The 72089-nt window shown below is 38.9% G+C and overlaps 1 protein-coding gene and 1 long non-coding RNA gene across 2 annotated transcripts; one reads left to right on the top strand and one right to left on the bottom strand.

Annotated features, from left to right (window-relative positions):
* Window positions 1–23896: 23896 nt before the first annotated feature.
* Window positions 23897–26383, top strand: LOC114305163 (receptor-like protein 6). Its single transcript, XM_028250274.2, has one exon. The coding sequence runs from the start codon at window positions 23897–23899 to the stop codon at window positions 26381–26383; it is 2487 nt and encodes an 828-aa protein (XP_028106075.2).
* A 14612-nt stretch (window positions 26384–40995) lies between these two features.
* LOC114265467 (uncharacterized) lies at window positions 40996–58813 on the bottom strand. The gene is made up of 2 exons (XR_014346567.1): window positions 54978–58813; window positions 40996–41487 (listed from the first exon to the last, which is right to left on the bottom strand). It is a non-coding gene; the product is annotated as an uncharacterized LOC114265467 (long non-coding RNA).
* Between the last annotated feature and the right edge of the window lie 13276 nt (window positions 58814–72089).

The raw sequence follows: 72089 nt of genomic DNA, 5'->3' as shown, positions 1-72089 counted from the left end.
TCCTAGAACACAGATAGGCAATGATGCCATTTGGGTGATTATTGATAGGTTGACTAAGTCAACGCATTTTATTCCGATGCGCACCGGCAACTCAATTGAGCACTTGGTAGAATTGTACATTAGAGAGATAATTTGACTTCATGGGGTTCCTGTAACCATTGTATCGGATAGAGATCCTCATTTTACTACCCGGTTATGGCAAAGCCTTCAAGAGGCATTGGGAACTAAGTTGACCTTTAGCCCCGTTTACCACCCTCAAACCAATGGACAGTCAGAGCGTCACATTCAGATTTTGGAGGACATGCTTAGAGCTTACGTCCTTGATTTCAAGGGATCTTGGGAGAGGCATCTACCATTGATTGAGTTCACCTATAACAATAGTTATCAAGCTAGCATTGAGATGGCACCATTTGAGGCCTTGTATGGCCAACCTTGTAGATCACCGGTTTGCTGGGCCGAAGTGGATGATGCACCGTTTTTGGGTCTAGAAATTGTTAGATAGATAATCGATAAAGTTACTCTCATTCGAAAGAGGTTAGCTACGGCTCAAAGACGACAGAAGAGTTATGCCGATAAGAGGAGACGACCTGTATCTTTCGAAGTTGGTGACCATGTGTTCCTTAAAATCACACGAAGGCGGGGTTTGATGAAATTCAGTAAGAGTGGTAAATTATCTACGAGGTTTATTGGGCCTTTCGAGATATTGGAGCGAATTAGGGAAGTGGCACAACGGTTAGCTTTACCGCCACAACTTTCGGGGGTTCACAGCGTGTTTCATGTATCTATGCTTAGTAAGTATGAGCCGGACCCTTCTTATGTGCTTGATTGGGTTGATTTGGAGGTAAATGAGGATGCCTCTTATGAAGAGCGGCCAATGCGAATATTAGATACTCGGGAGCAAGTGCTACGGGGCAAAACTATACCGTTAGTAAAGGTGTTGTGGAGACACCATGGGGTTGAGGAAGCAACTTGGGAACGAGAAGCGGAGGTCCGCTCCAAGTATCCAGATTTATTTGAAAATGCTTAATTGTTTAATTTGCAATATTCCCTAGTGTTTGAGAGAAATGTATCAAAGTTGTTGATCATGTGTTGTTATAAGTATTGTTATTTCTAAGCACGAAGTTGTTCTGAATTGATATTTTGCTAGAAAGCTTCATACTTATGCTTACCGTAAGCGGCTTTCGTTATCGAGGTAACCATGATGATAATAGTTAATGTTGGTTGAGAATCTATTTTGTGATTTGAAATTGTAATAGAGTGGTTGTGATTGCTAGAAACTCTTTTTTTGAGTAGTTGTGATTGCTAGAAACTCTTTTTTTGAGTAGTTGATTTAATTTCAGGGATGAAATTTCCTATGGTGAGGAGGTTGTGATGACCGGGTACGTAACCCGTCTTACTTTCCCTTTTCACGTGTTGGGGTTCATCGTGTTAGAGTGTCGAGGTCTAACTTAAAGTCTTGTCAACTGTTGGGTTCATCACTTTTGAAATCACTTTCTCAAAATTTTCGTCTCTATTAATTTCAATTATGAGTTTCGTTTGTTTCGGGAGGCTTGAGGTTGAATCCGGGGGGTTTTCATTTGAGCTGGAAATTTTCTGGGCTGAGGGCAGAGCCGCACATGCGGAGGCCTTGGCCGCACGTGTGGAAGAGGGGCCCTCGAGGCCTTGCATGTTATGAATATTGAATTGGGATTTGAAACTTTGCATTGAGAAAGAAATATTGTGAAATGAGATTTAATGAAATTTCTTGGGGTAAATACGTTAGTAAGTTCGGATAAGAGGTGTAGATGAAATTGATTAAGTTGGCCTGAGTGTCCGGGTTGAAAAACTGAAAAAACGCAAGGAGGAGGTACCACGTGCCTTCCGGTTAGCTACCGGTGAAGTGGGGATTTGGTAGTACTAGTTATGCCTACTTGCAGACACCAACCTAGGGATTACATAAGTCGTATTTATCGCCCCGTTGAACTAAATTGATAATTTTTGAATTGTTGAGATTTCAAGTTATCATTGAGCATTATGGTTTTCAAAGGATGAAAAATGTGACTTTCTTTCAAAAGGCATAGCATGGCATGTGCATTTCATTTAAGAAATTTGTATAAAATGTATATACTTTGTTAAAAATTTCCTACTGGGCTTTATGCTCACCCCTATGAGATTTTGGTGCAAGAAAGGATGTGGCAATTCCGTCGAATTAGGGCGTGGACATGATTGTTGGGAGCATATGGCTCCTCTTTTGTTGTGATATTTTTTTTCTAGCCGAGGGCTATAGTTGTATGGGTCCGAGAGACCATTTTTGTGTAATCGGGCTTGAGTCTTGGAAATTATAAACCCTTGAGGGCATTTATTTATTAGTTTTGATGCTGTACATGCTATAGATTCATGTATTTGATATCAATGAATGTATAGTTCGCATGTGGATCTATTTTTTGTTCAAACCTTAAAGATCAAGTAATGTAAAGGTTGGAGAATTACTTCTTTTCTTATAATGAGCATTGGTTGATGTAATGAATGATGTTATAAATTTGGGGGCGTTACACATAAATGTACATCCTGAATCTATATCATGTAACACCAGTTAATGATAACAAAATAAATGCCCTACGGGTTTACATATTTCCAAGATATATTGCTTGGTTACAACAAAAGAGTGTCATATGCTCTGTACATGTAAAACCCCTGGCTTGAATAAACATTTAAACAACAAAATTGAGCCTCCAACTCCTAGGTCCTCCCAAGCTACGTCCTTGGAGAAGGCATTTTACCAGTACCTAAAAATGGTTTCCCAAGTAGGGTGAGCCAAAGCCCAGCAGAGACAGTCTAACACAATATATGAGGTTTAACTAAGATATAAGTGTCAGATAAACATTAACATACATTCTTCTCATGTCCATTCAGTACCGATACACATATCTGAATTCATTTCCATTTATCCATTTCGAGTTAATTCATTTCATTTCAAGTCATAAGTCAAGTTTATAATTCTCTAAGTAACCCAACCGAGCCTACAACTCAGTGGTTCTCAATCAAAAACTATCACACAAGCACTTCAACCTTGCCATTTTACGGAAATTTCATCTGCGGGATCGCCATTTCGGGACTTTAACCCTGGACACTCCGGTCAACTTAATTTTCAATGGCATCCATCCCCTATCTCCTCCCAAACAATAGAGTACATCCCCTTTCTCCTCCCAAAACGATATACATATACAATGTATTTAAAGCATCGTCATATTCAATGACTATCCACAAATTCAATGACACAATTTAAATGATTAGTTTCAATTCACCTAATCCTCATGCAATTTCTACAACAATCATAGCTATCCTCAACCAATAGCCCAATACATATATTTCTAAGCAAATATACAATCTTTAAAATAGATAATTTATCAAATTTCCATAGGTGTGTGATTAAACAAATCCAACAACACCATTCATTTATACCTTTCCCCAATTTCACATTTCTCACACTAATTTCATTATTTATTCAAGACATATTAGGGCAAATTTTTCCCTTTTTCAAATATTAATCCAAAGGTTAAAATCCACTATTCTAACATAAGATAGCCTCATATCCAAAACCCCATAGTCATTCATGTAGCCCAACATGGAAACCCCTCTTTTCAATTTGAATCCAAACCCTAAGTTTACTAAAAAAAACTCCCAAATCTTGCCATTTATACATAACAACAAATAACTAGGTTAAAGATCATAACAAAGTGTAGATTATCCCTACCTCAAGTGTAGAAGCTCAAAGGAGAAGTGGAGAAACTTCAAAAATGTTAGAACCAAACTCTATTCAGATGAAATGGTAGTAGCCCTTGAAATGCTCCAACTCTTTAACGAAGGTACTAGGGTAGAGAACCCACTATATCAAGGTCAAAAAATAGAGAGAGAGAGTGTGTGTTTTAGAGAGAAAGTGCGTAGATTTAGGTTTTTGGAAAGTTTTAGAGAGAGAGAGATGAAAAAGTGATATAAAATGTCACTTTCGCGATCTGATATACGTACAGTCCGCTCGAGCGGAAGAGTTGACACATGAGTGTCAGACACAGTTTCGTTCCGCTCAAGCGCAAAAAGTCCCGCTCGAGCGCAGAATACACACTTCCAGTACTTTGGCAGACAACAGACAAACTGCTCGAGTGCAAGAAAAGCCGCTCGAGCGCCCACCAGCTCCAGCGTAGAAAAGGCTGCTTGAGCGTGGAAAACACCCCACCAGTATTTTGCAGACGTGCAAAGTGCTGAGTGTTTGCGAACCCCGTTCGAGCGCAAGAAGGCCCACTCAAGCGAAAGACCAAAATTCTGGGCAACAATATTTAAGACCAACTAACAACCAACCTGTTCTAAATAGAGGAAAAGGCGAAAAAGACATTGTCACGACCCAAACCCGCCCCAATGGGTTTAGCATCGTAACCGGCCAGTAATCCGTGATTACCAAAGGCCTGCTTAACAGTAATGACAGTAATACAGAGTAAGGGGTTGGCGGGAGCCAAACAGTAAATGAAGATGTCCAATGAGCTGTGAAAATCTGAATGCGAAAAGACTTTCATAAACAAGCCACATACATGACCAAAACATATATACATGACAGATATACATAACATCTAGGTTAGGGACCAAATCCCTTCATAAAAACTGTACAGTCGAGTCTAAAACATTTATTACAAAACAGAGACGGAAGGGTGAAACTGAGACACCCAAAAAATGGCCTTAGCTTGAACAGATTTGGAACCTCGAAGTGAGGCACAAAGATTGGCTTGACGAAACATGAGCTAACTCGACGCTCCTAGCTCCGGTCCGGTGCCTGGACACCTATATACATATATAAATAGTGTAACGCCCTCAAAATAATAACATTAAACCCATCAAATAAGACATGCATTTACATATAAACTAACCACATTCTCTTATTCATTAGAATTCCATTACATAAGTATTACATGTTAACATCATAACAAAATGCCCTACGGGCTTACAGCTTTCCAAGTTAACACTTGGTTACAACAAAAGAGTACTAACTCAATTACACATTAAGCCCTGGGCTTGAAGTTACATGTAATACATCAAAAGTTAAGCGACAAAAGTATGTCCGCCACTAGCCTCCCAGCTATGTCCTTGGAGGTGGCATGCTTCCTGCACCTGAAAATGATATTCCCATATAGGGTGAGCCACAGCCCAGAAGAAATACACTAAACCAACCATGGACAATGACTAAAATATTAGCAATTGATAGATGGTCAACACTGATACAATCACATAAATTACAAATTTATGTCATACAACTTATGAGTCTAAGTTACCTTTCATTTTCCCTTTTTCAACAGATAAGCATGCTAGCTCTATCATCATTTCCACAGATATGTATAAAAACTATATCTCACATTCAGATAAGCATAAAAGCTATATCCACATTCTCAACAGATATGTATAACAACAATATCCACAGATAAGCATATGAGCTATATCCACACATCACAAAGATAAGCATATAAGCTCTATCTTCACTTCTAGACAAGCATATGAGCTGTATCTACGGAGTTCATCCCCTATCTTCTCCCAACACTATCCGATTTAGAGGTACATCCCCTATCTTCCCCTAAACCGCGGAGTACATCCCTTATCTCCTCCTCTACACATTACGTATATAAACACATTGGTTCTATATACAATCACCCAATACATACAATTAATGTATTCTATCAATCGTCAAGTTCCATGACACATTTCATTGATTAGTTTCAGTTTACCTAATCGTCATGCATTGTCTACAACAATCACGACTATCCTCCACCGATAGCCCAAAGCAGTTATTTCTAAACAGAAAATAAATGCACAAATGGATATTCAATCAACATTCATTTCTTCATTCTTCTCAATTAATTATCCCAATTAATTAAACAATGTAATTAGGTCAATTCCCATAATTAACATTTCAACCCTTAGGTCCCATTTTCATCAATGATTCAACAATCATTACACTTCTCTATGCCAAACATGCATCTAGGTTTATTATGAATAAAACCCCAACTTTTGTAAAATTACACAAAAGCCCCAAACTTTCACAAAATTACCAAACCAAGCCCAACATCTCAAAATACCAAAATTTCAAGACAAAACCCATAGAGAGGAGTAGGATATCCCTACCTCGAAGTTTAAGCCACAAAGGAGATGAAGACTCGAAGATCAACTTGCTCCAAATCCAAACTTTTTCAGATTAAATCGAAGCTCTCAACGCCCTCTATCTTTTTAACAAAGGCCCTAGGCTAGATTCACACTCTAGGGAGATCAAATCTTAGAGAGAGTGCAAGTTTAGGGAGAGAGAGTGTCGGATTAAGGGTTTTAGATCAAAAAGAAAGTGAAAAAGTGATGTTTTAGACGCTGCTGTCCGCTGATATAAAACACGCTCGCTCGAGCGAAGGATTGGTCGCTCGAGCGACCAGACACAGAAGACTCTCGCTCGAGCCAAGAAGTTCTCGATCGAGCGAAGAAAAATCCAGACCGCTCGAGCGAAGGAAGCTCGCTCGAGCCAAGAAATGGAACTCTCAGGTCCAGAACCAGACGCAACACAACTCTCGCTCGAGCGACAAACTCCTCGCTCGAGCGAAGGACCAAAAATCTGAGCAGCAACACTAGGCTCCCAAACACAACCAACCTGTAACAAACCTGCCCAACACATCCCATAACTCAATATACAAGGTACAAAGGATGCAAACACGATAATAAACAACAACCAACATCCACGGACACATGTCCGGATCACTGTACAACAAGGGTAAACCCGGGATCACTATAACCTCCCCCCTTAAAGAATTTCGCCCCCGAAAATAAGCACAAGTTTTCAAAAACAGGTTTTCCTTCATTTTAGACAATGTTACAATTTAACCTTTAACAATTCGACCCATTATCGGTTATCCCATCCCTTTAACAAGAGACATATCACAATATGTAAACAACATATGTATTTCCAACATGCATCAACATTATGCACTATCTTTCCAATTTCAACAATATAATCAACATATATAATGTCACATTCAACTTCCATATGAGGCAAGTTCCAAAACATACTTCCACCAAACCAAACATTTTCAATGTTTCACAACTTAAGACATATATAAAAGCTCTTAAGTTCAACAAAATGTAAAATTTAAATACAAGATTACATATCAACAAACAAGTCCGGGTATTTTTCACGGACTTCCAACTCACGTTCCCAAGTGGCTTCCTCCACTCCGTGATGTTTCCACAAGACTTTCACCAAAGGAATGGTCTTGCCACGCAGGACCTGATCCCGCCTATCCAAGACCCGAACCGGTCTCTCCTCATACGAGGCATCCTCATCTACCTCTAAATCGGTCCAATCCAACACATGTAATGGATCTGGCTCATACTTCCGAAGCATACTCACATGAAACACGTCATGCACTCCGGACAACTGCGGCGGTAAGGCTAACCGATAAGCAACCTCACCTATCCTCTCAAGAATCTCAAAAGGACCAATAAACCGAGGGGATAACTTCCCACTCTTCCCAAACCTCATCAGGCCTCGTCTAGGTGATATCTTCAGAAAGACATGATCACCTACCTCAAACGCCAAAGGTCTCCTCCTACGGTCAGCATAAGATTTCTGCCGACTCTGGGCTGTAACAAGCCTCCTACGGATAAGCTCAACTTTCTCCGTCGTCTCCCTAACCAACTCCGGACCCAACAAAGGTGCATCACCCACCTCGGCCCAACACACTGGAGACCTACACGGTCGACCATACAAGGCCTCAAACGGTGCCATACCGATGCTAGACTGAAAACTGTTGTTGTAGGCAAACTCTACCAATGGCAAGTGCCTCTCCCACGTCCCACTGAAATCCAGGACACAACCCCGAAGCATATCCTCGAGGATCTGAATAGTACGCTCGGACTGCCCGTCAGTCTGAGGATGATAAGCCGTACTAAAAGTCAACTTAGTGCCTAAGGCACTCTGCAAACTCTGCCACAACCTAGCAGTAAAACAAGGATCTCTATCTGAGATGATCGTCACTGGGACCCCGTGCAATCTCACTACGTCCCAAATATACAAGTCGGCAAGATGATCTACCGAATCTTTCACGCGCATAGGAATAAAGTGCGCCGACTTAGTCAACCGGTCTACAACCACCCAAATAGCATCACTACCCCGTTGAGTCCTCGGAAGACCTACAACGAAGTCCATAGTGACATGCTCCCACTTCCACTCGGCAATAGGCAAGGGTTGCAACAAACCCGCTGGCCTCTGATGCTCGGCCTTCACTTGCTGGCAAGTAAGGCACTTCGATACGAAAACAGCCACATCTCTCTTCATACCTCGCCACCAAAACTGGCGACCCAAATCCTGATACATCTTAGTACCTCCCGGATGCACCGCAAGGCGCGAATGATGAAACTCTCGGAGTACTTCCTCACGGCAAGACTCCAGTACAAACAAACGGTCTCGGTATCTCACACTCAGGTCGGGATACACCGTCAAGCCCTTCTCAACTTTCCCACTAGAGATCTTCTCTCGAAGGGATTCTACCTCAAGGTCACCTCTCTGTGCCTCTAACACTCTAATCACAAGTGTAGGCTGCGCAACAACAGAAAACAAGGTCGCAGCCTCAACAGATTCGCCCAGTAGCAAATCAAACTCGCCAAGTGCTCCCAACATCTTCCATTCCCGGATGGCTATACAAGCTACATCACTAATGGTCTTCCTACTAAGGGCATCGGCCACAACATTGGCCTTTCTCGGATGATAGTGCAACTCAAAATCATAATCCTCGATGAACTCCATCCACCTCCTCTGCCTCAAATTCAAGTCTCTCTGTGTAAACAGATACTTCAAACTCTTATGATCCGAGAATACCTCGAACCTCTCACCATAAAGGTAGTGCCTCCAGATTTTCAAGGCAAAGATCACAGCTGCTAACTCCAGGTCGTGTGTGGGGTAATTCTTCTCGTGTATTTACAACTGACGTGAGCCATAAGCTACCACTTTCCCCTCTTGCATTAACACACAACCCAACCCTCTCGTGAGGCATCATAATAAACCGCATAACCCAACCCTCTCTCCGGAATAATCAACCCCGGAGCGGTGGTCAATCTAACTTTCAACTCTTGGAACGACTTTTCACAAGTCTCACTCCACACAAACTTGACTCCCTTCCGGGTCAGTCTAGTCAACGGTGACGCTAACCTGGAGAAATCTTTCACGAACCGACGGTAATACCCAGCTAATCCCAGAAAACTGCGGATCTCAAACACACTCTTAGGCTGTGCCCAATCTTGCACTGCCTCAACCTTGGATGTATCAACAGACACCCCTTCCCCGGATACCACGTGGCCTAAGAATTTGACTTCCCTCAGCCAGAACTCACACTTCCCAAACTTGGCATACAGCCTATGGGCTCTAAGCAACTCAAGTACCACTCTCAAGTGTGCCTCGTGCTCCTCCTCAGAAGACGAATAGATAAGGATATCGTCCACGAAAACAACCACAAATTGGTCTAAGAACTCCCTGAAAATCCGGTTCATCAAGTCCATAAAGACTGCCGGTGCATTGGTAAGCCCGAATGGCATCACCAGAAACTCATAATGGCCATACCGCGTACGGAATGCCGTCTTAGGAATATCCTCATCCCTGACCCTCAACTGATGGTAACCCGATCTCAAGTCTATCTTAGAGAAACAACGGGAACCCTTCAACTGGTCAAACAAATCATCTATACGGGGCATAGGGTACTTATTCTTAACCGTAGCCCGGTTCAACTTCCGGTAGTCAATACACAATCTCAAGGCACCATCTTTCTTTTTAACAAAAAGGGCCGGTGCTCCCCACGGCGAAACACTAGGGCGAACAAAGCCCTTATCGAGCAATTCCTGGAGCTGAACTTTCAACTCAACCAACTCTGCTGGAGCAAAACGGTAAGGTGCCATAGAAATCGGCGTCGTACCAGGCACTAAATCAATAGAGAACTCTATCTCTCGGTGAGGTGGCAAACAAACAAGATCTTCGGGAAAAACATCCGAATACTCACAAACCACCCTCGGCAATACATGCTGGGTCTCACCACTCTCACCACTCTCAAAGCTAGCAAGTAGACTACTAAGCTCACTTCGCCCTCGCGAATCATACCCCGGTGGCAAAACACTACCAACCCGGTCTCCCAAGAAATGGAACCACTCCCCGCTCAAGGTACATAACGTAACCCTCTGGCGGTAGCAATCAATAACAGCCCGGTATGACGATAGCCAGTCCATACCCAAAATAACATCAAAACCCTTCATGGGCATGACAACAAACGGAAAAGGAAGCCTATAGTCGGCGACCTTTATATCACATCCTCTAACACCCTATTTCAGGATCAACTCACGACCCAAAGGCGATACCACACAAATAGGAGATGCTAACTGTGCTAACTCCAATTCCAAATTAGATGCAAATGCAGCAGATACAAAAGAATGAGATGCACCCGTGTCTATCAACACACTAGCAACCGAGTTGCAAAACAGAAAAGTACCTCCCACTACTGATGGAGCCGGTACTAGATCCTGCGCGGTAACAGCATACACGCGCCCCGTAGGCCCCTGGTCTACCTGCTCACCTCTTGGAGCAAAAGACTGCTGCACAGACTGGGATGACGAAACTCCCGGATTGGCCCTCGAGGCCTGCACAGACTGAGCTGGCTGAAAACCCTGCGTCTGCCTAGAACCAGACGCTCCCGAAGTGGCACTCAACTGTGGGCAAAACCTCTTCAGGTGCCCAGGCTGTCTACACTGATAACAAGTCAAGGGCTGCCCCCTGCCCAAACTCTGACTCTGCGGTCTAGCTGAAGAAGAAGCAGCTTTCTGACCCCCACCCTTCTGCGGGCAAACTGAAACCTTGTGACCCAGCTGGCCACACTTGTAACAAGTGAATTCCCCTTGACTGCCTCTCCCCGAGCCTACACATGGCACTGGAAAGGTCGATCTAGAGACTGCACCCTGAGACTGCTGAGGGTTATAACCCTTCTGTCTCCTGCCATCACTCTGACTATCCTGGCTCCTCTTGGAGCCTCTCTGACTCTCATCCTCCTCCTGCATCATAAGCTCCATATGAGCTGCAGTATCAACTAGGTGTCTATACTCTCGGATGTAAGACCCACCAACTCTCAACTTGAGGCCCCGCCTCAACTTCCGCTCAAACTCATAGCAACGGCGTTCCTCAGATGCCACCAGTTCCGGTGCAAACCTGGACAGACTGGTAAAAGTAGCCTCAAACTCGGCCACTGACAAGCCCTGCTGATTAAGCCGGCTAAACTGATCTCTCAACTTCTCCCTAGCTACTGCAGACAGAAACCTCTCCTGAAAAGCATTTATAAACGCCTCCCAAGTACCACCAACACGAGCCTTCTCGTACTTCCACCATTGACCCGCATCTCCCTTCAGCTGGAAGGATGCCAAGGTCACTTTCAGTGCTCCGTCCTCAATGCCAAGCATCTCGAACGTCTTACTCATCTGTTCTAACCACTCATCTGCCTTCAGTGGCTCCTTCGGATCCCCGACAAACTCATCCGGATTAGACCGGAAAAACTCCCTCTTCAAGAAAGAAGGCCCTGTCTCAGCTGCCTGATTCCCAGCTCTAAGAATACCCAAAGCTCCTGCTATGTCTCTGGCCAAGGCACCCATAGCCTGCTGACCTACTGGCTCGGCCACAGTGGCCTGCCCAACTCCCTCCTGCACTGCCGGAATCTCACCCGGTAACGGTGCTTCCTGCCTCGCAGGTCTACCACGCCTAGCTCCTCTTCCTTGTCCTGACATCCTAATAAAGGCAGCACAGAACGTTAGCACATTCATAAGTGTGCCGAAACTAAACACTCACGTCCTAATGCATGGACAACTGTAATTCACTCCACATAAGCACATAAACACATAAGCACTTACGAATTTCATTTCCGGATAATGATAGTCCCGAGACGTTACTAGAGTTCCGGTTAGAAACAGCATTGATCAAGTGCTTTTCCAACAAGACTCCCAGAAACTCAAGGATCCAATCAACATCCCAGAAATTAAATCCCATACCCACATAGTCACATAAGCATGTTATCAATTAAGCACATAGCATATGATACTACATCTAAGTCTCTATCAAGCGAGACAAACCCATTGTGATCCTAATCACTTCCCACGTACCCAAAGTATTCGAACCCGGTACGCTCTGATACCAAGTTGTAACTCCCTCAAAATAATAACATTAAACCCATCAAATAAGACATGCATTTACATATAAACTAACCACATTCTCTTATTCATTAGAATTCCATTACATAAGTATTACATGTTAACATCATAACAAAATGCCCTACGGGCTTACAGCTTTCCAAGTTAACACTTGGTTACAACAAAAGAGTACTAACTCAATTACACATTAAGCCCTGGGCTTGAAGTTACATGTAATACATCAAAAGTTAAGCGACAAAAGTATGTCCGCCACTAGCCTCCCAGCTATGTCCTTGGAGGTGGCATGCTTCCTGCACCTGAAAATGATATTCCCATATAGGGTGAGCCACAGCCCAGTAGAAATACACTAAACCAACCATGGACAATGACTAAAATATTAGCAATTGATAGATGGTCAACACTGATACAATCACATAAATTACAAATTTATGTCATACAACTTATGAGTCTAAGTTACCTTTCATTTTCCCTTTTTCAACAGATAAGCATGCTAGCTCTATCATCATTTCCACAGATATGTATAAAAACTATATCTCACATTCAGATAAGCATAAAAGCTATATCCACATTCTCAACAGATATGTATAACAACAATATCCACAGATAAGCATATGAGCTATATCCACACATCACAAAGATAAGCATATAAGCTCTATCTTCACTTCTAGACAAGCATATGAGCTGTATCTACGGAGTTCATCCCCTATCTTCTCCCAACACTATCCGGTTTAGAGGTACATCCCCTATCTTCCCCTAAACCGCGGAGTACATCCCCTATCTCCTCCTCTACACATTACGTATATAAACACATTGGTTCTATATACAATCACCCAATACATACAATTAATGTATTCTATCAATCGTCAAGTTCCATGACACATTTCATTGATTAGTTTCAGTTTGCCTAATCATCATGCATTGTCTACAACAATCACGACTATCCTCCACCGATAGCCCAAAGCAGTTATTTCTAAACAGAAAATAAATGCACAAATGGATATTCAATCAACATTTCATTTCTTCATTCTTCTCAATTAATTATCCCAATTAATTAAACAATGTAATTAGGTCAATTCCCATAATTAACATTTCAACCCTTAGGTCCCATTTTCATCAATGATTCAACAATCATTACACTTCTCTATGCCAAACATGCATCTAGGTTTATTATGAATAAAACCCCAACTTTTGTAAAATTACACAAAAGCCCCAAACTTTCACAAAATTACCAAACCAAGCCCAACATCTCAAAATACCAAAATTTCAAGACAAAACCCATAGAGAGGAGTAGGATATCCCTACCTCGAAGTTTAAGCCACAAAGGAGATGAAGACTCGAAGATCAACTTGCTCCAAATCCAAACTTTTTCAGATTAAATCGAAGCTCTCAACGCCCTCTATCTTTTTAACAAAGGCCCTAGGCTAGATTCACACTCTAGGGAGATCGAATCTTAGAGAGAGTGCAAGTTTAGGGAGAGAGAGTGTCGGATTAAGGGTTTTGGATCAAAAAGAAAGTGAAAAAGTGATGTTTTAGACGCTGCTGTCCGCTGATATAAAACACGCTCGCTCGAGCGAAGGATTGGTCGCTCGAGCAACCAGACACAGAAGACTCTCGCTCGAGCCAAGAAGTTCTCGATCGAGCGAAGAAAAATCCAGACCGCTCGAGCGAAGGAAGCTCGCTCGAGCCAAGAAATGGAACTCTCAGGTCCAGAACCAGACGCAACACAACTCTCGCTCGAGCGACAAACTCCTCGCTCGAGCGAAGGACCAAAAATCTGGGCAGCAACACTAGGCTCCCAAACACAACCAACCTGTAACAAACCTGCCCAACACATCCCATAACTCAATATACAAGGTACAAAGGATGCAAACACGATAATAAACAACAACCAACATCCACGGACACATGTCCGGATCACTGTACAACAAGGGTAAACCCGGGATCACTATAAATAGTGAGCTAAAGCCCAGTGAATAACAGCTGTGTAAAGAGGTTAAGAATGAATGTCCTTTCAGTAATTAAACAGTCATATCAGTCATTTCGAAACTATAGCAGTCATGTGTGGTACATCCAATAGCAAAATAGTACAGTAGGTCTTAAAAGACCAAACAATCTGTCGATGGCCATCAGAACAGTATACAGTATTGGTTCCAAGTATTGGAACCGACAGAGATCTCTGTGACAGTAGTAGTAACAGTAACAGTAACAGTAAGTTGCTATGGATGCCACGAGTACAGTTCATAAAACAGGACAAACATTCATTCAGTAAACAGTGTCACTTCAGAAACAGTACAGTTGATCATTTAGAAAATAATCATAATTGAACATATCTTTACAACATTGTTACTCACAAAGCACTGGGCTATAGACAGGCTAGTCAGCGTCCTCGGTTACCAACCCTACACAATATTAGGACGAACAGACACTAAGTTACACATTCGGGATTAACAACTTAGGTCCTATCTTGACTTGGTGTGGTTCTACATCAATATCCTCATTAAGATGCCTTAAACATGGCCTAAGAATGCCTAGGATGGAATGAGGATGCAAAAATGCACTTGAAAACATTTTTTTTAATTTGTTAAAAATAGGGGTCTCGCTCGAGCGTGGTTTTCTACGCTCGAGCGAGCTCACCAAAACAGAGGGGTCGCTCGAGCATAGACTTCCTCGCTCGAGCGGTCTGCAAAAACATGAAAAGTACTGGTTGCTGAAAATCTCCGCTCGACGCTCGCTCGAGCGTGAGACACAATCCTCGCTCGAGCGTGCGTCTGCATACACAGAAAACCTGAGAGCTTGCAATCCATGCTCGAGCCAACATTCCGTCGCTTGAGCGGAGCTCTGAACACAAAGGTGCTCGCTTGAGCGTGGAAGCCAAATTCTGAGTTTTCCAGATTTGCCTCCAAAGCTCAAACCAAGCATTCAATACATCAAAACTCAACCTTTTGGGCCAATTTTCTGGAAAACGCTAACATGTTTTTAAGATCAATTTACAAAATCAAAGCCGAAAAGTAAACCAATTGAACGCCAATTAAATGTAAACATGAGGAACAATGCAAAATCATACATGCATGAGTTCCCATGAACTCTAATGCTCCAAAACATGATCAAATGTAAGATTGAGCTCAAAATCATGGTGAATTCATGGACCATAACTGCAATATGAACATGCATGTGGGAATTCTCATGAAAACAACCTCAAAACTCAAGAATATGTACATGCATACATGAATTAATTCTCAATTCAACTCTTTAAGTTAATTCTTGAATCTAAACACTAATTAACCATGAACCATGCAAGAAACAACTTAAATTCATGCTCAAGAGGGTAAATCTCCTACCTTAGGTCTTGAATTCCAAGTTTGCTAGCTCAATTTTGCAATTCTCCTACAATTCCTCTAAGTCTCCAAGCCAAATCTAGATAAAATCAATTTTTCTCCTACTCTCCCTCTCTCTCTCAGTTTTGGTCTTCAAAATGGATGAAGATGATGTACAAAACATATGTAAAGTGTAATAAGAGTTGGTCTTGAGTTAGACCACTTAGTGGCAAAAGTGTAATTACTTAGGTTCAATTAGTTTAACATTATCAATTCTAATTCAATCATTCCAAATCAAATTTTAATTAAACTTACCATAAAATCACATAAATTCTAATTAGCATATAACACTAATCAATTTCAGATTCGGTCACCGATAAGGCTTTCAATTCGCAGTTCGAAACTTGGAACATGAACAGATCAATCAATGGCAAACAGATAAAAATGCAATTAAGCAACATGCTAATGAAATCAAGCTAGGATTTCGTCTCAATCAATTACTTATCGTGCATAATCATAGATTAGCACTAATCAAAGGTGACGGTTGTCACAGACATCAACAACAATATTAAACCACAAGACCCGAGTCCGGAATATAACGACTGACAGGTCTAAACTGGGATCGCTATAGAGAAAATTAGCCTTGTAAGGGTAAGTTTCTTGAAAAAAATAGGAAAAATAATAAAATGTGTTCTTCATTTTTTCGAGATTGAACTCCTGAACATATAACCAAAATTTGGGAACACAGGCCCGAACATTGTTTATTTGTTCGGGAAGGCATTCCTAAACAAATAAGTAATGTTAGGGAATGCAGGTCCGAACATGAAAATTTCTTAACACATTGAACGGTCAAAATTGTTAACGCTTGCAGAAGTTGTCATTTTTTCAAGTTCGGGAATACAAGCCCGAACAAATAAGTAATGTTCAGAAATGCAGGTCCGAATATGGAAAATTCTTAACACATTGAATGGTCAAAATTGTTAATGATTGTAGAAGTTTTCATTTTTTAAAGTTCGAGAATACAGGCCCGAATATGAAAATTTCTTAACACATTGAATGGTAAAAATTTTAACACTTGCAGAAGTTATCGGAAGTAGCTGAAATCCATTATCAGGTTGAAAATTAATTCCTTCATCGCATGGCTTTGATAATATTGTTCGTAGTTTTTTACTGAACTCTCAATTTTATATTATCTACCAAAAAAACCAACCAAACCAATTATTATAATTTTTTTCCTACAAGAGGAAAAATTATTATGAGAAAACTAAGAAATTATGTATATGTATATGTATATGTATATATGTATATATATATATATATATATAGAGAGAGAGAGAGAGAGAAAGAGAGAGCATACCAACTATGACAATGGTGGATGAGGCAGCAGAGACAGTAATCACATTGCCTCTTCTTCTTCTTGGTGTGTTTTGTTAGGGTTTTTTGGAAGAGGGGTTTTTTTGGAGTGTGGAGGTGTGGGGGGTGTGCATTCAATGGGTGAAATGTTTTTACAAGGATAATTTTGGTATTATTTGGGGACGGGAAAAATAAATTTTGAGGGTTTCAAAATTTACAAGTGGGGGCCCAAAGAAATGATGAGTCCAAAATAATTCATGAGGTAGTAATAGCACCACTGATAATTTTAGGATAAATTATCAGTAAGTTCTAATAGTTGAACTTAATTTCCATCAAGTCCTAAGAAAATCATTGATAAAAATAATTTTTTATGACAATTTTTTGCATGTCGCTAAAATTGACAATTAGAAACTTTTTTTTGTCACAGTTTTTATAAATTGTTGCTAAAACTTGCAATTAATGACATTTTTCTGTGACAAATTTTTCAAATTGTCATTGAAAGTTGAAAATTAGTGACATTTTTTTGTGATGATTTTTTAAACTGTTGCTAAAACTCATAATTAGTGACATTTTTTATGACAAAATTTTTAAACTGTCACTGAAAATTTACAATTAATGACTTTTTTTAATAATATTTTATGAAAAACGCCATTAATTATCATAGGACCTATTAGACAATAAATCCACCTATTACAACCTACATGTAGGTCCCCCAAATTAATTTTATTGAAAAAGCAAAATCATAAAAAAACATTACGAAAAATTATATTGATAACCCTTGTATTTTGATCCTTAAGTTATTTTGGTCCCTATAATTTCAATTAATTAGATTTTCATCATGAATTTATGATTGTGTCTCAATTTAGTCCAACTGAATACAATTGTTAGCATTTTTTAATAAAAAATAAGCACTAAGTGGCATGTGTCATGAATTTAAAGGAAAAATTATAAGTCCACTCATCTCAGTGAGTTAACCTTAATCAATTCGGTGATAATATTTTTATCAACAGCACTAACTATACTATCAATTAGACCAAATTGACATAAAATCTAAAATTAAGGATCAAAATTGAGCCAATTAAAAATATAGGGACCAAAATAGCACTAGTGACAAAATGTAAGAACTACCGATGTAATTTGCCTAAAACATAATCTTATGGTATCTAATCAAGATTATTAAAGATTTTCTTAAAGCTCATAGACAATATTATGAAATTTATTAATAAAATCAAGTTAGTGACATTGAGGAAAGACTTGCACGCTATGTTTTCTAAACGGGTAAAGCGGTTTTGTCTCAAATCATAAGGGGTAAAATATATTTCTCTTATATTTGCCATTTGTTTTTTCAAATTCTTTTACCTATTCATGATTCAAAAAAAATTATTCATAATACAATGACGATTACATTTGTTTACCAAAAATTATATATTATGAGTAATAGTTACTGTTACCCAGAAAGCAACCCAAGAGGAGGGGTGAATTGGGTTTCTTAAATAAATTACTAAATTAAAAAGTTAACCCAAATAATAAACAACTAACAATATGAAACAATAAAGATGAGTAATAAATTAAAATATAATCCAAATAAGAAATAGATGCATTATGAATGAGACTAAGAGCATCCCTATCAGCCTACCTAAATTTTACCCTAAAATATTATTAAAAAATTCATTCCCTATTTTAGGAATTACTTTTTCATCTACTTCTCCCAACAAACTCTCTATTCTTTCTCTATTCTATTAAAATAATATTTTTAATTACTTTTAAATTTAAATATTTTTTTAATAATAAAACACAAATGCGACACACAACAACATAGCAGCACAGCAAGATAGCTGGAACAATGCAAAGGGGCAGTTGACCGAGTGGTCAACCAGTCGAACGACCAGGCGATCAACTGGTCAAGCTAATTTTGAACATTTTTCTTCTTTGGCTCTAGACTCTCACGGGACATCTGGGGGGATGTCCGGGAGGACACCCTTCGCGAAATAAACTAAGAGTTTATCAAGTATAAGGGAGCTACTATAGCGATCCCGATTTTGACCCGACCTTTGTTATACTCCGGACTGGTTTAATATTGTATCCATGTCTTGTTTTCCTCCTTTCACTCTTTGAATTTGAGTTTTGGAATATGTTGGGCGTGTTCTGAACAGGTTAGTTGCTAGTTGTTCAAGTTGTTATTTTCGCTCGAGCGAGCCTTGTGAAATTTGCTACTTCGCTTGAGTGAGACTTTTTGCGTTTAAGCGAGCTTTGAGTGCTCTCAGTATTTCGCCCAGATGCAGAATTTCTGGGAAGGTTGAGGTTTTCGCTCGAGCGAGGCTTCTTGCGCTCGAGCATGGGTGTGCGTCTGTAAAACTTCTGAAGGTATGTATTCTGCGCTCAAGCGAGGTCACTTGTTGTGTCTGGTCACTCGAGTGACAACTCCTTCGCTCGAGTAAGGATCGCGTATATCAGTTCGCAGTTGAGCAATTTTATATTACTTTTTGATTTCCTTTTTGCTAAAAACCCTAATCCGACACCCTCTCTCTCTCTCTCTCTCTCTCTCTCTCTCATTACAAATACTCCTTGATCTAAGCATCTCTCTACCATACTCCCTTGGATAAAGAGTTAGAGCACCTTGTGGGCTTCCTCTTGATCCGAGCAAAGTCGAGTTTGGACACTTTTGAGGTTCTTCTTCATCTCCTTGAGCTTCTACACTTGAGGTAGGGATATTCTACACTTTAATATGGTTTTTAACCTAGGTATTTGTCATTTTGTATAAATGGTGAAATTTAGAAGGATTTGGGTGAAGCTAGGGTTTGGGTTTAAAATTTGAAAGAGGGGTTTTCTACATGGGGCTCCATAAATGTATATGGGGTATTGAATATGAGGTTACTTGAGTTAAAATGGTGAAATTTGACCTTGGGGTTGATATTTGGAAAAGAGGAAAGTTTTCCCTAAATTGTGTTGAATAATTATTTTGTACAAACAATGAAATTGGTATGAGAAATATGAAATTGAGTAGATGTATAAATGAATGGTGTAGTTGGAATTGTTAAACCACTCACCTATGGAAATTTGATAAATTATCTGTTGTAAAGATTGTATATCTATTTTGGGCTATCGGTGGAAGATAGGTATGATTGTTATAGAAACTGTATGAGAATTAGGTGAATTGAAACTAATCATCTAATTATGTCATTGAATATGACGGTATGTTAGATACATTGAATATGTGAAATTGATTGTCATTAAATATGACGGTGTCTTAAATACATTGTATATGTATCTTGTTTGGGAGAAGAAATGGGATGTACTCCAAGTTTGGGAGGAGATAGGGGACGGACTCCATTGAAATTAAGTTGGCCGGAGTGTCTAGGGTAAAAGTCCCAAAATCATTTGTATACATGGGTGCTGATCCCGCGGACGAAATTTCTGTAAAATGGCGAGATTGAAGTGCCTATGTGATTGTTGTGATGATTGGAAGCCCCTGAGTTGTAATCGTAGTTGAGTCATCCGAAGAGCTATAATCTTGGTCTACGAATTTAAAGGAAATAACCTAAATAGAAGGAAAAGAATTGAGATACGGATATCAATATCGCTTATCTATGTGGAGAATGTGTGTTGTCATAAGTATTGAATATGAATATATATACTTGACATTTATGTCTTAGTTAAATCTCATATATTGTGTTAGTTTATCTTTGCTGGGCTTTGGCTCACCCTAATTGGGAAACCATTTTCAGGTACTGGTGATATGCTTCCTCGAAGGACATAGCTTGGGAGGACTGAGGGTTGAAGGCTCTATTTTTGTTATATTTATGTTTAAATGTTTATTCAAGCTGAGGGCTTTACATGTATAGAGCTTAAGACTCTTTCTTTTGTTGTAACCAAGTGATATCTTGGAAAGATGTACGCTCGTAGGGCATTTATTTTGTTATTATTAACTTGTATTACATGTTGTAGATTCAGAATGAACGTATATGAATGTATAATGCATGTAATCCCTTTTGAAATACGAACTCTGTTATATGAAAGTGTACCGATTATGTTATATTCATTTCTCTTATGGGTTGGGTTATTTGTATTATATTGGGGGTATTATAGCTACAGTGACTCCCTATTTGTAGGGAGTCACTGTAGCAAAACTTATATTTGGGGGTTGAATAGGGGAACTGCTAGGGATGTGTTTTGACAGTAAAGCTCCTTATTTTGAGTAAGGAGGGAATATAAGGGAAGAGATGGGGATGCTCAAATAAAAATAAATTAAGTGAAGGAAGGGAAGAGAATGCAAATATAGAATTTATAGTGGTTCGGCTTAAACCAAGCCTACATCCACTCCTCAAGATCCTCCTTGAGAGTTCTTCACTATGCGTCAAATAGAAATTGCACTCCTAGCTTTACAGGTGCTAGTGAACCTTAATAATTGATCAACCCCGATCACTCCAACCAACTAATTGTAAATCCGATGCTAGTCACACCTAACCCAAGTGATTTTAAATAAAAAAATCACTCACAAAAATATAACTCTCTTTTACTAGAAAAATGATAAGGGATTGGAAACCCTTTTACAATAAAAGCTCAAACACTCAATAAATTTCTCAAAGAAAATTATATAGCTCAACAAAAAATTCCAGACAATATTTTGAACTCTTGAATATCACAAATTTTCTTCACTTCACTTCTATGTCATTTTTTTTCTCCACAAATCTTATTTTATAGCCATAGAAAAAAAAAAAAAAAAAAAAAACTAGCCATTGCAAAGAGATTCTAGGTAGGCTCCTCTTTCCTTCTATTTTTCTTTCATTTGAATTCATTAGCCTTTTGGACTTGCATCATTCTTGCCAAGAAACACTTCAAATCAATCAAAGGAAGAGAATGAATAAGAAAAGAAATGGAAATGATTTGAATTGATTTTTATATATTTTTATATTAAATTAAAGTATTCAAAAGATGCACAATAAATTCAGTTATTTTTAAAACGGTGCAGTCTATATCAAAATGACAATTTTTATTTTCATATTTTGTGTCAAATGATTGTAAAAAAATGTGTATTAAAAAATCGTAATTTATTTTATAATATTTTAGACATCATCAAAATCAAACCATAGGATTAACAGTTACATTTGTTCATTCATAATACAAGGACGATTACATTTGTTTACCAAAAATTATATATTTGTTCACCAAAAATTATATACAATGATGAAATTTGTATTAAGGTTTTGTCTCAAATCATTTGGCCTAATAGTTATGTAGTGGTCTAAGGTTATGGATTCAAATCCAATGAAAAAAAAAAAAGTTTAGCATATTTTATTTTTATCTCATTATGAGGGTTATATTATATGATTGTTGAGTTAGGTGTGATCACTATTGTTGGGTTGAGCTATTGTTAGTTAATTTTTTTTGTCCACACAACCTTAATACAAATTTTACCAACCACGCAATGATCAAGATTTGTGTTTGACAATTCAATTGCCCCATTAAAATTCTAAAAAATAATTTCCCATTTACCATCTGAAATTGTGTTTTTGTTACTAAAGAATTTTCACCATGATTAATACAGTTACAAGAGCTTTCAATTTTCTTTTAGTAAGCTTTTCGTTTGGCCTAATGGTTATGTAGCACTATTTGTAACGTGACACTTTTCTTTATTTATGAAAAACCTAGATTACAGAATAATGTTTATAACTTAAAAAATAAAAATAAATAAAAATAAAAATAAATGAAACTAATTCCAAATAATTTAAGTAATTATTTTCTAAATAGTAGTTTACTTGAAAATTTATGCTTTTATAAACATTAGATTATGCATCATTTTTTAAAAGTAAATCTTGTAATCAAGATCACAAAGGGCTTATTAAATAATTTTAGTGGAGGGTTAATTATTGATGTAGAACAAGTAGTTATACAATTTTTGGAACAATTCGATGAGTAAAAAGTAAATAAGAAGTTAAATTGAGAGTAAAAATGGAATTTTTGTGACGAGCTTGGAATCCTCCCAAATTTTGTATCTTCCTTGTGGATTTAAATTGTTTTTCATCTATTAGAATGATATTTAGCCTTATGTAACATTTTTCGATGCGTGCACAATACATTTGCATTTAATTCCCTCATTTTAAATTGTAACAAGCAAATTCTTACTCTTTCATCCACTGGCATTAATAAAATTGATTAAAAAAAATTGACATATGAGCCAAACATGATATTTTTCTTGTCAAACGTCTACACTTTCACCAAAAACTTATTTTGAACATTTTACTTTTAATTGTGTCCTAATGTTACATGTAAATTAATTATAATATGTCTCATTAATATTAGATGGATGGGAAAATATATATAGAAACTTAATGAGGTTGAATGTCATAAAAGAAAATGCATAAAAAATATGTAATATGTAATTTCCATTCATCCCATGCAATATAAAACTTGAATTTAAATTACACATTTAAAAAAAAAATCCTATATAAAAATTCTAGACGCATAATTTTATTGTCATTGAAAATTTCAGGACAAGAAATCCATAAATATACAAGAATACGAAAAATGTGCTGAATTTATATATATATATATATATTTGTATTTTCGGTATTTAGTGAATTTTTTAAAGATTTTTTTCACCAACATTATACTTTTTAAGTGTATTTATGTTAGGTATATCTAAAAATTTAAAAAAAAAATTATTTAAAATATAAAAAGAATTCAGTGAAAACAAAAAAATATGAAAAATAAAAAATTTTAATTTTCTAAAAAGTGAATTCAGAATTCACAAACCAAACAAGCTGAATTACATTTATTTACTAAAAGTAATTTATCATCTTATATTTTATCTTTATATTATTAATAAAATTGACCAAGTGATGGAATCCATTAAACTGATACAATGGTAATATGTGAGACTATACAATGACAATTTTCAGTTTATATTTTTTGATTATTGAATTATTTATTCAGTTATAAATAGGAGAGTGCATATAGAAGAAGCATCATATCCAATTCCCTCTCTACCACCCAATACTGGTGTAAGAATGGGTTTCTTACTATCCAATTATCAACTCACAATATGTATCCTCCTGTATTCCCTAATTTTCTGCTCGTCTTCGTCTTCACATCTTTGCCATAATGACGAGAGCACTGCTTTGCTCCAATTTAAGCAACTCTTTTCCTTCAATTGCTCTGTTTCTGTTGATTGCTACAGAGCTTCTGGTTCACATAATACTGATAATTGGAAAGAGGGTACAGATTGTTGTGCATGGGATGGGGTCACATGTGATAACACCACTTCTCATGTCGTTGGGCTCGACCTCTTTTGTAACTGCCTATATGGTACCATCCATCCAAACAGCAGCCTCTTCAATCTTGTTCACCTTCAACACCTCGACCTTTCTTACAACAACTTCAATCACTCTCAAATTTTACCTTCATTTGGCCGTTTCACAAATTTGACCCATCTTGACCTCTCTGTCTCCTATCTTTCTGGCCCAATACAAGGTAACAGAGAACTCACAGGTAAACTTGCAAGTTTTATTAATGGAACTCTCCGGCACCTTAGGCACCTTGGGTCGTTGGATCTCTCTGAAATAGATTTGACCGGAGAGCTACCTAATTCCATCGGGCAACTTGTGTACTTGGAGGAGCTACACCTCAGTGACTGTAATCTCTTCGGTACCATTCCGACATCGCTTGGAAACCTCACGCGATTAATTTGGCTTGCACTTCGAGGGAATAAATTGATCAATGGTCAATTCCCATCTTCAATTGGCCATCTTAAAAACTTGGAGCGGCTACACCTCGGTGACTGCAATTTCTCTGGTACGATTCCGAGATGGCTTACAAACCTCACGCGATTAACTCTGCTTGATCTTTCATACAACAATTTTGAAGGCCCAATTCCTCAACTTTTTCCCAACTTCTCGCAACTTTTTTTTATAGATTTCTCAAACAATCAACTAACAGGTCCCATTCCATCATCAATAACTGGCCTTCCAAATCTAATGTATCTATATTTAGGCAGTAACTCAATCAATGGGACAATACCTCCTTCCTTGTTTCATCTCGTGAACCTTTTCAGTCTTGATCTTTCGTCAAATAATTTAAGTGACACTGTTGAGCTGGACACATTTGCAAAGCTTGAATATTTGATTTCTTTGGATCTTTCAAACAGTGGTCTATCATTGACCACCACCAACTCCACTCCCTTCTCTTTCCAAAAAATTTGGATATTACAATTGTCGTCTTGCAACATAAGTAAAATTCCTGAATTTCTAAAAACCCAAATGGAATATTTGCAGACGCTAGACCTTTCAAACAACTACCTAAATGAAGAACTCAATCCACTCTGCAATCTTCATTCCCTTGTATATCTCGATCTGTCCAATAACAAATTGGCCGGATTAATTCCTACCTGTTTGGGGAACTTCAATGGAAATTTAACCTCGTTAAATTTGAAAAGAAACAATTTCCATGGTATCCCTCAAACATTTGGATATGCAAGCATGTTACAGGAACTTGACATTAGCCACAATGGATTGCAAGGGGTGCTTCCAAAATCATTGGCGAATTGCACGAACCTAGAAATTTTGAATCTGGGTCATAATTTCATAGAAGATGCTTTTCCATTTTGGTTGGGGAATCTGCCCCAATTGAAGGTTATTGTCTTGCGAGATAATAAATTTCACGGTCCCATAGAGCAACCAAGGAAGAGATTAGCCTTCACCAATTTACATATCATTGACATATCTCACAATGACTTTACAGGTACTTTGCCATCAAAATACTTTGAGAGCATGCATTCAATGATGATGGATGATGAAGACAAATCCTCCTTAAATTATATGGGTGATGGTTATGGTAATTATTATTCGATAACCATAATGAGTAAAGGACAGGAAATGGAACTCGTAAGGGTCATCACCATCTTCAAAGCTGTTGATTTCTCGCACAACAAGTTTGATGGAAAGATTCCCATATCTATTGGAAGACTCAAAGCCCTTTGTGTCCTAAATTTTTCAAGAAATGGTTTCACAGGTCCGATTCCATTGTCCTTGTCGCATCTAACTGAGCTTGAGTCCTTAGATCTATCCCAAAACAACCTCTCTGGTGAGATACCTCAACAACTAACAAGCTTGACATTCCTTGAAGTTTTTGATGTCTCGCAAAATAATCTAACTGGGATTATTCCACGAGGCCAGCAGTTTGAAACATTTTCAAACACTTCATATGAGGGAAATCTAGGCTTGTGCGGGTTTCCATTGTCAAAGAATTGTGGGAATGTCCATATAATAGAATCACCAACTTTACCATCCTCATTTAGTCACAATTTTAAGTTCAAATTTGATGGCTTTGGTTGGGAAGCAGTGTTGATGGGATATGGAAGTGGAGTAGTATTTGGTTTGGTGATAGGAAGTTGCATCATTCGAAGGAAAGAAGAATGGCTTGCGAGAAGTTTTAGAGTGAAAATGCGTCATCAGAAGAACAGATCGAATGAGGTTAGGTACCGACAGGGCCGGCTCTGAGATTTGTGGGGCCTAAGGCGCACTATGAAAATGGGGCCCCTCTAATATATTTTTTTTTAATAAAAAATTTATGCATAAAATGATAAGTATCCACAAATTTTTTATTTAAGTATACTTGAACATATAATCATTAAAATTATAAACTAAAATTTAGTTTCATATATTAAGATAGGAAGAAATCAGTACAATGACTCAAAAACATTAAAAACTGTTTTTGTTGCTTTATAGTTTAGCAATATCCAGCTTACAATTAACCCAACGATCACTTAAATACTACTCTTCTTGCATTTTTAGCTGCAAAATCACTAATTAAGTTTGTATAATCTAATTTATCTACCAAATCCTTTTCAATATAGCTAATCCATTCAATCTTTCTTGTGACATTGTTGATCAAAGGTAGGATTTGATCAATTTTAACTTTGAAAAACTTCTTTCTCCAGAGGCAACGGTAACTGGAATAGTCAATAATATTCTATATGCAATCCAGGAGGAGTGTGTGAAAGAGGGAGAGAGAGTGATTCGCCGGAGGAGGGTGTGTGAAAGAGGGAGAGTGAGTTACTCACAATGTACTACGCTATGCTCTGCGTCTGCTGCCTTCAAGTTGAAAGTCTTTCATTTCATTTCATTTCATCACTTAATGAAAACAGAGGCACTCACCACACTAGCAGTGCACTAGACATGAATTGTATATTGTATTTGTATGTATGGTTTGGGTTGGGCCCAAACAAATTTTCAATTTTTGTTTTTTTTTTATATTTATTTATATATTTTCATTTTAATAAATATGGGCCAAACACATTTATAAATAAATATGGGTTAAATTATACATGGGCCCAATAAAATATTTGGGGCCCTTTAAATTGATCTTCAAATCAAAAAAAAAAAAAAAAAAAAAATTTGGCCTATAACAATTTTTTAAATTTGGGGGCCCTATTTTTGGGCCAAAATTTGGGGCCTAAGGCTTGTACCTTACCTGCCTTAGGGTAGGGCCGGCCCTGGGTACCGACATGGAGCAAGATGACATGTTAAGAACTAAGTGGAGCTTGTTTGAAGTAAAGGTACTACCATGTTTTCCTATTAATTAAAGCTGTTTGTTTTTAATTTGATTGTGAACCATGATATCCCTTTTCATTTCCTACTTCTATGTTTCAAATTTGACACTCACGATTGACTGCTAGAATATATAGTTAGTTACATGCATGTATGTAAGTAGAAAGATAATAGATTACATGAAAAAAAAAAAAAAAAAACTCTTTTGGAGAAATCGAATTCACAACTTTGTAATTCCAATCGCCTAAAATAACAAATTTAGATCCAAGTTGAGAAGAAGAAAACAAAATGGTAAAATAATTCATGTTGACATTAGAAATTATGAACAACATGTTTTCAATACGAATTTATATGCATGTTTTCAAGTCAAGTTAAATTTTCACAAATTGGTATTCATTTTTTTTTTTTGTTGATTTTAGTTTTTCTTTGATTTATATACATTTTTTTTTTCAAAAATTTAAATCTTTATAGAAGAGAAGCACTTGAAAATAATTATTAAAAAAAATTCTAATAAATTTTTTTAAAAGATTCACTAAAAATAAAATTTCAAAAAATGTGATTTTCAAGCATTTGCCAAATATGGATGGATTTTTGTTTAATATTTATTGTCAGCTAAATAAGTTGCAACTAAGGTGGGCGTCGTGTAGTGTTAGGCCGTAATTGTGTCATGTTATTTTGAGTTTTTGCCAAAATTAAGTCAACACTAACACATTCAACCGATTTGTTATTTCATATTATTGTGTCATGTCATTTTCAGTCTGTGTTCGATTCGTGCTATGTGAACACGTCATGTCAAAAAAATTATCCTTAGTTAAAAGTATCGAGTGTATGAAAAAATTAAAAGTTTTCTTTACAAAATAAATTTAATGAAAATAATCTCTACTTGATGAAAAAATAAAATATCTATAGATGAAAAATTTAATTTTAACTCAATTCTATTTCCCTAATTTACAAAATTAAATCTATGTTATATTTGTTTTACTTGATTACTTCTAAACTAGTTGACAAAAAATATATTATCTGTAAATTTTATTTTATTTTTTAAAATATTAGCCTCAAAATTTTAATTTAGGTTGGATGGAGTTGCACAAGGATTCAATAATATCATGATAATCCTTAGGGCCCATTTGGGAAGGGTTATTTGGGCTAAAATAGCCGATAAAAACAAAAAAGGATAAAATAAGTAATAAGACAAAATGTCAAATTCAATCCATAATTATTTCATTTTTTCTCTCACAACTATCAAATCAACTACAAAAAAAAGCCTATTATTTTTTCAAACACAATTTTTTTAGCCGCGCTAAAATAGCAAAAAAGTCAGAAAGCCAACTAAAATAGTTAACTTCCTAAATGAGACCTAGTAGAAATAACATTATAATAAAATGAATTTGTACTATACATAAAAATTTTCATTGCAAATGACACATGTATTTTTGTATTTTAAAAAAACAAAAAATTGAATAAATTGTCCATTTTATGCATAATATTTTTCATAAAAAGAGCTTATTTCTATAAAAATAAAAATAAACATGAGTTATTTTTTAGTATAAAGAATTCAAAAATATCATGATGTGATATATCATGTGTATACAAACATTACCATATTGATAATAAATTATTAAATATAAATGTGTTTTGAAATTAATAATTATTGAAGCCTGGACCGTTTCTGAAGTGCTTATGAAGGCGATACTTAGGTGCTAAGTTGAGTAAGATTTTAGATTCGAACCTATGAAGAGATGCTGACCTATATTATAATCTAACTACTAACATATTAATTGTTATCTTAAAAAAAATTAATAACAACTCAAAAATAAATTTACTTTTCAAATTGTAGAGATATGATAATTATTACATATGAATCAAATAATCAATTATTAATTACATTTGAAATGCAATAAACCAATGATTGAATGGCATGTGTATTTATGAGTTATAACTAATATTCAATTATTAGTTACAAATTTTGTAGTTAGTCATTATGGTGTTGGTTATGATTTAGTTATGACCTATTATTGTTATTTTAGTTATGTTTGAAGATGTGTTTAGTTATGTCTGAAACGATATTTAGTTATGACTCATTTTAGTATTGATCATAACTTATTGTGATATTAGTTATGACCTATTATGATTATTATTTTAGTTATGAACAAAAAAAATTTCTTATTATACCTTAAGTGATATTTGATTATGATCATTTTTTTAGTTCGGGCATTTGTTACACTAGCATCACAATTATGATAAATTATATTGGGGAACTTACTGATAAGTCCCATGTACTAAGTTCAAAACCCAGCTAATCCCAAAACAAAATACTTGCACCAATTAGTCCAATACATTTTTAATTGTTACTAAAAAATCCTTTTTTTTTTTTAATTTACAGACACTGTTCACATTTTACTACCGTCGGACTTCCGTCAAACGGTCGTCGGAGACTCGTCGGAATGTTCAACATCGCCGGAGACTCGTTGGAATGTTTAAAACATGTTATGAAACTGTAAAATTTTACAATTCTAAAGAATGTTATAAAACTGCAAAATTTTACAGTTTTAAACCATGATTCATTCTAGCACCAAAAAAAAATTTTGAAACTGCAAAATTTTACAGTTTTCACCGCCTGTAACTAAAACTCGAAAACTACTTGTTCAGAATTCGAAAATTTTCTCCATTAGAACAGAAAAACAGAAGTGTATAGCAGAGAAAAAAAAAAGAGATCGAAGGAGAAAGGCGGATGTAGAGAGAGTATTGTACTCCGACAACTATTTTTTGTTTAGATCTATCCAAATCTGATGTAGATCTATCCAAATCTGATGTAGATCTACTCAGATCTGATGTAGATCTGAAGTAGATCTACTCAGATCTAAGTAGATCCACTCATCTTCTTTGTCGGAAATATATATCTTCGCCGTCGGTGAGAGTGAAATCACGAGTTGATTTCGATGGTTGGCGGTTATCAGTGAACCCCGATCAATGGAAAAAGACATGAACACTTGCACCATCGTCTATGACGAAGACGATGAGAGAAAAATGTAGAAAAAAAGAGACAGAAGAAAACGTAAAAAGGGAGGAAAAAACCAGAGAGATTGAGGAAAGGACTTTTGGGTGTATCCAAAAAGTTATGAGATTAAATGGTGTCCACATGTTCCATATGGGACTTGTGGGTAATTTCCCCAATTATATTTAATACACACCCCAAATAGTGGTGTGTATGGTAGAGGAACCCATTCGAAGCCCATCTTTAAAGTTCTCTTCGAGGCCCAAAATTTCAGGTCCGACCATGTAGCATTGCATTGCACCCAATCTTATTACCAAAGCCAATACTTGAGAAAGCCCATACGATTTCTCCTAATAAAAGAAAAATAGAAAAATAACTAATAAATCTAATTTTTCTTCCAGAAAAATCATTAAGACATTATAAGGAGTTGAATTAAATTGAATTTATACTTTAATCTCAGTTGGAGATTTATTTTAAATTATTAAACTCCATTCATTTTGAGCTCAATTGATTGAATTGTGACCCGTTAGTAACCATGTAATAATGTTGTGGTTTTATTATTATTATTTGATTACCATAACAGAGTTATGAATATTTATGGTGTGTATCATTAAATGAAATATATTTTGTGGTGAGAAAATATTATATTTACTTTTATCATTAAAGATGTTGAAATTTATTTAAATTAATATACATACATATATATATATATATATATAAGTGTATATATGTATGATTAGATATTTGGTTAGATATTTGTTTATACTATATATATATAAAAGTGACCAAATAGGATTTTTCTTTCAACCTTTGGGGTCTTGCCGTGAGAAAGAAAATAAAAAGGGTTCCAATGTTGGTTTTTCGTGGGTTTGATCTAGTGTAAGTCATTTTTGACCCCTAGTGCTTTGGATCAAAACTTAGAGAGCGGAAAAGGCGTCGTTTGGCTCCGAACAGATTTAATTTCTATTGCCGAAAAATTTGAAAGCTTCTTGGCTTGAGGTAGGAATTTTTCCCACACTTCTTTATGCACTTTTACTTGATTATATGGAGCTTAGAGTTGTATATAATTTAATTAGAATTTTTGAACAAATTGTGATTTATTTGCTTAAAAGAGAAATTTTGAGAAAAATAAAGAGTTGATACCCAAATTGCAAAAGTATGAACTTGGAATACATTTGTAAGGTTATGAAAGAGCTATGTTTAAATTTGAACAAAAACGGACTTCGACTCGATCAGTTTTGAAATTTTTATTGGTTTGTGACCAAAAGAGCATTTTTAAAGAAAACAAAAGAATTATGTTTAACTTTTGGGGCTTTTGATCAACCAGTACTTTTTCAGACAAGCCGGTCCGCTCGAGCGACCAATGTTGCGCTCGAGCGACCAGACCATTTTTAGTGCATTTTGACAAGTTGTTCTGCATTTCATTTCCATTCATTTCTAAGCATATGTAGACATGAATTATGAGTTATTAAAGAGTCATGAGCTAAGAATCGATGTATGTAAAGTGAATTAGAAAATATGTGTCGAATCCGAGTATATGGGCAATATGAATAAGTTATGTGGCATGAAATGAATAAGAAGTTAAAGTAAGAGAGCTAAGCCATAACAGCTATGTGAACATGTGTAATGATAAGACATGTTTGTGTTATGCACTTTTGTGTTTGTAGGTCAACGCCCGGCGTTCGATTGACCGTTTACGGGAACCCACTGTGAGTAATGTTATTGCAAAGATATGTTCATATGAATTATGTTCCAAATGTGATTTGATAAGTTATGATTTCTGAAATGATATTTGTTTACGTAAACGAATGTCCTATATTTTAAATCTATTATGGCATTCATAGATAGTCCCAAGTCATAGGAGACGAAATGTTAATGCGGGTCCATGACATATATGTGATTATGAGATCTCGTTAGTCATTTCATCGTGGTGATATGTGTTTAATTGGTATCCGGAACCGATTACTCTAGTCGGAAGACGATGTATGATGTATTCTATGGGATGTACCATTAGTATGTTCAGATATGAGAATGATTATGTTATGATTTTTCTTATGATTATGAAATGTTCGGAATTCGTTCACTAACCCTTTACCTTAATGTTATTCACTGGGTTTTAGCTCACTTTGTGTATATATATGTATAGGTGGGCCTTTTGGAGATCGAGCCTGAAGGCTTTTGTTTGGATCTGTGTTTTGTTGTCAGCAGCCACCGTGCCTTACGTGGAGGTTCCTGAAGTGTCACGTATTATGAGTTCGGGTTATTTATGTATATAAGACTTTGTTGTTTTGTTGGCTGTACTTAAGATGCTACATTGTGTGTGGGTATAATGTATGAATGGCTTTTGGTTATGCGTATATAAATTTTTAAATATTCCGCTCATATAAGTCAGCACAGCTCATTAGACAATTATATTCATGTATTTGCTTCTGCTAGCCCTTTATTTTCGTTTATCTGTTCAGAGGCCTTTGGTAATCCAAGGATTACTGGCCGGTTGCGATGTTAAACCTATAGAGGCGAGTTTGGGTCGTGACAATTGGCTTGTCAAAAGAACTAAGAAGAGCCTCGTGCTCTCCAAAGACTTCCCACACTCTTAGTTAGGCGGAATCACCATATCCTTTCCTGCATAAATCCACTAGGGGTGAGCATAAAACTCAATAAAGCTATCTTCACAAAGTATATATGTTTAAGCAATTGTATGTACATGAAAGCAATGGTATGTCATGCTTCAAAATCACAAGTTTTATTCTTTTGAAATTCATATGCAATGATCTTTTAAAGACACTTCATTATCTCAATAAATTCCAAACTTGAAATACGAGGTAGTAAATAGGACTCAAGTAATCTCTAAGCTGGTGTTTACAAGTAGGCATAACAAGCACTACCAATCCCTCACTTTACCAACTCCTAACCGAAAGACATGTTGTATCTCATCCGCGTATGTTTTCGACCCTTCACCCTAAACACTCAGGACAACTTAACATTACCATCTACACCCCCTATCTAGACTTACCAAACGCATTTTCTCCAAAACATTTCAAGATTTTCAATTGTTTTCTCAAAATAATAAATCAATTCCCAAGGCATAACCATAATAAACAATATTCAAAGCTATATAAAATGAATGAAATGAGATGTAATTATAAAGGTTCATTATAGCATTCTACAATTCTCAACATTTGCTCAAGATAAAATGTAATATTCAATAATTCTCCATTCATTTCCAAATTTCCATACTCACGTGACATATGATACTTTTTCATATCCACAATCATATTTATTTCTTTTTCATAGTCCAAGCATATACATAATTATGCTATCATATAAATTTTTTAACTCAAAATCTCATCCATCCCATGGATATCTCTATCAATACAACAATAAAGAAATTTCATCAATTTTCTATGTTAGTAGCAATCTCGTTTGACAAATTTTGTATTTTTTAAGTGTATCTAAATTAAATATATATAAAAAAAATTTAAAAATGACTAAAATATTACTAAAATTCACAAAAAAAAAAAATTTAAAAAATACAGAGGAAAAAAACAAATTTTTTTTAAATAAATAAAATGATTAACATGTCGACTTCTCGATCAATACCTAATACATCAAAAAATTAATAGTTACTTGAAAAAAATAATTTAACTGAAATTGCATAAAGTTTGGTAATATTCTACAACAATATTGGGCTTTAGCAGTCACCTCATTAAGGAAAATTTGAAAAAAAAAAAAAAAAAACTAACAAGATCAACAAAAGAAATATTTTTCTAACTATTGTCTCTCTTAAATGCCGTGAGTATAAGAGGAATATATGATAAATAAGACTTTGTGAATGTGTTTTATGCAAAACACGACTGAATTGTTCTAATAGAAAATTGATAAAGGTTGAATAATTTTTTTTTAAAGTAAAGTAAGACCAATTTGTTATTTTTCCAAAAAAAAAAAAAAAAAAAAAAAAATTGACCGACAAAAATAAAACCATAATCTAGAGTTTTTTTTATTATTATTATTAAAAAAAAAAGGTTTTGTTTGGTATTATTCTCTTCTTTGATGTTTTCATTTCTAGTTTTTTACTTTTAAAATATTTCAAAAAAAAATTATGAAAATTAAAGGGAAAATAAAAATTAAGTGCTAAATTAAAAAAATAATTTCACATATATGATAAAGCTTATAAAATTGCTTTTTAATGTTGGAAAGTTTATCATTAATATGTAAATATATTTTTAAACTCATTGTTTCATATTATTTCAAGTAAATTACATTATATACCCCTACACTTTACATCAATTTCATTTTGACTTCTCATTTTTCAATTGTAACAATTTATTCTAAAAAGTTTATAGTTTTAGAAAGATAGGGATGTTTTTGACATGGTGCATTGTGTACTACCCAACCTATCAAATTTTAAAATCATTTAATGTGTTTAATAAGAGTGTGTGTTGAAAGATTTCGATGTGCAAATAGAGAAACTCACAAAATGAGGCCATTCATAATAAGCAAAACTAATATAAAAATGAGATGATTTTCTCAAAAAATTGGAAGTTTTTCTTGGCCTCATTAAGAGTAACTTACACCGTTGGTCCCTTTAGTTTGAATGATATTTTACTTTGGTTCTAGTAGTTTTAATTTAAATAATTTGATCTCTATAACTTTAATTTTATTGCAATGTGATCCTTTTATTATTTACTGTTAAAATTTTGAACGGAAAAAAATCACGTAAAATTAGAGGAATGAAAGTAGTATCTTTGTAATTTTACATTGCTCTTTCTAATTTTGCACGTGATCTTTTTCGTTTAAATTGTTAACGGCGCATAACAAATAGACCACATTACAACAAATAGAAAGTGTAAGATTTAAATTATGCAAATTAAAAATATGGGAACTAAAATGACATTTCACTCAAATTATAAATACTAATAATATAATTTATTCTTTTATTTATTATTAAAATTGACTCAACATACCACACAACATAATCAACTTATCACATGATCTCGTGATGCTTATCACACAATGTGACCTTCCTCTCAGCACTAGAACAATGATTTTACTTATCGTTAGCGGTAAGCAAAGAATCATAAATTCGTCGGTCTAGTTTTTTAATACAAGGTTCAATATATTGAATCTTAAAATAAGTGAACTGCATTTTATGATTTTATTTAGGGGTGTTCAAATTATCTAATCAACCAAATAGCTAAATAATCAAACCAAATTGACCACTTCGGCCGAGTTGGATTGATTTTTTAGGGCGTTGGTTTGGTTCTGTTTTTTCAAATTGTCAAACCTATAAGATTGGATTTGTTTTTTGTTTAGGCTTTGCCTAAACCAAACCAGCCCAACAATCAAACCTATATATGTATTTTTAAATTTTATTTATATTGATATGTCTTCATTTAATTAGTCTATTACAATAGATTTGATAGCACATAATAATTTTCTACATACAATTTTTTTTTTTAGGTGAAAGAAGGAAGTAGTAGAAGTTTGAATTGGATTTTGCCGTTGATTTAATTTATATTGGTTGTATTAATGGATATGGATTTAATTTGTATAGTTATGTTTAAGTTTGAGTTGAATTTAATTATATTAGCTTGCATTAAATAAGATTTTGCTCTTCATGTGTGTTATGTTTAAATGTTAAAGATATGTTTATTTAATTATTCATTATTGATTGGTTCTCACTTATTTTTAATATAATAAAACAATGGTTTCAACCCAAGCTACATTGGTGCATATTATTCAATGCTCCTGAGCACTATTCTATTCCATTTATAAGTTGACACCTAATCAATGGTCTCCTAAAATTCTAACACAAAAGTAATAGGTCCTATAAGTTAGACCAATAACTACTACTTTGGAGCACCACTAAGATTTGCTCTTAGAGCATTGAATAAATTCTCGAGAAAATATCATTTTGCCCTCCAAATTTTCACTCACTTTTCAATTTGACCCCCTGACTTCGATTAATATTAATTTTACACCTAAACTTTCAAAATTTTGATCAATTTGACCCCTGCTGTCACATTCCGTCAATAATTGGACGGAATGTGCTGACGTGGGGAGCAGATTGATTTTTAATTTGGGGGTCAAATTGATATTTAAGGTATAGTTTGGGGTAAAAATAAAATTAAAAATGAACTTTGGTGCCACGTCAACATATTCTCTCTAATTGTAGACAGAATGTGACAGCAGGGGTCAAATTGATCAAAATCCCAAAAGTTTAGGTGGAAAATTGATATTAATCGAAGCTTGGGGTTCAAATTGAAAAACGCGTAAAAGTTTGGGGGGTAAAATGATATTTCCTCTAATTTCTCGGGTGCATAGGGGCGATCGCATCCCAAAAAATTTAAAACTCTATATACTATAAGTAGTTACTAATATAATTTTGAATTAATATATTTTGTAACTCCAAAATTTTAGTAATTTGTACTCAAAATTATAAAAATTCACACCCCAAAATTATTTGCATAACTAAATTTTGAAAATAAAATTTAAGTCAAATTTTATCAAATATTGATCATTTTTATTGGTTATCTATGTTATTTGTTATATTTGTATATCATTCAAAATTATTTATATTTTTCTATTTATTTTTATTTGTTACTGATTCTTGAGTTGTTTTTCCATCCAAAAAATAAAGGAGTTTTCTTAAGTGTGCAAGTGCACACCATGTGCCACTTACATAAAAAGTGTAAGTGTAAGGTGTAAGTGTAAGGTGTAAGTGTAAGGTGTAAGGTGTAAGTGGGTTGCACATGGTGTGCAACCTCAAAAAAGGTGTAAGTGTAAGGTTTAATTTTTTACAAAAGGTGTAAGTGTAAGGTGTAAGTGTAAGGTATAAGGTGTAAGGTGTAAGTTGCACACCATAACCAAACCCAAAAATAAAAGGCACATGACCAGCAGACAATATTGCAACAAAAAATGAAAATATGGGATTCAAATGTTCAAATTAAGACTACGGAGATTAAAGTGAAAATTAATTCGCTTAAACTATAGGGATTAATGGCGTAATTTACCTTCTTTATTTGTCCTTCTAGTTGGATTTTTTGAAATTTTATCAACTAATACTCTATATATTTAACTCATTCAATTGGATTCTACCCTCATATAACGCACATTTTAACACACACTTTAACACATCCATGAGAGCACCAATTTACTCTCTAAATTAATAAGCACGTAACACACAAATTTAATATCTATAAGAGAACTCTTGTGGAACACAATAGTAGTAGACATGTTAGTTGTGTCTATTCCATATAGTCTATAGACCACAAATTTGACCCACGCATCCCACAATAAATACTTAAGAGTTAAACAAGTTAACTTATCCATTTTCAGACACAAGCACAAATATGGCACGATCCAATAATATGAGTATTAAACAGGTTAAGTTAGTATTAAACTTGTATAACACGAAATTGATATAGATAACTTGTTTAATAAATAATTATTTACAAATTTTAATATTATTTCTACTAAAAGGTACCATAACATTTTTGAATTACTTATGTAACTCCATCTAATTGATTAAAAAATATGTGAAATAGAAATTTCAAGGCTAATATTTTTTTTCTTGATTGAAGATAATTTTTTTTCCTACTATTTTAATCTAATAAAAAAATATATAATAATAGGATGTAATTTTGTAAATTAAGGAAAAAAAATTGAATTGAAAGCAAATATTTTTATGAATAATTTCATCCAATAATTGGTCTCTACACTAAGTTTTTTTAACTAATTAAGGTAAAAAAAATTTGATATGACACATTAATGTGACATGAACTAGACAAATACCAAACATGATATGACTCAAAAATATGAAATAATGAACGGGTTAAGTTAGTGTTGAAATAATTCAGATACAAACCCAAAATGAAACAATATAAATACAACCTAACACAACATGACACCCACCACTAGTTCATATAAAGAACTTGTCATTTTATGAAAAATCTATAATGTGCAACCCAAAAACTTGTGCACGATTTGTACCCTTTCTAATTATAATGATGAGATTTGCACAAAATTACAACACAATGTTCTCAAAATATGATATGATCTCATTCTGTCATAACTCCAATGACCCAATGAGTTACTCGGTGAGTCATAACTCGTAGTGTGATTCAATATGTATAAGTTATAATTTTAAGCACATTACATCGTAACTTCTACGCACATTATGTCACAATTGAAATGAATGTGCATCATGTGCACCTTCTAGGTGCCTAGCAGAAATTGATCCATAATTGCATGTTTATACACTTGTTTTTAAGTTGTAAAAGTTAAAGATCTATGGAAAATCTAGGATTTGCACCAATTACTCACATGAACAAATAAAATCAAACCAAACTAAACTTTTTGATAAATTTGATCAATTGTATAAATCCTTTTTAAGCATTCAATTTTCACTTTATACAATTATATTATCTTTCCTAACTATTACATCTACTGCTGCGAATCATCTAGGGGCAAGTTTTAATTATGTGTGAAAAATCTAGAAATCCCCTAGATGTTGATTTGTGATTATGTATCAATTTTAAGCAGAATATAACAATCCCAATCAAACAATCAAACAATCAAGACAAAGAGACACAGTGATTTAACGTGGAAAAAACCACAATTGGACATCTCCAACTGTGATAAAAAAAACCACGGGCAACAGCCACAAGACAATCCACTAAGAAGAATTAAAGGAATTACACAGGTATACTCTCAATTACCTAGCGAATCCACAACGCCTAATTGAACCAACCTTTATGTGCCTCTTCCAACCCCATCTTCACCACGGAATTGTCTTTCTGATGAGCCACTCCGGATTCCACCAAAGCTTCAGGCTCGAATTCTTCAGAATCCACAACTGAAGAATAACTCTCTCTTTTGTGTATAACAAACAAACCTTTGATGTACTCTCTTTAGATCATGAGTTGAATACTCAATAAAAACATCAAAGAAAACTCCCAAAGTATCCCCAGATATAAACCCTAGAAACCAAAAAGAAGATCTGGAGAAGTTCTCCTAAAATCTGACCCAACACGCGAATTTATAGAATCTGTCCCGCGATCTCCGCTCGAGCTCAACACAGCCCGCTCGAGCGGACTGACCAAAAACTGCGTGCGAATAAACTGAGATGCGCTCGAGCGTAGGAGAATCCGCTCGAGCGTAAAATCACACATTCCAGTATTTTTACAGGCGACTGCAGAGATGCTGAGAGCTTCCAATCCCCGCTCGAGCGCCCGTTTTCCCGCTCGAGCGGACAGGCCAAAACTGGAAAAACTGGAAAAAAATAACATGATCGAACAGGCAACTTTGAATGCATTTTTGCATTTTGCTTCGGGGGCGCTGCCCCTCGACCCCGCCGTGGCGCTGCCCCGGACCCGCCAAGGGGCGCTGCCCCCTGGACCCCCGCGAGCTGACCGGGCAGCTCGATCCCCGTCATAATCAGCGAAGTGGCAATCTTGAAAGCTTTATCATCACAAACTACTCTGAAAATGCTTGATTCGGGTTGGATTCGCATCTAACAACTCATAGCCTCACTGAAATAAAAAATGCGAATAAAATTACAACTCAAAGGAGTTTTGTCAAACGGGATTGCCAAGAAATAAAACCTAACAATGTGTGATGCAAGTGACGAGTGACAACCGCACACAAATTTACCCTGTACATCTTAGCATAAATAACACTCACCGAGCTTGTTTCCCAACAATAAGGGGTAGAGGTGTGAGGTCACAATGGAGAAAGGCTAAGAGGTTCAAGTAGCTGCGATGGTTAGGGTTTATAGGAAAGGGTAGTTGTGATGGTGAGGGCTGAGGTGAAAAGGAAAGGAGTTAAGACTGATAGAAGCAACAATGGGGCAATGAGGTGTAACATTGATAGGGATGATGGGAAATGATGGAAAGGACTAGGGTAGCGAGGATGGGTAGGAGAAGGCTTGGGGGTAACAACGGAGGGCATGGCAGTGGTGGCTAGCAAGGAGTGCCAACCAAAGTTGAAATGGGAGAGTACAGAGAGGAAAGAATAGAAAGGAAGGATAGGTTGGTCAATTCAAGGGATAAATTTCATCATTTTTTTTTTCTTTCTTCCCACCCCAATTGCAATCAAGATAAATTTTTGTGATAAATTTTTCAAATTGTTTCTAAAAACTAATAATTAGTGACGCTTTTTTTTTTTTTTTTTTTTTACAAAAACACCATTAATTATCACATGACCTATATTGGGCGATAAATCTACCTTTTAAGACATGCACATAAATCTCCCAAAATGTAATTTCCCCTTAAATTATTCACACACAGAATGGAAACAATGCTTAAAATTTTCTAAAACTAGCTTCATAGATGAGATACCTTTCTAGGCCTACTAGCTATAGCATTATAGATTTGTGATAGAAACAAACATAACATATGCACCAACTGGTACTAAAACAGATAAGCAAATGCAAACGGAGGTTGAAACTGCACGTGTGTTGCCCTTTTTTTGGGTGACTAAGTGGGTTAAAACTAAATGAGAGAGTTAAAACACTTGACAATGCTCTTTTTATGTGACCATCAAAAGTTTTTGGTAGGAAGAGGTATAGAAAGAGCAGGCACTATAACATGATTAGAAGATTTCAAAAGATTTGCCACAATTGCTTAATGACATAATATGATGTATTAAAAGTAAACCTAAAACAAAGAAGAAGAAAAATTAAATGAGCACCATTCCTAGCATCTCATTGTACTGCTACAATTAACTAATTTCCTACTCTAGGTCACAGCTACCATTTGAACAAACTAAATCGATCACCCCTTTCTACAAGATTCTCATCTGTGGAATCTGAGCCACTTCTAATTGTGTTATCTGAATTATCATCTGGAAGGAGTTGTATCCTGTCAGCATGCTTAATAATCCAATCAGTGAACTTTGGAGAGGATGCCAACTCAACCACAGCATGTCGGGTTGATTCCGGGGTGAAATTCTCCCACTCTTTTTTTTGAAAACTTCTTTCTGTTGGGTGGCCTATGGAATGTTGAATAGTAATCCTGTTGATTTCTTGTCACCCTCCCAGTGGTCGGAGATATCATACCTGCAACAGCCAAAAACAAACTAATGAAGCATGAATTAAAGGTCAATACCAATGCTATATATAGTATAATTTACACGAGTACCATTGTATTTTATAGACATTTTTAGAAAGAGTGTCTGCATGAAACATCTTTAACAAGATTAATCCTCCCAACCAAAAACCTAATTTGTTCATTTCATTTTTATTATGATTACAATATCATGGTCAAAACCAATGAACAGTAGATCATAGGAGTTCTGAAACTGACACCACATCAGGCAATACAAGCCAATAAATGTCAAGAACACGAGATATTTCAAAAGAAACTGAACATTTACCTTGCCAAGTCAAGCATGAACCCCATTTCTAATATACAAAAAAGAATACTGTTGTAAAGATAAAGATATAAAGAAAGTAGGAACAGTTTTAAAGAAACACTTACTGTTTGTTAATCTTTGATTCCCAATTTGTGCAACTACTAATGCACAAATTTGGATAAATTTATTAAAAACATAGACTTCTCCCCCATTAAAATATTTATTGTTAAATATTGTCATGTCCTAGTGTGTGTCTACACCCAATTTTGCTACAAATTTCACATCATACATCTCATTTAATGCTTCATGCTCCATAAAAACCATCATACAGACTTCATTAGGACAGCAAAACATAATTTTGTGGTCATTAATGCAACATACATTGAAAGGAACGGCCGAATTGCATGCCTACATTTAACCATCATGTTGCAGTCCAGAGAGGTGATGATGTATCCTCAACTCAATTCTTTAAATCACTTATAATCTCAATTGAAAGTCAAGATAGAACAAAGTATAAACATTTCAAGATTAAAGCTCATAATCTTAAAATCAGCACAACAATTACTTAGAAGTAGAACATGTGTCTAACATTAGAGCTAGCACACTGAAACTGTAACGCCCTCAAAAAAATACATAAAAGCCATCACTTTAGACATGCATTGATATAAAAGAAACCAACCATTTCTATTTATTAGAGTAGTTCTTACAACAGCATTACATGTTAACAACAAAAGCAAATGCCCTATGGGCTTACAGCTTTCCAAGTCAACACCTGGTTACACAAAAGAAGGGTACTAACTCTATACAAAGTAAGCCCTTGGCTTGATATACATGTAATACAAACAAAATAAACCAAAAAGGAGTCCTCAACTCTCATCATCATCCAAGCTATGTCCTTGGAGGTGGCATACTACCTGTACCTGAAAATAATGTTCCATATAGGGTGAGCCAACGCCCAGCAGAGATATGCTAAACACAGTATGAGCAGTAACTAAGACATTAGCAATTGATAAATGTTCTATTTCCATAAATAAATTCATAATCCATTTCCATTTCATGACCACTGTGTTCATGTTTCATTTCATTTTCCATTTCTTAACAATTTCACAATTTACATCAACGGCTCAGAACCTGGCCAACCACTTATATGAGACAGTGACTCATATTAAACGTTTCCCATTTTACAATAGATAAACATACTAGTTGTGTCAACATCTCAACAGATAAGCATACAAGCTGTATTCACATTTCAACAGATAAGCATATTAGCTATATCAACACTTCCATAGATAAGCATATAAGCTATATCAACACGTTAACTGACAAGCATATGAGCTGTATCAGTGGAGTTCATCCCCTATCTCCTCCCAAACAACATCCGGTTTAGAGGTCCATCCCCTATCTTTCCCTAAACCGTGGAGTACATCCCCTATCTCCTCCCACACATACAACGTATATACACATAGGTCATATACACAATCAATCAATACATAACGTTAATGTATTCTATCAACCGTCATTCTCTATGACATATCCAATTGATTAGTTTTAGTTTGCCTAATCATCATGCATTGTCTACAACAATCAAAACTACCCTCCACGGGTAGCCCAAGCAATTATTTCTAAACAGATAATAAAAACTCTAACAGATAAAATATCAATGTTTTCAAAAGTGAGCGATTAATAAATCCCACTCCACTATTCTACTATATAATGAGCCAATTTCATTATTTCCAACTCAATTCCATATAACCACAATTTTTCCAAATTAATCATACCAATTAATTTATACAACCAATTAGGATTTTCTACCCCATTTCCCAATATTGACTCAATGGTCTATATATCAACAACCAACAACAATATCATTATTTTGAAACCCACAATACACATTTTTAGAATCAAAATAACAAAACCCTCCTTTAACATTTTGAAACCCTTAGTCCCAAAATTACCCAACTTCAACACTTTATCAAAACAACCAAAAATCTATGTCAAAGACCATAAAAGTGAGTAGGAATCCCTACCTCAAAAGTTGACACCCAACGAAGAAGATGAAGAAAATGGAAATGCTCCAAATCCTGAGATTCATGGATTAAAAGATAACCCTCGACAATCAACAACTTTTTTGTAAAGGCCAAAGCTGAGAAAACAACTCTTACTAGATCAATACCTAGAGGGAAGGCAAGGTTCTAGAGAAAGAAGCTCTCAAATGGCGTTTTGGAAAAGTAAGAGAGAGAGTGAAAGTGTAGAAAATGATTCAAAAATGCCTAGCTGCCATCTGTTATACGACATTCCCACTTGAGCAGAAAACACGACGCTCGAGCGTCAAGAACAAAAAACTAGGTACGCTCGAGCTCAAGAAGACCCGCTCGAGCTCCAAGACACAAGAATAAAGTACATCCGTTCGAGCGTGAAAACCAGTCTGCTCGAGCGTAGATTTTCATCTCCCAGAACTTTTTAGAAAAAGAATTACCCGCTCAAGCGCCAACAAGCCCGCTCGAGCACGACCCGCTCGAGCACAGTAAACCCACTCGAGCGTAGAAAACACACCTGCAGAAGTTTTGTAGGGACACGAAATACTGGAAGGGCGTAAACCACGCTCGAGCGCAGAATGACCCGCTCGAGCGGACATACAAAAATTGGGCAACAACAATGGGAGCCAAAGCTCTACCAACCTGTAATAACCAAGCCCAACACAACCTATAACTCAAACAAATGGAATCAAAGGACGACAACAAGGTAGATACAACCACCAACTCCACGGAACTAAGGTCCGAAATACAACAGATACAGAAAGGGAAAACCGGGATCGCTATAACCCCGCCTTAAAGAATTTTGTCCCCGAAATTAAATACAAGTTTTTCAAAAACAAGATTTTCTCAATTCCCAACATTATTACAATGCGAAATTTAACAATTCGACCCATTATCGGTCTTTCCATCCCTATTCAAGAGGCAATTCACCACATATCTCAATATGTATCAACAACATGCTTTTCCCGAAATTCAATAATTTCTACATACATGCTTCACAATTTTATACTATATTCAACATTCATGATATATCTCCATTTCTATAATACATTGAACATATGCAGTGTTATAACAAATTTCCATTAACCAAAACATTCACAATGTTTTACAACTTAAGACATATATAATGTTCTTAAAGTTCAACGATATTACAAAATTACCAATGCATGGTTACAAATCAACAAACAAGTCTGGATATTTCTCGCGGACTTCTAACTCACGTTCCCAAGTGGCTTCCTCCACTCCGTGATGTTTCCACAAAACCTTTACCAAAGGAATGGTCTTGCCACGCAGGACTTGATCCCGCCTATCCAAGACCCGAACCGGTCTCTCTTCATACGAGGCATCCTCATCTACCTCTAAGTCGGTCCAATCTAACACATGGGACGAATCCGGCTCATACTTCCGAAGCATACTCACATAAAACACATCATGCACTCCGGACAATTGCGGTGGCAAAGCTAAACAATAAGCAACTTCCCCAATCCTCTCAAGGATCTCAAAGGGACCGATAAACCGAGGGGATAACTTCCCACTCTTCCCGAACCTCATCAAACCTCGCCTAGGTGATATTTTCAAGAAAACATGATCACCTATCTCAAACGCCAAAGGCCTCCTCCTACGGTTGGCATAACTCTTTTGGCGACTCTAGGCTGCAATAAGCCTCCTACGGATAAGCTCAACTTTCTCCGTTGTCTCCCTAACCAACTCCGGACCCAACAAAGGTGCATCACCCACCCCGGCCCAACACACTGGAAACCTACACGGTCGGCCATACAAGGCCTCAAACGGTGCCATACTGATGCTAGACTGAAAACTGTTGTTGTAGGCAAACCCCACAAAGGGCAAATGCCTCTCCCACGTCCCACTAAAGTCAAGGACACAACCTCGAAGCATATCCTCAAGGATCTGAATAGTACACTCGGACTGCCCGTCAGTCTGAGGATGATAAGCCGTACTAAAGGTCAACTTAGTGCCCAAGGCACTCTGCAAACTCTGCCATAACCTAGCAGTAAAACGAGGATCTCTATCTGAGACGATCGTCACTGGGACCCTGTGCAATCTCATTATGTCCCGAATATATAAGTCGGCGAGATGATCTACCGAATCTCTCACGCGCATAGGGATAAAGTGCGCCGACTTAGTTAACCGGTCTACAACCACCCAAATGGCATCACTACCCCGCTGAGTCCTCGGAAGACCTATAACGAAGTCCATAGTGACATGCTCCCATTTCTACTCGGCAATAGGCAAGGGTTGCAACAAACCCGCTGGCCTCTGATGCTCGGCCTTCACTTGCTGACAAGTAAGGCACTTTGACACGAAAACAGCCACATCTCTCTTCGTACCCTGCCACCAAAACTGGCGACCCAAATCCCGATACATCTTAGTGCCTCCCGGATGCACCGCAAGGCGTGAATGATGGAACTCTCGGAGGACTTCCTCTCGGCAAGACTCCAGCACAAACAAACGGTCTCGGTATCTCACACTCTAGTCGGGATACACCGTCAAACCCTTCTCAACCTTCCCACTGGAGATCTTCTCTCGGAGGGATTCTACCTCAAGGTCCCCTCTCTATGCCTCTAACACTCGAGTCACAAGTGTAGGCTGCGCAACAACAGAAAACAAGGCCGCAGCCTCAACAGATTCGCCCAGAAGCAAATCAAACTCGCCAAGTGCACCCAACATCTCCCACTCCCGGATGGCTATACAAGCTACATCACTAATGGATTTCCTACTAAGGGCATCGGCCACAACATTGGCCTTTCCCGGGTGATAGTGCAACTCAAAATCATAGTCCTCAATGAACTCCATCCATCTCCTCTGCCTCAAATTCAAGTCTCTCTGTATAAACAGATACCTCAAACTCTTGTGATCCGAGAACACCTTGAATCTCTCATCATAAAGGTAGTGCCTCCAAATCTTCAAGGCGAAGATCACTGCTGCTAACTCTAGGTCGTGTGTAGGGTAATTCTTCTCATGTATTTTCAACTGACGTGAGCCATAAGCTACCACTTTCCCCTCTTGCATCAACACACAACCCAAACCCTCTCGTGAGGCATCACAATAAACCGCATAACCCAACCCTCTCTCAGGAATAATCAAAACCGAAGCGGTGGTCAATCCAACTTTCAATTCCTGGAACGACCTTTCGTAAGTCTCACTCCAGACAAACTTGACCCCTTTCCGCGTCAATCTAGTCAACGGCGAAGCTAGCCTGGAGAAATCTTTCACAAACCGACGGTAATACCTAGCTAATCCCAGAAAACTGCGGATCTTAAACACACTCTTAGGCTGTGCCTAATCTTGCACTGCCTCTACCTTGGATGTATCAACAGACACCCCTTCCCCAGATACCACATGGCCTAAGAATTTGACCTCTCCTAGCCAGAACTCACACTTCCCAAACTTGGCATACAGCCTATGGGCTCTAAGCAATTCAAGCACCACTCTAAAGTGTTCCTCGTGCTCCTCCTCAGAAGGCGAATAGATAAGAATGTCGTCCACGAAAACGACCATAAATCGATCTAAGAATTCCCGGAAGATCCGATTCATCAAGTCCATAAAGACTGCCGGTGCATTGGTAAGCCCAAATGGCATCACCAGAAACTCATAATGGCCATACCGCGTACGGAATGCCGTCTTCGGAATATCCTCCTCCCTGACCCTCAACTGGTGGTAACTCGATCTCAAGTCTATCTTAGAGAAACAACAGGAACCTTTCAACTGGTCAAACAAATCATCTATACGGGGCATAGGGTACTTATTCTTAACCGTAGCCCAATTCAACTTTCGGTAGTCGATACACAATCTCAAGGCACCATCTTTCTTTTTAGCAAAGAGGGCCGGTGCTCCCCACGGCGAAACACTAGGGCGAACAAAACCCTTATCTAGCAATTCCTGGAGCTGAATCTTCAACTCACTCAACTCGGCTAGGGCAAAACGATAAGGTGCCATAGAAATCGGCGCTATGCCGGGCACTAAATCAATAGAGAACTCTATCTCTCGGTGAGGTGGCAAACTAATGAGATCCTCGAAAAAAACATCTGAATACTCACAAACCACCCTCGGCAATACAATCTGGGTCTTATCACACTCACCACTCATAAAGCTAGCAAGTAGACCACTAAGCTTATTCCACCCTCGCGGATCATACATCGGTGGCAACACACTACCAACCCGATCCGCCAAGAAATGGAAACACTCCCCGCTCAAGGTACAAACTGTGACCCTCTGGTGGTAGCAATCAATAACAGCCCGGTATGACGATAGCCAGTCCATACCCAACATAACATCAAAACCCTTCATGGGTATAACAACAAAGGGAAAAGGAAGCCTATGGTCGGCGACCTTTATATCACAACCTCTACATCCTTGTTTCAAAATCAATTCACCCCCAACAGGTGATTCTACACAAATAGGAGATACTAACAGTGCCAACTCCAATTCCAACACAGATGCAAATGCAGCAGATACAAAAGAATGGGACGCAACCGTATCAATCAATACACTAGCAACTGAGTTGCAAAACAGAAAGGTACCTCTCACTACTGATGGAGCCGGTACTAGGTCCTGCGCGGTAACAGCATACACGCGCCCTGTAGGCCCCTGATCCACCTGCTCACCTCTAGGAGCAAAAGACTGCTGCACTGACTGGGATGACGAAGCTCCCGGATTGGCCCTCGAGGCCTGCAAAGACTGAGCTGGCTGATAACTCTATGTCTGCCTAGAACCAGACGCTCCTGATGTGGCACTCAACTGTGGGCAATACCTCTTCAGGTGCCCAGGCTGACCACACTGATAGCAAGATAAAGGCTGGCCCCTGCCCTGACTCTGGCCCTGAGGTCTAGCTGAAGAAGAAGCAGCTCGCTGGCCCCCTCCCTTCTGCGGGCAAACTGAAGACTTGTGACCCAGCTGGCCACACGCAAAACAAGTCAAGCCTCCCTAACTACCTCTCCCAGAGCCCGCACTCGGCACTGGAAAGGTCGATCTAGCCAAACCACCCTGAGACTGCTGAGGGTTAGAACCCCTCTGTCTCCTGCCGTCACCCTGACCATCTTGGCTCCTCTTGGAGCCTCTCTGCCCTTTATCATCCTCTTGCATCATAATCTCTATATGAGCTGCAGCATCAACCAAACGTCTGTACTCTCGGATAAAAGACCCTCCAACCCTCAACTTGAGTCCACGCCTCAACTTCCGCTCAAACTCAAAGCAACGGCGTTCCTCGGACGCCACAAGTTCAGGTGCAAACCTGGACAGACTAGTAAAAGTAGCCTCAAACTCAGCCACATACAAACCGTGCTATTTAAGCTGGCAAAACTGATCCCTCAGCTTCTCCCTAGCAGCTGAAGATAAAAACTTCTCCTGGAAGGTATTCACAAAGACCTCCCATGCACCATCGACACTGCCCTTCTCGTACTTCCACCATTGACCCGCATCTCCCTTCAGTTGGAAGGATGCCAAGGTCACCTTTAAAGCTCCATCCTCGATGCCAAGCATCTCAAACGTCTTCTCCATCTGTTCCAACCACTCGTCAGCCTTAAGTGGCTCCTTCAGATCCCCAACAAACTCGTCCGGGTTTGACCGGAAGAATTCCCTCTTCAAGAAGGAAGGCCCTGCCTCCGCTGCGTGGGCCTGATCCTGATTCCCTACTCTGAGAATACCCAAAGCTCCTGCTATCTCTCAGGCTAAGGCACTCATAGCCTGCTGACCCACTGGTTCGGCCACATTGGCCTGACCAACTCCCTCCTGTTGTACCGGAATATCATCCGGTAAAGGCATCTCCTGCCTACCACGCCTACCACGTCCTCGTCCTGACATCCTAATAAAGGTAACCAAGACCATTAGCACATTCACAAATGTGCCGAAGCTATAACACTCACGTCCTAATGCATGGACAACTGTAATTCACTCTACGTAAGCACATAATCACATAAGCAATTACGAATTTCATTCCCGGATAATGATAAGAGTTCCGGTTAGAAACAGCATTGATCAAGTTCTTTTCCAACAAGACTCCCAGAAATCCAAGGATCCAATCAACATCCTATAAACTACATTCCATACCCATATAGTCACATAAACATGTTATCATATAAGCACATAACACTACATCTAAGTCTCTATCAAGCGAGACAAACCCATTGTGATCCTTATCACTTCCCATGTACCCAAAGTATTCGAACCTGGTAACTTTGATACCAAGTTGTAACACCCTCAAAAAAATACATAAAACCCATCACTTCAGAAATGCATTGATATAAAAGAAACCAACCATTTCTATTCATCAGAGTAGTTCTTACAATAGCATTACATGTTAACAACAAAAGCAAATGCCCTATGGGCTTACAGCTTTCCAAGTCAACACCTGGTTACACAAAAGAAGAGTACTAACTCTATACAAAGTAAGCCCTTGGCTTGATATACATGTAATACAAACAAAATAAACCAAAAAGGAGTCCTCAACTCTCATCATCATCCAAGCTATGTCCTTAGAGGTGGCATACTACATGTACCTGAAAATAATGTCCCATATAGGGTAAGCCAACGCCCAGCAGAGATATGCTAAACACAGTATGAGCAGTAACTAAGACATTAGCAATTGATAAATGTTCTATTTCTATAAATAAATTCATAATCCATTTGCATTTCATGACTACTGTGTTCATGTTTCATTTCATTTTCCATTTCTTAACAATTTCACAATTTACATCAACGGCTCAGAACCTGTTCAACCACTTATATGAGACAGTGACTCATATTAAACGTTTCCCATTTTACAATAGATAAACATACTAGTTGTATCAACATCTCAACAGATAAGCATACAAGTTGTATCCACATTTCAACAGATAAGCATATTAGCTATATCAACACTTCCATAGATAAGCATATAAGCTATATCAACACGTTAACTGACAAGCATATGGGCTGTATCAGTGGAGTTCATCCCCTATCTCCTCCCAAACAACATCCGGTTTAGAGGTCCATCCCCTATCTTCCCCTAAACCGTGGAGTACATCCACTATCTCCTCCCCCACACACAACGTATATACACATAGGTCATATACACAATCAATCAATACATAACGTTAATGTATTCTATCAACCGTCATACTCTATGACATATCCAATTGATTAGTTTTAGTTTGCCTAATCATCATGCATTGTCTACAACAATCAAAACTACCCTCCACCAGTAGCCCAAGCAATTATTTCTAAACAGATAATAAAAGCTCCAACAGATAAAATATCAATGTTTTCAAAAGTGAGCGATTAATAAATCCCACTCCACTATTCTACTATATAATGAGCCAATTTCATTATTTCCAACTCAATTCCATATAACCACAATTTTCCCAAATTAATCATACCAATTAATTTATACAACCAATTAGGATTTTCTACCCCATTTCCCAATATTGACTCAATGGTCTATATATCAACAACCAACAACAATATCATTATTTTGAAACCCACAATACACATTTTTAAAATCAAAATAACAAAACCCTCCTTTAACATTTTGAAACCCTAAGTCCCAAAATTACCCAACTTCAACACTTTATCAAAACAACCAAAAATCTATGTCAAAGACCATAAAAGTGAGTAGGAATCCCTACCTCAAAAGTTGACACCCAACGAAGAAGATGAAGAAAATGGAAATGCTCCAAATCCCGAGATTCTTGGATCAAAAGATAGCCCTCGACGATCAACAACTTTTTTGTAAAGGCCAAAGGTGAGGAAACAACTCTTACTAGATCAATACCTAGAGGGAAGGCAAGGTTCTAGAGAGAGAAGCTCTCAAATGGCGTTTTGGAAAAGTAAGAGAGAGATTGGAAGTGTAGAAAATGATTCAAAAATGCCCAGCTGCCCTCTGTTATACGACATTCCCGCTCAAGCGGAAAACACAATGCTCGAGCGTCAAGAACAAAAAACTAGGTACGCTCGAGCTCAAGAAGACCCGCTCGAGCTCCAAGACACAAGAATAAAGTACATTCGCTTGAGCGCGAAAACCAGTCCGCTCGAGCGTAGATTTTCATCTCCCAGAACTTTTCAGAAAAAGAACTACCCACTCGAGCGCGAACAAGCCCGCTCGAGCGCGACCCGCTCGAGCGCAGTAAACACGCTCGAGCGTAGAAAACACACCTGCAGAGGTTTTGCGGGGACACGAAATACTGGAAGGGCGTAAACCACGCTCGAGCGCAGAATGACCCGCTCGAGCGGACCATACAAAAACTGGGCAACAACAATGGGAGCCAAAGCTCTACCAACCTGTAATAACCATGCCCAACACAACCTATAACTCAAACAAATGGAATCAAAGGATGACAACAAGGTAGATACAACCACCAACTCCACGGAACTAAGGTCCGGAATACAACAGATACAGAAAGGGGTTAACTACATGAATCCTTCTTCTCCACTCAACTCAAGAACATAGTGAGAGTTAAAGTAATAAAATTTGTCAAATTAATGTATCTTTATTGTTTCATGCATGTCCTTTGTAACTACATAGAAAGTAAAGATTAACAAGAGAATATAACCATAGTAAAATCAACAAACTAACAAATAAATAAGCAAGTAAACTTGAATACAATATTTTTACTAATGCCAAAGGGGAAAAGCACATAAACAAGTCACGGATTGCTCTATTAGTGTAATATAAACATATTAAACTTGATATTAAAATGAAATATTTGCAAGACCTATTGAAAATTTAAAAAGTACACAAGCTACTGTCTTAAATTAATACCTAATTTTTAAAGATAAGTGTTTTGCATTATAAAATTACAATGTGATCTCTCAATATTCTTGAGCTTATGTTTAACTCCTACTAATAATTTTTTTTTAAATGTATACATACATATTCTACCCCTACCTGTACTTGTACCCGTATCCTACTTTTTAGGTTTTGTCATATTGCCACATACATATATGTATCCATGTCCATGCTTCCTAGATTATATCTATAGGCACCCTATCGCAAGTTTTTTTTTTTTTTTTTGAAAATCTGTAAAAACCATGTTTGGATCCTTCATCTTCTCTTTGTACTTCTCTATTAATCTTCTTAGTAAAAATAGTGTTTCCATATTTGATCTACCAATCATAAACCCAAACAAATTCTCTAACACTATTGTTATAACACTCAAGCGATGCTCAATCATTCTCACCAACAATTTTATTGTAATGACTTATCAACTTAATGTCTCTATAATTGTTGCAATTGTGGATATCTCATTTATTTCGATATATAGGTATTAAAATACTATTTACTCGCCAGCCATTTTCCTAGTCATTAGAATCTTATTAAATAATTTTGTTAACCAAACAACTACTTACCTAAGCATAACCAAGCCTCAATAGGGATACAATCTAGTCCTAATGCCTTGCCTTTTTTTTTTTTTTATGATAAATCTAAAGCCTTGCCTTATTTCATCTTTTTTTAATGCAAATTCCATCTTAAACTCTCTTAGTTCGATGATAAAACTTATATTATCTAGTTCCATCAAGGCTATCATATGCCTCTCCTTCCAAGTTTTTAAAATGATTTTCACTTAACAATTTCTCAAAATATCATTCACACTTTTTCTTAATCTCCTCATCCAACCTCCTTATTGGTCAACTTGTGTCTGAAAATTATTCTCATTTTTATCCTCTTTTACCATGGCTTATATCGCACTATTCAACCACCAAGTATATTTAGACATAAGAGTTTTTCCCTTTGACTCTCCATGGCACTGCTTACGATATTCTTTCAATGCATTATGCTATTGTATTCCACGTGTTATTAGTAACACCTTTCAAACCCAGCATTACTTCTTTAAACACTTTATCCACAATTTCTCACTTTTTAGATTTCACATCTAGTTCATGAGTTTTTAATATATTTCCCTCTTTGATTTTGCTCTTTATTATTGTACATAATACTATAAATTGAATATTGTTAGCCTACTTTGTGCCATAAACTTCCTTTGGAAATAACCTTGAAACCTTTACATATTCAGCAGTCTATTTTTCTTACAAGAAATGGATCTATCCAACTCTTATTTGACCCATTTTTAAAAGTTGTGTTTAGCCCTCCTTTTTTAAAAAGTTGTTGGTTACTACATGATCAAATGCTACTACGAAATCTAAGATGTTCTCTCCACCCTCATTTCAATCACCAAAACCATATCCACCATGTATCCTCTCGTGCACTTGCTTATATTTTTAGACATGACCATTGCAATCTCCACCTATAATTATTGTCTCCTCTACAAATATTTGTTGTATTAACTCATCCGGTTAATCCCAAAATTTCCTTTTACTATGTTTCTCCAAGCCTATTTGGGGTGCATAGGCGCTAATTATACTCTACAATTACAATATTAATTAATATTATTATGTAACTTATTCTCATGACTATTACTGCCTTATTTTTCAGATGCTAAGCTACACCATTTCTACATCTTTTTTTTTCTTTTTTATGATAAGTAAGTTTTATTGAAGAAGAGCATCAAGAAGATGCTAAAGATACAAAAAGGCCCCCATAATTAAAAAGAAGCGCTAGCCAATTACATCATCAAGGAAATCAAAAATGGTAAACAAATCAAGATCCATACGCCTTGACACCCAACCACACAAGACTCGCAAAAAACCATCTACTAACCAATATTTCCAGCATACAAAATGTTGTACCGAGTTTTTCTATTTCGTTTACCTTCTCAACTACTCACTTAGTTTCTTGTAAGCATGTTATACTTTCCTTCTAATCATAGAATCTACTAATTCCATAGTTTGATCTGTTAGTGTTCCCTTTTCCAAGTTGCTAATGTAAACCAACAATCCTGGGCTAATTTCTTTACAGGTGCTCATCCAAGAAAACATAAGGACCTTTTCCTATTTTTCATTGCACTAAGGCGCTGATGTAGTGATCCTTGCCTATTTTTCAAAACATGTTGCCTACAGAAAACATCCTAGCCTTTGCATGTTCATGTTCATAAGAGATCTGACGGGGAGTTTTATGTGGTAACTATGGAAGTGATCCATGATGTCAAAGGAAAATAAGAGGAAATAAAATGCTCTGCAGAAGCTTCAAATCTTTTTAGAAAAAATGTTTCAACAGACAAAACAAATAATAAGGAGGGAAAATGCAGAGTTTAACATATGTGTGTACCATTAACAGGAGAGTCAGACCAACCAGAAGATCTCCTTGGGCTGTTCCACAGTGTTCCCCGTGAAGCCACCCCTGACCTGCTGAGAAATTCAGCACGATTGTGTCTTACATTTGCTCGTCCTCTACTCCGCCAAGGATTCGCATTTGCAAAATAAATTGAATTCCCAAACAATTCGCATTTACAAATAATTAGTTAAGATCTTGTTAAACCAAGCAAACGAAAGATTTTTTAAATCTGTTATATCAACAGAGCAGACCTCTCTTCAATCAATATTCATGACCATTCATATATTAAATCAAGCAAACCACCCATTTGGACTAATCCAAAATGGATTTCAACATCCCAACAGATAAACTCAAAAAACTAATAAGATCTATTTGCTTTGGATTTAATAAGTTGAATAAATTGAGTGAAGCATCAATTATATGAACATTTATTTGGCACTATAATTACCAGTCCGCCAGCATGATGCAAGGGGAGAGTAGGGAAAAAATAGTACAGGCAACTTACTCTGAACCATTCCACTTGAAGGAAGTGACAAGAAAGCAGATTGACAAACAAGAAGCCAATGCCCCCATTGCCAAAGGAGTATCAAGAGTGCTCTGACAGAAAATAAGAATAAAAAATTCAGGAATGCAAAGCAAATTGCACACTGATTTCCGTTTGGTCTAGAGATACGCAAGTAGAGCATTATCATACTATTTATTAACATGAACACAATAGCCACCTGGAAGATAAATGTGGCTGCAATGATGCACATGGCCCATTTCACAAATTGAGCTACGCCAACATCCACATTTCCATCATCTGAAATAACAAATTTCCGCAACATCCAATACCCTAGGGCAGCTCCTGCAATGACAATCCCAAGTGGTACAAAAATAGAAACCTGTAACCAAACAAGGTGAATAGTTTAAACAAATAAAGGAGGACATAGTTGAAAACTGAATCTGTAATTAAAAAAACTCTAATTCTATGGTCTTGCAATTATGAAGTCATTTGGTCTTGATTATGAATCATGTAGTTGTGAGGCTTTGTGGTGGTCATACTTGGGGTGGTTGGTTATGAACTTGGTTATGAGGCTTTGTGGCTATGAACAGAAGTGGCCTAGGTTACGAGGCTTTTTGGTGTTTTTGGTTATGAACCAAATTGGTTATGAATCCTTATGACTGAAATTTTAAACGCATGTCATATGCAACATTTTTCCTTTTCGAAAAACAATAAAAATGAGATTCAAGTTGTTGTAGAAGAAAATAAATAAATGCTTTAAAAAGTGGCAAAAAATAATGACGAAATTTTTAATAGATGTAAATGGGCTAACATGGAGATAATAAAGACAGTTAAAGGTGTTAGATGATGCTCTTTATAAAAGATTAGACATAATCAATTTCTATATTATTGATTTTTATTAGATAAAAGAAATGCACTAAATTGAGAGAAGCGATGAAGGTTTCAGGAAGGAGAGTCACTCTTTAGCTACATTACATGGACTCGGGTATGAGTGTCAAGTGTAGATATGTATCTAGGGGTCGGACTCAGCAAACCTCTAAATGAGCGTCCGACAAACCTTTGAAAAGAGCGATGCAAGGGTACGTCTAAAAAGTACCCAAAAATTATACACGAGTACGTGGATACGGCCAAACATGGATGTGTTAAAAAAATATCATGTATTTTTCTGATAAAGTTACAATAATTTATGGCTCAGAATGATTACATATTTTTATGATGATGCTACACATTTTGTAGTTAAAAAATATTGAATAAAAAATATATATAACATTATTTAAAAAAATGAATAATTGGTTTTCCATGGATACAAGTTAAATTCCAATTTAATTAGTATTAGGCCCAAACATAAGAAGCTCATGTAAAAGCCGACCAGCCCAATTACCTTATAATTTTTATTATAAGGCCCATTTTATTAACATACCAAAGTGTATACTAAATAAGTCCAAATGCACCAAACCCATTAATATAACCCTAGCAACCATCAACGAAGATGAATACAGAAGATAGAGATGACGAACGACGATGACGATGAGGTCGCAAGCCATGTTTCTCTCCTCCTCCCCCCTCCTTTGTTGTTGTGAAAAATAGAAAAGAAAATCAACCGTATCCATTTGTATTTAGCCATATTCCCCACCCATACTTGTGTCATGTTGTGTCGGCATGAGTATCTCTAAAAATACAAAGAGTCTGTGTAACGTAGCTCTTTAGTTGGAATGGTCTAAGATTGTCCTTGAAGAGGAAGATGATAGAGATGGAGATGGTGACTTCCTGATGCTCAAAGAGAGAAGGCAAAACTTGAATCACTAGGTCAAACTAAAGCATGAGAAGTTAGATTGGTTGTGTGAAGTCCTTAACCAACTGATGTGTAGCGAAGGTGAGAAGGATTTTACAAAAGGATTTTGTGAAAAGGTAGTCATATGGATGTTAGTTCCCTTCATACTAAAGGGGGAGGTTCCTTTGCATTTTGGTTGGTAAAGGTAGGAAATGGTGGTCTTCTTGCCAAAGAATAAAGGGCGTCCTCTTTGAGGGGCGTGGCTAAGAAGTTGTTTAAACTCAAGGTGTAGAAGAAACCAGCCAAGGTGAAAGAGGTTGATCCTTTATGTAGGTGCCTGAAATGGTGTATTGGCCACTAAATCAAAGCCCTTCTAGACTAAGGTTACAAGGGAAAAAGAGAGTAGTAAATTCTATTGATGCCAAGAAAACTGTACATTTCTCGGAAACAGATTTGATGGGGAGGGTAGTGGACTAGTATAGGGGCATCCCCTCTACAACAAATATGCTAATCACCCTTGGAAGGTCTCGACTAGAGTTGGGTTTGATGTTAAAGATTTTTTTTATCTATTTTGTTGCCATCAAAAGAGGAGGAGAAAAAGGGTTTTGAATGAAAAAGTTTGAGTTCTTCTGACTAGTGGTCTATGGTGGGAGAGTGTTGTCATGGAAATGGTGGTCCAAAGGCCATTCGGGTTCACTTCCTAGGCTGTCACCACACCTATAGAATGAGGAGGTTGTTAAGGTGTTTGTGTAAGTGTTCTAAGGGTTGACAAAAACACAAGCAAAGATGTCAATATCATTGGGCTAGGCTTCTTGTCGAAGATTACACAAGACAGTTTCTGACGATTGTAATAGTGGAGGTAAATCCTTCGCTTTTGAGATCCCTCTTTGGATAGAATTGGGGTCTTCAAGTGCATGCTAGTCGAAGGTCTGCGTACCATACAATGATTGGAGGTGGTCGCATTGACCAAACAAGGAGGATAATGGAGGGTCACACGAGGTCAATACATGGGTTTGCTTGGCAAAAAGGCGTGCATTGTTAGTGCATAACAATTGTCATCGAGTTCAAATATGAATAGACAAAAGGACAAGAAAGTGCTATAGGTAAGGGTGTTCATGGGTCAAGTTGGCCCGGGTTTGTCCATAACCCGTCACCTGAATCGACTGTAAGCCTGAAAATTTTCAACCAATTACAGATTGCCACATACTACAATGGCCTACAAAATATGGCACAATTATTGGCAAATTAAATCTTGCCACGTGTCTAATTAGTCTCAAATCAAGATTACATGGTGGTCAAATTAAATATTGCCATGTGTTAAATGATACAATAAATCTTTGACTAATCAAATTAAGTCATAGTGATGCAGCAAATAAGTTTTTGACTAATCAAATTAAGCCACTTGTCACATTGAGGTGGTCAAGCCAATAAAATTATGACACACCATTAAAGTGATATTTTGGTATTTATCTCTAAATAAATCAGAGATAATTATCCAAGAAGTCAAGTCTATTAAGACTCTCCTCCATTTATTCCTATAAGTAGGGGTGATCTCTGTAGACACCCCATTTTTGACCGTCCTCAAGACTTGGACGTCACCGTTTGAACACACGGTGATCTTCCATGTTTGTGTTTGTTTGGAGTTCCCGGAGGTCTCGGCTCGCGCGCCTTGCCTCAGGATCCCCGAATTCGACCGTTTAGTGTCTGGTTTTGCACCAAACACTTGCATCTTGCCTTTGAAAGGCAGAGTGGGGCTTGTAGACCATCCCCACCCATCACCGGCAGTGGCTAGATGCCACCGGCTGGTTTTTGCTGCCACCGGCAATATAGTTTGCCGGCCGGCACTCTTTGTTGCCGGTCAGCACTATTTGTTGCCGACCGGCACTCTTTTTGGCCAAGATGGCATTTTTTGCCAGCCGATTGCTGTTCATCTGCTTTTACAGATATTTTCAGACAGCTGTATTGCTTTTGCTCCCCTCCATACACGTGTATGGAGGGATCTCCCTCTTGCAAAGCTTGTCTTGTAAGCTTTACAAGAGGCATATAGAGAGAAGCCCTCTCTAAGGCAAAGGAGAGCTTTTAGACATTTTTTTGAGAGAGGAAAATACAGAACAAGCTCTGGTTTTTCTAGGGTTAGGGTTAGATATACACAACCTATCTCTCTTTCCCTCTTATTGGTACACTAGGTGCTTTGTGTCTCACTATTGCACACAAACACCTAGTGTTTCACCTTCCTCTTGGAGCTGAGGTTCTAAAGAGTGTGTTTTGAAGCTTTGGTGTTGGATTCAAGCTCAAGGAGGCCATTGGAGCACCATTGTTGAAGAGGACTACAAGGGTAAGAAACTAGTCCCTTTTTTTCCCCATTTTTGCATTGATTTTATACCTATCTTAGAGCTGTTTTTGTGATTATTGTATAACATAAAAAAAGTTCTATTTTTAAGCCCTCTTTATTGTTTATTAAGAGTGTTTTGTTGTTTGAGGGTTGTTGACCACCCTTAGGCCTCAAAAGGCCTCATTTTGAGCCATTTTGTGCTAGCTCCGGGATTTTGGTGTTGAGGTCTCTTCACCACTGAAATCTTGAGGGATTTCAGTGGTGAAGATGATGCTTTGAAGTCCCAAGAAGGAGAGGGCCACCCCCTCTCCTTGTTGTCCTTGAAAAGGGCATATTTTGGCCTCCTAAGGAAGCCTATGCTTGAGTGTGTGTTGAGCATGTTTGGTTTGTTTTTCATGCTTATATATCCATGATATAACATGATTTAAAGTTGGTTTTGGAACTTCATGCATGTTTAGCATAGTTGCCATGTAATGCCTTGTTTATGCCTTAATGTGCCTTAGGTTGTTAGCCTTTGTTGGAGCATGTTTTAGGCTTAGTCTTGTGAAGATTATGTGCTTATTTTGCCATGTTCTAGGTCTGTCCATAAGTATTTGGGTTGATTTTTGCATGCATTAAATAGCTCCTTTGTATTTGGGCTTGTTGGCCTTGAGTATGTGCATGTGTAGCATGCCATCTTTGCATTGTTTTGATGATTTGGAATCATCCTACATGCTATTTCAGTCCCATTTCCATGCTTGTTTGATTGCCTTGCATGCCTCTTTAATGCTTTGAAAGCATGTGTTGCAATGCTCCATGTTTTGGCCATGGTGTATGCCTTTGTATTTGGGCCACTTAGATGCCATCTAAGGAGTCCTTTGGCCTTGTTTTAACATGCTAAAAATCTGTTTTTAGTTGTTTAATGCATGCCATGTTTGGTCATGTTAAGTGTAGTTCAATGCCTTATTGATTTGCCTTGAACACTTGGACTATTCGTTGCATGTTTTGGCTTGATTTTGTTGCTTGGTTTGGCACCATCCTAACATGATTTCAATACTTATGTTGCATGCTAATTAGTCCATGATTCCTCCTTTCAAGTGTGCTTGAATATTGCTCGTTTTGTGCTTAAGTGTTGGCCCTTATGTGCATGTGTGTGTGTATGCCATTTAGCCCTCACTCTTTAGCACTTATGGCCACTGTTTTAGGCCTTATTAGAGCTGCCTAATTCATGTATAAGACCACCTTAGCATCAGTTTACATTGCCATATGTATGCTTGTATGCTTGCATAAGCTTGTCACCATGCCATGTTGCATCCTTAGCTTGCATGCTTAGGTTGCATTGCATCTTGCATGCATGCCTTGTTCCTTGAAATGGTGATAGGAATTAGGCCAAATTTGTTTGATTGGTTTGCATTGCATTTGAAACCAAAGTTGCATACTTGGTTCTTTGGGCCATCATGCATAGAAATGCGTGATTGGTGGTCTGAGAACCGAGGCACATGTCCCTTTGAGTTATCACAATGATAAGAGACATGGTTGATGCATACATGCCTTGAAATATGCTGCCATGCCTTGTTTTGCCCTCTGTTGCTGTGAGTTGCAGGTTCTGCAGGAATACTCTGCCGACCGGCAGTGTAATGTGCCGACCGGCACCATTTTCTCTGCCGACAGCTTCAACTTTGTGCCGATGGCCATACAACACTGCCGGTGGAAATTTCATCTAGCCGGTGATGATCCCCTCTGTCTAAGGATGTAGTCCTGAGGTTTTGACAACCTCCAGAGGAGGAAAGGGAGGAAAACAGAGGCAGCTTGCGCATGGCGGCGCGCTTCTCGAGACGTTTTACTGTTTTCCTAAATTAGTTAATTTGTTAATTAATTAATTTGTAATATTTAATTAGCTTGCGTAGTTAATTAATTTGTAATATTTATTCGGTCCCTCCGAGCGAGGGCAAATCTGTAATAAGTGTGTGTGGGTGGTGTGTATGTCTTCTAACCTCACTTCTTTCTTCCCTTTTATTTACCTGCTTACGATGGTAGATTAGGGCACGTTTAATTTAGCATACCTTATGCTACGCATGTGTGCATCCATGCATTTGTATTACATGCATTAGGCTCGGTACATCACGCTAACTGCATTCGTACTTCAAATTCTAAACTGAATATGTGATGGTTGTGCATTCTCACATGCCATGTTTAGGATAGCCGAGCCTATTCTAGCAACACTTTGTATGCGATGCATTAGGCACTTAACATGGACTTGGATCATGCATGTTTGCTAACAAGTTCTTTGTTTTGGCACGGAGTACGATGTAAGTATTTCCGCTTTAGCATATCGCATGAGTGTGAATGTTGCCATAACAGCATGCTTAACATGTGGCTAGATGCTTATGTGTTATAAACTGCTTGAATGCCTGTGGGTGGAGGTTGGATTGTTTGAGTTGGAAAAACTCATTGAAATCCGTGTTTTAGCCTACTTGCAAGTAGCAAATTCCAAAGCATTTTCAAACCGAACGGATACGCAATGTTTATTTCCAAATTAGGCAATCTAGTCTATACTTGTTTGCTGTGCGCATAACGTAGTAATTCTAGGCTGATAATCGGAATAAGAACACGTAAAGTTTTCAAAAACGGATATCACGGTTAGTAGAGGCCGGTCTTCGGACCGGGCGAAAGGGGGTGCTCATAGCTGACCTTCCCCGATCGTACCCAAGCTCCCGAGCCGAGACAACTCCGGTGTTGACGGACACGTGGCCTTCGGCACCGAGTCAGGGTTTCCTAAATTCTCCCATTTTAAAATATTTAGGTGGCGACTCTGTATCTGGCAAAGCAGTCCATGTTTGGCACTACTTTTTCAAAAATTTGTTTCTCAAAACGATTTGCCAGATTTGGACTCTTTGGTTCAGATTAAGAACCGTGACACAAATAGTCGAGTCCGAACTGTAGCATGAGGGCCACGGGGCGCGTCTACAGTTTCTGGCGACTCTGCTGGGGATTTTAGAGAGCTTGACTCGAACTTGTGATATCCTGTTTTGATTTCGCTTATGTGTTTCTTTGCATTGCATGTGCATTGGTGTGCCTAGGAACATAGTGTTTGCCATCTGCCATTCCTGAACGGTTTGCCGGAGGCTTGTCTTGTCAAGGCATGTCCATAAGGCTGACCGGCTATGGGCTCTGACAACATGGGAACACAAACCCCGGTTTACCGGGGCACCCTTTTTGACCATTCGACCTAGTGCATATTCGGATCCATAGTGACCATTCCAAGCTAGGACAGGTTGCTTACCCGATTATAGGTTGTTTGAAACCGCTGTGTGCGTAGTGAAACCCTAACTCCTGACAAAATAGGACAGGGAAACCCTACCCCAACATAGGGGTGATTGAGCTCTCTTTACTTGCTATGTGCTTTTAGAGTGTATCTCTACAGGAACGCATATACTAGTTTGTGAGTTTGAGTATCGGGCCCGAGGGCACCAGAATCAGTATTGTTGAGAATCATTTATCAGGAATCAGTTATCCGCGGGTATCAGATTCAGTATTTTGGGAACAGAAATTTGGGAATAGTGATTAGCAGTAGGGTACAGTTGTCTGGCTACACCCGTGTTTGATCAGTTTGGGCTGAAATGCTGTATGTTTTTCCTTTCAAGGGTTCAGAGAGTTGCAGAGTTGATACAGAATAACCAGTGTCTCCCCCTTGCTGAGGCAAGATTTATGGCGACACAAAGTTCAGAAGAAATTGTGGTTATGACAGCCGCACCGGAGCAGGGAACCACTCCGCAGAATGAAGCCAGCATCAGTATGTCATACCCGCCCAGGATGCCCGTTGTGCACCCGGTCTGGACTCCCCAGTTATACCAGGCTCGTGAGCCCACCACCTTTGAATTAATGGGGATGATAGGCGATCTCCAAAGGTCTGTGGCAGACCTCGCCTATGGAATATCGGCTTCACCGCCAGCGGCGCCGTATGCCGGGAATTTTGTACCACAGGAGCCCCCGCTACTGGGGCGGATTGTGATAGAGCTCAGCCAGCCAGAGGTGACTTCCGGCTATAGCCACGACATGCCAGCACCAACCCAGACCCTTGATCAGGCTGAGGCCAGGGGAAAGGACAAGGCAAAGGTAGACGCCGACCCTATTGAGTAACTGCTGTGGGCAGTCGAGGCTTTGAAGGCCAGAGGGATGAACAAGCAACAAACATCTGCAATAGTGACCAAAGCTGTAGATGATGCTTTCCCCGCTCCAACCAAGGGTAGTTCAAGCCAGACAGAAAACTGGGATGGGCCCCGTCATGCCCAGACAATTCCAGTAGTTCCCAACCCTGCACCGGGGAAGGTTCAAAAAGCCAAGGCAGCGCCAGCTGATCCTTTCGCCAGCGCATCTGGCAAGAATCCTCAAACTGCAAAGTACCTGCCCCGAGGGCGCAGGGTCTTTCATGACCTCCACATGCCTTTGTCTAGGGCATTGCTAATATTAGTGAAGAATGGGCATCTTAAGCCTTTGGAGCCCCGGCCACTCCCGAAGAATCTCCCCACCACTCATGATGCTACCTTGTACTGCGCGTACCATCAACAGTCCGGTCACAGTACCGATGGATGTTCCCGCCTTCGTCATGAAGTGCAGGATTTGATTGATAACAAGGTTATCCTACCACCTACCTCAGGCAAGCCCGTCACCACCCAGTTGTTGGATTTCGAGGGCTCAGATGCTGCGAGTATGTAAAGTGAACCGCCTGCGGGCAACATTTGGTACATTTTGGATGAAGTGTCTGGCACGCATTTTTGAGCATCGGTGAGACCGAGTTTTGTAAATCTTGGCTTGGATGTCGAGTCAGTCTTTTGTTTTTTGAGTCTGTCTCTTTGTCTTGAGTCAGTCTTTTTTGCTTAAGGGTCTGTCTGGTTGTATCGAGTCAGTCCCCGTTGTATATAATACCTGGTGATTCTGGGGTTGTTGTCCCGAACACCGTTTTGTTTTGTAATTATCTGTTTTTGTTTTGAGTCTGTTTCTGCCGAGGGGCCAGTTGCACCAACAGAGCCGATTGAAACAGCTGTTGCTATCTCAACTTCATGCTTGCTTTCAGCATAAGGACCAGAGAATTTGATCGGGCTGACAGTACATCTCGCCTGCTCTCCTGTGTGCCAAACTCATTGCATTAACCTAAGTTTTTCAAAAAAAAACTTTTGAACACTGAGGTGATGAAAACGAAGAGGAAGGAATTCCTCGGGTTTTGTAAAATTTTGATCATTTTGAGAGAAAGAGAAGCGTGCTAAGCCTTTTTACGAATAAAGCCATGCTTGTCGGCGTGAGTACTGAGAAGGATCCTGGCCTGATCCAGATTGGTTCCACACTATCTTCGGCGCGAGTGATTTGTCGTTTTCTTAAAAACTTTCAAAAGCAAATGTTTTACGCGGCCCTGCGAAGACCTGTGTGGAATCGCTCTTGAGATTGCACAGCCTAGGATCGCTCTCAGCCTCAAGATTCAACCTATTTGTTTTCCGAGTTTGAACCCGTTCAGAATGTTCAGAAAGTTCAACGGACAAACGCCATGGAGGCCCGCGTGGCCAGTTTCAAAACAGCCCTCGAGCAAGAGGCACCAAAAGCCAAATCAGAAGGAGTGGATCTCGCCGGAAGAAGCTCGTGGAGCAACCGTGATGGATTCTTCTGCAAATCAATGCAACAGCCGTTCTCCTAGACACAGAGAGGCTTCAATTTCAAAAACCATTTGGCATGGACTTGCTACACTTTTACCCTTTGAGAGGCTCGCTGGGCCGAAAACCCGGAAGGGCGGCCCAGGCAAAAGTTAGAGCAAGAGAAAAATACAAAAAGAAAGATTGAAAAAGAAAAAAAGAAAAAAAGCAAGAAAAAAAAAAGAAAAAAGAAATAGAAAATGAAAAGAAGCTCGCAAGGTCGAAAACCCGCATTGGGCGCCTTGGCAAAAGTGAGAGCCAAACAAAGTGAAGGTTAAAATACCCGAGTGGACCTTAATCGGAACTACGTAAGGCTTGATTCCCATGTTTGGGATACGTAGGCAACTTTATCATGAAGTCCAGCCCCCAACGCTTTCATAAGCGTCTCAGTCTATGCAATGGTTTCGATTTCATCCCCAAAGTCCAGTGGCCAACACCCTTCAAGGTGACTGTGTCCATATATGTGTTGTGACCGTCTTCGTCGTCGCTGTGTCCAAGAGCTCGACCATCGCCAATGAAGACTGTTTACAGACTGCTGCGGCACCATCCAAACAAGGGGCAACTTTCCGTTGCCACGAGCCGCTGTGAGCCGCCATTCAAACTAGGGGCAACTTTCCGTTGCCTCCCACCCCCCTTCAAACCAGGGGCAATTTTCCATTGCCTCCGATCTGAGGTTGCGCATCTCAAAGAGTAAGTTCCATGCTCGTTGAGCATTGACTGTTTGAAAAATAGTTTTTGAAAATTTTTACTGAGGTTGACTATCTTCTCGAAAACTATTCCATTTTCCAAAATCGGACCATTGTCTTGGACCCCAAAAGGAAAATTTTCAGTACTTGCAGCCTGACTCGCATACTTTTCAAATCAAAAATCGAACAAGTACGTTAATCCGACTCTCATTTTGATCAAAACTGTTTTAGTAGAAAGCAAAAACAAAAAATGGTTAAAATGATGAACTAGGGGGCACAGTTGAGCCAGGCGTTCTGTCTTTCCCCCGTCATCAACGTACTTGCCAGAAGGGCGCTCTGCCCGCCGGAAGAAATAGCTGTGAGCTAACGGCATTGGGCTTGAACCCACACCGTTCTATTTATTCATCAATCACCCTGGGGAGGGATGAAAAATGAGAGAATGAAGAATAGAGAGGTGTAAGTTGAGAGAAAAGTGAGGAAAAGGGTTTTGAGAGAAAATCCGAGCTTGAGAGTCGAGTGATGTGAGGATCACAAATGAGAAAGGGTGGGAAAACAATACCCAGATTGAACTGGCTCCTCGTGGTCCGAGGTCTCCCATCTTCGTTTACGCGTCTGTGTGTCGTGTCTCTTTCATTTGACGGTTTCGTCTTTTGTTTTGAGTCTCTCCCGAGCGTGTCTCGTTATGTTTAGGTCGTGTACCTCTTTGTTTGAGTCCTCCCCGCTGTGTTCAGTTGTAGGCTCGACATCCCGGTTTGAAAAACCCTTATTCAATTTCAAAAATCATCTATGCTCAGAATGCTGTGCCATTCTCTACATTTGAACGTGTTTCGACTCCAACCAGTTCCATCTTTGAGCTTTGTCTTGTCAGATTGGGCTGTTTGTTTGAGAATTGCCGTGTGCAGAATGAATCGAATGCTGTGTTATGGGCTGTGTGCAGATTAATCCCCAACAGAGTAAGGGCTGTGTGTCCAGAATCAGGCAGTGGGTTGCTTGGGTTATTTTGCTGTTGGCTGTTTAGTTATCTGATTATTACAGTGCAAGTGTTCAATTTGCAGACAACCAATCAATTCCATTTACATTGAGGTGTAACATGATGAGATGCGATGCAATGCATGAAATGTGTAAATGTAAACACTTTTTCAGATAAAAAGTCTGTTTCATTTACTTAGCTTTTCAAACGTACAAGTTTTGGAAACAAAAATCTGCCTGCGGCAGTACAAGGTAATCTATCTACCAATAAAAGGAAAAGTACAAAGAAAGAAAGAAAAGATAGCAAAAATCTGCATCTATGTCCAGCGACTCCAAGGGCTGTCAGTCCGTCCTGGTCCTCTTCCTGGACGAAGGTCCAGGAGCATCATCAGCGTCGTCATCAGAGCCCGAGCTAGAACCGTCTCCGGTCTCCTCCTCCGATGACCCTGCCTCCGCCTCTGACTCCTCGTCGTCGTCATCGTCCGGGACTGGAGCTTGCGAGCTACTCCCGACGTGAGTACGCCCTCCCCTAGTACGGGGAAATATCCGGCCCTCCTCATCTCTCCCCCGGGCAGGGACATAAGGCCTAGCTGGAGCACCTCCTGCCATGGGAATCTGGAAAGGAGGCTGAAAAAGTACACAAAAAGGGAAATGCATCAGTATACTGTGGACAGTTTAACAGTGCAGAATGCAGTGTATGAGTACAGTGAGAGTATGCCGTGAGCAGTTTATCAGCGCAGAATGCAGTATATGAGTACAGTATGAGAATGCCGTGAGCAGTTTGTCAGTACAGAGTACAGTGCAGAATGCAGTGTATGCAGTGGGCCAGATGCTGTGAGATCAGTGTATCACGTGTTGTGCCGTGCATCAGATTATGTAAAGCAGTGTATGAGTGGTTTGAGGCCAATGTTAGAAGAACATACCGGTATGCTGTAGACGGCTAGGAGGTCAAATGTCCGCTGGAGCATCCCCATCATCGAGGCATTCATCGCCAACGACTGACGGGTGTACTCAGAAGAAGCCTGCAAAGGTATCAGATGCATTAGTATTCTGTGGAATATCAAGTAAACTGAATTGAATAACTGTACGAAGTGCAGTGATACGTACCAGCGGTAAGTCGGGGATGTCAATGAACTCATGACCAGCCGGTGGAGGGGCGAAGGGGATCTGATAGGTCGACCCACCCTGCCCCTGGAAAGTCAATACAGCGGGCAGGGCAGGCCAGCCAGCTCCTCGTCCTCCCCGCACTCCGCCCCTACCATGGACCCGGGCCCTCCTCGAAGATCCAGCCTCTGCTCCCGCTCCGGCCCCAGCCGCCGATGCTACAGGCCTGGCCTCCTCTGCTCGACGGCCGCTCAAGGGACGCATCAGGTACGTCCGCACGTACTCCTGGTAGTCGCCGGTGCCTCGGAAGCCGGCCTCCTCCCAGCCGATGGAGTAATCATCCAGCTGCTCAGGGATCAGCCCCTCGGTCTCCCTCATCTCTGCAGGAGGGTGAGCCGGGACTATCTGCTCAGGTAACCCGCGAGTCTGGCGTAGAAAACGCTCCCCCAGGTACCAAGCCCGACAGACCGGGCCATCTAGCAAGATCCGGAAACGCGAGGTCTCCTCAGCACCAGGGAACCGACCCCGCATCGCCGACGGCAAGGAGGCCCATGGCCGCCATGTGATCTGAAAGTGACAGACAGTTTGTTATCTACTGTTATTGAAATATGCAGTGGGAAAGTGAAGCTAAATGAACTGAAAGTAAAGCATACCTCCGTGGGGGTGATGGTGTCGAAATATCGGTAGAAGAAGCCGAACGTCTCCTGTGGTCGCCGGGTGCATCTCCCGTCAAAGCGACTCGAGAACGGGACAGCCGGAGGAGTCTCCGCAACTGGTACGGGTGCAAGCCTAGGAAAGTAGGCGTAAACCCACAACTGCACAGATGTCAGTATGACCATCAGATAAAGCAGGATATACAGAATAAAACAGAAATGGCAGAGCCGTGTGTTGTGCAGTGTATTGTGTGCAGTGTACAGTGTGAGCAGTGTACAGTCAGTGTAAAGAAGAATGTATGTGTGTGCCGTGCGTACAGTATATAGTGAGTGTAAAGCAGACCGCAGTGTGTGCAGTGTACAGAGAATATCAGACAGAAATGAAAAGCGGAGAAGAAATGTACCTCCCAAGCCCGCCAGTAGCCTCCGAGGAGCTGGCCGCTGCCGCGAGAAGCCGAGCTCATGTATCCGTATAGGGTGGCCAGAGCAGCACCGCCCCAATCGTAGTGCAAGATGTCCCGGACGTCCACCAGTGCGCTGAGAAGAAAGAGAGGCACGGTGTTCGCCCGGTCGGCGAAGATGGTAGTCCCGAACAAGAACATGAGGAAGCCGCGAGCATACCTCTCCTCGTCCTCTGGGGTCATCTGCACCTCCTCCAAAGCGGGCTGGACCCGAAACTGTGTCTCGAACCAGGAGTACCGCACGAAGCCTGGGCGAGCTAGTGGCGGGGCCTCCCCCAGTAGATGGACCTGAGCGGCGGTCCACTCATCCATGTCGGTGTCAAAGGGGATCGGACCCCCCCTACCCCGATGCCTGTGAGCATCGAGAAGTCATAAGGGGTCATCGTCATGTCCCCTGCAGCAGAAAAATGGAAAGAATCGGTGGTGTCCCACCACCTCTCCGCCAAAGCAGCAAGGAGAGGTCTGCATGTGGAGAGCCTAGAGAGCCCTCGGCAGAAGGTGCCGAAGCCCGCTCGGTCCACGATGCGCTGGACCGCATCAGGGAGCTCGTCATACCACTCCCGCGCACCAGTATTCCCATACCCGCGAATGGTATGGGAACCCTCCTGCAAACAGAAAATGACAATTGCAAGACAACGTTCAAAATGCAATTTTGAAAAGACAGATATGGCATGTATGCAAGTTTGTCAGATTCAGGCAAATACCGGGTGCCGGTGTGCTTACAGTAAAATACGTGTGCTGTGTCAGCGTGTTTGGGTGTTTCAGAACAGATGTGGCATGTATGCAAGTTTGACAGATTCAGACAAATACTGGGTGCCAGTGTGTATGCAGTGAAATACAGTGTGTGCCGTGTGTTTGGGTGATTCAGGGCTAGTGCAGTGTGTGTGCATGTGTCAGTCTCAAGCAGATATCAGTTGTATGTATGTTTACAGTCAACTACGGTCTACGGCATATCAGATTTCAGCAGTTAGAGAATACAACTAACTATGGCAGTTTTGTATCCTACATTGCAGAAAGTAAAGCAGAAGATGAAGAGTTACCTCGGAAGTGCCGAATGAAAGGTGGGAGGTAGGCTCGCGTAGTAGTAGCTCAGGGGCCGCGTACCTCTCAAAGCTCCGGAATTGACGCAGGCCGTCTGGGGGCAGAACGTGGATCGCCGGCCGGTAGGTCGCCGGGTCGAACGGGCGCTCGCTCAGTGGTAAGAGCTCGACCCCGGGATCCATCTCGTGGTCTGGGGGAGTCCCGCCACGTGGAATGTCGTCCGCCATGAAGAGAGTGGTGTGAAAATGGCCGGAAAAGGGAAAACCGAGCCGGAATGCGAAGAGTCAACTGAAAAGTCAACTCCCGAGAGGGTCGGAAATGGCCGGGAAGGCCGGAATGTGAAGAGGCACGAAAATGAAGAGGAAAGTGAGGGGAACAAACCCTGAAAAGGCGAGAACGCCGAACGAGGCACCGAAACGAGAATGTGATCGGTGGAAAATGTCCGAAACGCGAAGAGGATCGCGAATCCGACGATGAAACGAGCGTAGAGCGCGAAGAAACGGGCGAAAAATGAGAGAGAAGCACTCTAGAGAGAGAGAGCAAGGGTTTTCGGCGTGAGAAGAATGAGAAAATAGGGCTTGAAGCCCTATTTTATAACACTCGAGGTGAAAAGACAAAACTGCCCCGCACCAGCAACTGTTTGCCGGTCGGCAATGTTTTGTGCCGGCCGGCACTTTTTTGTGCCGATGGAATTGTTTTTGTGCCGATGGCCAGCCGGTGGCCTCATCTTTCGGCCGGTGGGGTTCCCACAGCCTTGTTTAGGCCATTTGAGCTGTTTTGGGTCTTCATAGCTCAAGAAAGTGCAAGAAAGTGCATCTACGACGCTCAACCGACCTCCGTTTTGACCGCAGGCCGTGTCTCCAGTGCGTGGCACTCGAATTCGTACAAGGTGTATCCTTTTTGTATCCTTTTGAATTCAAAAGCTACCCCATGTGTGTTGCACAAGTTCATCACACTACTTCGGTGCATTACATCGCACTGTCGTGCGCCGCACATTTGCATTGTTATGCACGTGTTACATGCGTTGCAACACGCACCCCTTTGCATTATCGTGCACATTTCTCATGCATCATCATTGCATTTCCATTCCATGCATTGTCATGCATTCCGGAATACGTGCGTTGTTGCGCATTTAAGCCCATTTACGCTCCGTGTGGCCTGCGTATCGCACTTAGCGTTGCACTGTTTTGTGCATTTCAAAGTTGTTCGCGCTATTTTGCGCATTGCACTGTTTTGTGCATTTCAATCCTCGCGCTGTTCTGCGCATCGCACTGTTTTGTGCATTTCAAACCATCGCACTGTTTTGTGCATTTCAAACCATCGCACTGTCCTGTGCACTCGCGTTGCCTAACGCATTGCGCTATTTTGCGCATCATACCGTCGTGCAATACCGCCGGTCTGGCGAGACCTTAAACACGCATGGTCTGGCGAGACCTTAAACACGTACGGTCTAGGAGACCTTAAATCCTTGGAAGGTGTAAGACCTTTAGTGTTTGCATTGTCGTACACTTCGAGAGCCGCGTGTTGTCGCGCATTCCATGCAACATGCATTTCATACATCATTTGCATTTCAAAAAAAACAAACAAAACATGCATTGTCATGCATACCATTTTGCATCCCGGTCCAGGAGACCTTAAATCCTCTGAAGGTGCAATTCCTTCGGTGTTTGTCGTGCCCGAACGACTTTTTCGATGGTCTGGTAAAGCCACCTGTCTGTGTTTGCGATGAGTTCCTAGAAGACCAACTGGGACGGTGGAAACTAGAGTTCGAACGGCTTATGCCTAGAACGCAAAGGTTCGGGAGTTCCGAGACTAAAGTCTGGTTTAAATACCCAGAGGTTTACCCTCGGCTTGAAATCTGTATGGAAGCCCCATAGGTTGAGGCGACATGTCTACGCCTCAATCCTGGATACTGGACCAACCT

The sequence above is a fragment of the Camellia sinensis genome, chromosome 12 (genome assembly GCF_055761805.1).
Source record: "Camellia sinensis isolate YWXY chromosome 12, ASM5576180v1, whole genome shotgun sequence".
NCBI lineage: Eukaryota > Viridiplantae > Streptophyta > Magnoliopsida > Ericales > Theaceae > Camellia > Camellia sinensis.
Note: the sequence above shows the minus strand (reverse complement) of the source record. Positions and strands in the feature narration are given on the sequence as shown.

What these genes read in the sequence shown, in the direction of transcription:
- LOC114305163 (XM_028250274.2), top strand. Translation starts at nt 23,897, where the DNA reads ATGGGTTTCTTACTATCCAATTATCAACTCACAATATGTATCCTCCTG.